A 72,089-nucleotide genomic window follows, 5' to 3' on the forward strand; every position below is an offset into this window, starting at 1 on the left:
GTTGAGGCGATAACATAGTCAGTCCCCGTGATCCCTGCCACAGTGCTGACAGATCTTGCCACGTGCTGCCCCTGGAGCCTGAGGGGGAGCCTGGATCGCCGGTCTGAGCCTTTTATTTTGTTGGACAGGTGCAGTAGGTGCTGGTCTGCAGGGTGGAATTGAGGGTCTGTGACTCCCTGATGACTGGGAAAGGGTGTTGAAACTCCTCTCCATGATCTGCGCCTTTGCCAAAACAAGTGAATATGTCTTGAGCTCTAGTACCAACAAATGCCGTTTGATCTCTGGGCGGAGCCCCCACTGGAACCTCCTGGCCTTTCTGCCCTCATCCATTAATGTCTTAGGGGAGTATCGGCCCAGCTCTAGGAACTTACGAGCATACTCCGACACTGTCATATTTCCCTGGACCAGCTGAACAAACTCCGTCTCCTTTAAATTCGGATGTGCTCGGGGAGGTACTCAGCATGAAAGGTTGCTAGGAACTGCTCCCAAGTGACAAGTGTGGGCAGGGTGGTCTACTTGAGCTCCCACCAACGATCTGCTTCCCCCACCAGCATGTAGGAAGCAATAGTAACCCTCTGCTCAGGAACCACTCCTAAGGTCTTGAAAGCTTTCTCTGTCTCCGTAAACCAGTACTAGGCATCTTCGAAAGAGGACTCCCCTGCAAAAGTGGAAGGATTTAGTCTCCTATACCTCTCTACGTAGCCCGGGTCAATCAGGGAAGGAGCTAGGTCCTGTGGAAGAGGGACTGGGCTGACCTGAGGATAGACTGGGGGGCCCTGTGGTGGTACCTGCTGATATAGTGGGGGCACCGGATCATACTGTGGCGGTGCTGGGCAATACTGTGGCTGAGGCACCGGATTATACTGCGGCGGTGGTGCCGGGTGGTACTGTGGAGGAGTAGGCTCTTGCCGGGGTAGCTCGGGATCCACCCACTGTAGGAGTGGCTCAAACTGTGGTAGTGGGGGAGGGTCGGGTAATTCCCTTCTCTCCTCTCGACCTTGTTGAGCAGCCATGATCTTTTTGCGCATCTCAAATATTCTGTCAACATCCTCCCGAAGCGAATCATCCCGGGCTGCTTGGTTAAGTGGGGGTCTCCCTCTCCTCGTCTCTATGCACCTGCATTTCACAAGGAATGGTTGAGTAATAATTTTCAGTTTGGTATTCCTCTAAGTATTATTATGTAAGGGACGGGTACGAGGAACGCGGCTCTGATACCAACTGTAACGGTCTCGAAAATTAAAAGGAAATGTATATATATTTATTATAAGTGGGGAAGCGAAATAAAATAGATTATGATTAACATCCCTTACACAATAACTAAAACGAATTAAAGTATGAAAGAATAAACTAACTTAAAAAAAATACTACGAATGAATGCTGTAAGGAAAACTAATAAATTCTTTAGCTTCTACTCACCGTCTTCTTGTAGAACGGGCTCGGGAACCAAGTCCTTCTGATCTGAAATGTTAAGTAAGGAATGAGCTACACTAGCCCAGTAAAGACATCACACTACCTCACTGTCACATAAGTAAAGGTTGGTAAAAAACGAAAACGACTAATGGAGCATAATTTATAACAAACTCATTTATCAATAATAAAATTCTTTACTGTCCACCTACCTCGGTGAGATTCATGAAAAAAATTTATGAAAACAATTACATCATAAATATCATAAGATCACGCACACTCTGCAACATAACACATATCATGCTTTTGTGTTTCAATCATCAGACAACAATTACCCCCTTTTTTATCAGCCTACACTAATCCATGGGGATCCATAGGGGGTCCCTGCTACACGTGAACCATTCACATTAATAACTTAATTCCAGGGCCGTCCCCATACCCCGTCCGGCATGGGCGCCAAAATCATAAACCTCAATACCCCGTCTAGTTTGAAGGTAAAACGGGTTGTCCCCATACCCCGTTCGGTATGGGCGCCAAAACACATAAAGTCTCCATATCCCGTCCGATATGAGAGACTACGTTCCTGGTAGGGTTCTCTATGGACCCGATCATTCCACCATCTCCCAGGATATCTAGTGAGGCTGTCGATATTATCCATTATCAATTCACATACCTTTTTACCATTTTTCTTAATCTCAATTATCCAATCAAACACAAACATGTAAACCAGCAATGGACACCAAACAAGGCAACACAACATCGGATTCACAATAATTCAAAGCATAATAAATGAAATCGTGATTCATGCATATGAAACTATAGAATAAACACATCAGGCACCATACTGCATTCAAAACTGTAAAATAAATCAAACAATACCTGATCAAAAATATATCAGATTCGGGCTCCATTAGCAACCTCAATCAATTATACATATCTATTAATTCATAAAATACCAGCGAGGGTTCTGGCAGCTAGGGTTTGGGATTGGGTGTGGATGCGATTATTTATAACCCTCCCTTTTTAATCTGAGTCGTCCATCATGATTTAATATGGGCTGTCCGATCACGATTAAATTGGAAATAAATCTGGGCCGTCCATTGCGATGTGATATGGGCCGTCCGTGCTTAATCAAATCTGGACCGTCCGCACACGTGAGATCTGGGTCGTCCACGCGCGCCTTTGATCTGGGCCGTCCGTGCGCGTGGGAACAGATCTGGGCCATCCGATCGTGCGCACGCGGATCGCCAACGTGTCTCTGTCCCTCATGGCTTCCCGCGTCAGTGTCCCTGCCACGCGGCGTGTCCTGGTTGGCGAGGGCTGCTGACCGGGCTGCTGACATGGCACTATTTTTCTAAATTACGTTTTGACCCCCGATTTTCGATTTTCTTTTCAAAAATATTCTCATAATCTAAATTTTTACCCATTTTTCCCAAAATCAATTTCAATTAAATCCAAAAAATAATTTTACCCCATTTTATTATTACTATTATTTTTATTTCTTTTAAATTAAATTAAATTAAATTAAAATCTTATAAATTAAAAATTAAAATAGAATAAAATTAAACAAAAATTCTAATAAAAATTGAAATAAAATAAAAATAAATAACAAAATAATAAAAGAAAATTTTGGGTGTTACATCAAAGCCTTTGGGAAAGATGGTTGGTTATTAAAAAGACCAGACTGACTTGATAAAGTTTTCTCTCTTTGATACTTTTATCAATTAGTTTAAAAAGGTTGTAAGATAAACTTATGTAATTTTTGTGGTAAATACGACAAATACTCAATTAAGTTTCAATATTTAATGACTTGGAAATAGAGCTTAATGAATTAAGAGATAATCAATGTACATCAAATTCTTAATAATCTCAAAATAATGAATGAAATCTTATATACAAATTATTTGTATAGATCAGAATTAAACATTTCATGTTCCACCTGTAATAATAGACTTACATTTAGATTTTAGGATTTTTTGTTTTTTATTTTTTATTTTTGGTCATTGGTCTATTGCATTTATTAGATTGAAGGTGAGATTATTTATCTTCAATATATATTTTTTTACAACACAATGTGTCTTCTCTCTCTCCCTCTCTCTATATATATATATATGTTTATGTGTCTCTTTCTATCGTTTTTTCTCTTAAAATCTATATTAGTACCACATTTCTCTCCTGAATTAGCAAATTTGAACCACAATCTTAATAGACAAAAATAACAAAAATATTTGAATGAAAATAATTCTTATCACTTTCTCAAGCTGAGAATAGAGCATTTTATTTATAAACTTGTTCAATCAATGAATAAAGAACATGTGTACAATATACAGCAATTACAATTCATACTACAAGATAAATTCTGTTACAATAAATTTCTGCAAAAATATTCCTAAATCATTGAAGTACTCATGGCTGACAATTCTTATCTCTGGCAACAACATTTTGTGTAGCATAAGGTATATTCTCAACACCCCTTCTCAAACTTGAGAGTGGTATTGGTCTCTCAATCACTCCAGGTTTGTTTCTCATTTCAAAGGACTTTAATCCTAATAGAGCTTTAGAACCATCTGCAATTTGATCTTCAGAGAGGACATATCTTACCTCAAGACTTTTATCTAGAACTTTGTCTATGATGAAATGAACATCAACTTCTATGTTCTTTGTTCTAGCAGAGCAGGGTCGTACCGGGTGGCTTTGAATCTTCCCACTGTAAGGGTGGCTCAAATTGTGGCAGTAGGGGAGGATCAGACAGCTCCCTCATTTTCTTCCGGACTTGCTGGGTAGAGATGAGTCTCTTCAGCATCTTAAAGAGTCATTCAACATCATCTCGAAGTGAGTCATCCCGGGCTGCTCGATTTAGTGGAGGTCTTCCTCTCCTTATTTTTTGTATCTGTGTTTCACAAGAAAATGTTGAGTGATAATTTTGTATTTAGTGTTTTTAAGTCTTTGTGTAAGAAATAGTTTTGAGGAACGCGGCTCTGATACCAACTAAAATAGCCCAGAACTAGGAAGAAAATAAATTTATAAATTTAATGTGGAAGCATATCATAACGTTAGGGTTTACATTCCTTACACATAAATTTGAATGGGCAATAGGCTCACAGAAAGATCCTTTTTCATAGCGGTTCATAAAAAAAACGAAATAAACATATGAAAATAGTAACTAAATATTATAGGGAGATTAACTTCCACTAGCTCTTGATGGGATCCGAAGGACACCTACTCACAGCCCTCCTACTGATCAGGATCTAGGTCTTGATCTTTTTGATCTGAAATGGTTAATAAGGGTGAGTTACACTAGCCCAATAAGAATATCACACTAGTCATCGATACGAAAATTGAATGTGGGTTAAAAAAATATAAAATAACTAATGGAGCTCTTAATTTAAGTAAATTCATTTATCACAGGAAAAACCATTTATTATATACTTATCGGTATGAGATTTTTAAAATCAACCTATAAAGACAATAACTTAAATAACATTATGATTTCTTATGCAAGTGAGTAAGAACAACAACTTTTCCTCTTTTTTTTTATCTATTTACTGGTACCTCTAGGGATCCATAGGGATGTCCCTCTACTTGTGAACCCAATATCTACACTTGTCAATTATCCGACCGTCCCCATACCTTATCGGTATGAGCACAAAATAAGTCATCCCTCGATACTCTGTCCGGTATGAAGGTAAAACAGGTCGTCCCCATACCCTGTCTAGTATGAGCGTAAAAAATACCATCATTCGATACCCCATCTAGTATGAGGTGACGTTCACGTTAAGGTTCCCTATGTACCCGGTCCGTCCACCATCTCCCAGGATACCCAGTAAGACAACCCTTTATTAATTCATATCATCAAGTAATCTCCCATTTGTATATTAATTTCACGTTTTACAATCAATCGTAAATCACACAAAAATAGGCGATATATGTATCAAGAAAATACAACTAAATCATTTAACTATTTAAATATATTATCATGTATTTAAAGCTGTATAAGTAGGTAATCAGTTAAATATAACAAATAAATAATAACCAATTTTGGCTCCATTAATAACATATAATTATTCTTAAAGTCTTCTAAATTTCACATAATATAATATTATTGATTTTTAAGCTACAATTCCATAACAAGAAATAGGGTGAGAGATTCTTACCCGAATCGGTGTCCGAAACACCGTACTTTCTACCGCGTCTCCTAGCAGTCCCCAAAATTTTTAAATTTTTTTGTGGAGATTAAACATACTCTACGTACCTAAAAATATCCCAAAACCCAAAATCGATATTAAAAATCTTTTTCAGCAAATTTTGAGATTCTGACACGACGACGTCGCCGCCGTGCTCTGGAAAAGACACTGCCGCTCATGGTGGTGGTTTACCTCGGCCTAACTAGTTTCTGCCGGTTTAGGCTAGTTTATGTCAGCTTTACACATTCCTTGTGAAAAAACACATTAGGGAGGCTTGATTGGCCGAAAAAATAAAAAAATCGAAACTTACTAGTGGTGGGGTTTCTTGGTGTAGCAGCTCCACCGGCTCTCATTCGCTACTGGGATTCCTCCTCTGGTCAGCCTATTGAAAACAGAATGGTGAACACAATTGTGAAAAAATTGCGCGAAACGGGAACCGGAAAAGGGCTCATCGGAGGAGGTTATAAATTTTTGGGTCGTGACAACCCTACCGTGCTTTGCCCGCAGTTTTTAGCTCACTCGCCATTTATTTTGCTCCGATATGGCCACAAGGGTGCTCAAAATCGAATTCTGAGCGAGTAGGAGAATTTTTACTTTTTTTAGTGGTCGGAGGTGGCTCCGGTATGGTGGCGATTGGCGGTTAGCTTCTTTCTCCGACGTCTGGTTCTTCTTCTCCGATGGGAGAGGGAGGGGGGAAGGCTAGCGGATAGGGTTCGGGATTTGTGTGATGTAAAATATTTATATCCATCCTGAATTAATTTGGGTCGTCCATCGCGATCGATCTCGTCCATCCGATCAAGCCTAAGGAGGAAACGAATTTGTACTGTTCATTGCATTTGATCTCGACCATTCGATCGTGCCTAAGGGGAAACAAATTTGGACCATTCATCGCATTTGATCTCGATCGTTCGATCACACCTACGGAGGAAACGGATCCAGACCGTCCACGCGTGCGGGATTGATCATGGATCGTCTGATCGCGGAGCACGCGGATCGCCAACAAAGCCTCCTGCATGGCGCCAACGTCAGAGCGCCTGGCCACGCAGCACGCTCTGGTTCGTCGACACTACTGAGTGGGTAGTCCTACATGTCCGATCTTCCTCTGATTGCACTTTGACTCCTGTTTTCAATTTTTTTCAAAAATACTCATCGAACTTAAATTTTCACCCCTTCTTCCCAAAATTATTTTCAATTTCGTCCCTAACTCATTTTTTCTCAAAAATTTAATCAAATTAAAATAAAATAATTTTTTTTAATTGTATATATATATATTCATAATCCGTAAACATCATTCCGGGTCAATTTTCAGGCTTGGGTGTTACAATAGGCATTGAAAAACCTTTTCGACCAATTTTAGGATTCCACATCGCCGTGCTCTAGCGCTGGCTCTACCGTCCCCGGTGGCAGTTTGCCTTGGTCTGGTCCATTTTGGTCGATTTTAGTCAATTTTAGCTGGTTTTACACTTAAACCTGCAAAACAATGAGTTAGGAGGCCTCGGTTGGCCGAAAAAAGGCAAAAAGTTGAAACCTATCGATGGGGAGTCTCCGGGTGTGGCAGCTCTACCGGTCTTCCTTCGACTAACCTGCACCAAAAAAGGACAGTGGATATGGTGGTAAAAAAATCACGTAAAATAAAAAAAGGGAAGGGGGTCATCGGAGAGGGTTTTGAGTTTTGGCTGCAACAGCTTGGTCAAGCTTTGTCCGCAGTTTCTTGCTCATTCATCGATCCTTTGGCTCCGATTTGGGCATGGGGAGACTCGAAATCGAATTTCGAGTGGGAATGAGGAAAAATTACCTGTTTTGGCGTTGACAGCGATCAGTTTCTTTTCTGACCGCCTTTCTTCTTCTTCTCCAGGGAGGACTGGTGCAGCTAGGGCTAGGGTTCCCTGGAACACGATATTTAAATATCCTCCTCGTGTCGATCTAGGTCATCTATGTGGGAACACGTGATGCTCTTCCGTTCGTTGGATCCCTCTTATTCAAGGAATGAATATGGACTGTACAATCGGATTGAATTTGACTGTTCGATCGTGTCGAAAGAGGAAGTGTATCTGAGCCATCCGTGCGCGCGGGATGCAATTTGGACTGTTGGATCGCCCAGGCATGCAGATCACCCGTGTGGCCTCCTGCATCAGCGTCACCACCATGCAGCATTTTCTGCTTCACCATGGCTGCTAGCGTGGCCATCCCATGTGGCTCTATTTTTTCTTTTTGCGATTTCAACCCTTGTTTTCAAATTTTCTTTCAAAAATACCCTCTTTATTCATAATTTCACTCATTTTTTCCAGAATTATTTTTAATTTCATCCCTAATTTATTTTTTCAATAATTTAAATAAAATTAAATTATAAATTTTTTAAAATAATTTATATATATTTATAAGATGGAAAAAATTTATCCCGGGCTCGGGTGTTACAAAATGAATAAGGAAGAGTCACATTTTGAGCTCTTAAAACCCCAACTTATCAATGTGTTCCTCAACTTCTCAAGCCAGGCTCTTGGAGCCTGTTTCAAATTGTACAATGCATTGTTTAGTTTGCATATAGTTTTAAATTTTTCTCCTTCCTCAAACCCTTCAGGTTGCTGTGCATAGACTGATTTTCAAAGATCATCATTTAGAAATGCATTATTGATGTCCAGTTGCCTAACTTTCCAACCTTCAGTGACAATTATGATTAAAATTATCGTAACAGTTGAAGCCTTCACAACAAGGTTGGATGTCTCTCCATAACCAAACCCAGCATTTTGATGGAAATCCTTTAATACTAATCTTGCTTTACACTTTTGAAAGCTGCCATTCATATTTCTTTTGATCATGAATACCCATTTATTCATTAATGGTTGTAGAGGTAGTAGAGACCATGTATTATTTTTCTTCAATGCTTCAAACTCTTCATTCATATCATTTTTCCATTCTAATGATTTTAGTGCTTCATCAGTGGAGATTGGTTCTGTCAATGCTGGGTTGGAATTGATAAGAAAATATTAAAATTTTAGAGGATATGTTTTGGGCTTAAAGATCCCAGCCTTTGATCTAGCTATTATATCATGTTTGTTGCTGTCACCTTATATCTCATATTCAACAACTCGCTCTTCATTTTTCACCAACATTGGATGTTCAAACTAATTTGATTCAATTGAATCACTCTACTATTGTTCTTATTTCTCATTATCAAAGTATGGATAATCACTAAAATCTAAATGTTGAACATCGGGTTCCCTTCCACTTGTTCTTGTGATTGTAAATATTGAGACATATTTTCTAGAGAAAACCATGCTGCATAAGAAGTATCTTAATTACTTGTATCAGTTACACTTTGTTCAGGTATAGAGAAGTTGTTTGTGCTTGGTGAAGTACTTAAGAACCAGTTTGGCATAACTATCATTGTTTGGTTTTTTGGTAATCTGGTATTCAGAAAATTATCACAAAAGAAAAATTCTTATTCGTTGAATGCTACATGTCCCAAAAAATATATTTTTTCAATTGAGCTTAGATATTTGAATCCCTTGTGTGAGTTATTATATCCTAAGAAAATACATTTTGCATTGCAAAATTGAAATTTTTGGTTTTGATAGGATCTAAAACAAGGGTAACATGCACAACCGGAAGTTCTAAGAGATAAATAATTGGGTTTCTTATGAAACAATTTTTTTCTAGAGGACAAACATTATTCAAAATATAAGTAAGAAATCTGTTAATTAAAAATATTACTGTATGGAAAGCTTTAGGCTAGTATTTCCGCGCAACATTTGATAAAACAATAAGAGTTAGGCTTGTTTCTACGATGTGCCTGTGTTTTCTCTCCATTCTCCATTTTGAGGTAAGGTATACAAACATGAATATTATATTTCAATTCTTTGACTTTATAAATAGTTTGGAAGACCTAAGTATTTTTCTCCCATGTTTGATTGAACACACTTAATTCTTTTGTCTAATTGATTTTTAACCAATGTTTTGAAGTTAATAAAGGTCTCACAACATCATATTTTTGTTTTAACAGAAATAGCTATGTAAATCTACTAAAATCATCCAAAAATAAGATATAATATTTATGTCTTGATATTGAGCAAATTGGAGATGGTCCCTATAAATCGGTGTGAATAAGTTCTAGAGATTGACTAATTCGTGAAAGCAAAGAAGGAAAAGGCAGTAAATGGGACTTGCCAAGTTGGCAAGCAACACAAAAGCTTTATTTTTCATTAATAGCAGTACTTTGATTACAAAACATAAGAACTTTAGATAAAATTTTGAAAGATGGATCTCCTAAGCATCTATGCCAAATTTTAATATTCTTTTCATTCTTTGATTCATTTAATAAATTAGAGACAAAAACTTGGTAGGAGCAGGATTTTACTTTGAGTTGCAAGTTTTCATTAATTTGATACAAGCCATTCTTATGCTTCCCTCGCAACAGAATTTTGCCCGAGCTTTGGTCTTTCACAGTATAACTAAGAGAGTTAAAAATCACATCAATATTGTTATGAGCAGTAAGTTTAGATACACTCATTAAATTATTTTCTACTTGAGGAACATGTAGAATATCTTTGAGCAATAAATCTTTACCACTATTAGTATGCATTTTAGTTAGTCCTACATGGCAAATATTTAACATCTCACCATTTGCAACAGTAAGAACCTCTTTATCATTGTACTCCTAATTGTTTTGTAAATTTTCAGCATCATTTGTTACATGGCTATTTGCACTGCTATCTACATACCATGTTTGATCAGGTATATTTTCAGTTGAGATAAGAAAGATTGATTGCTAGCTCTATTGCCAATATCAGAGAGATTTCCCATACAGGTTCTATCAAACCTTTAGTAACAAATAGATGTTGTATGCTCAAGTTTTCCACAAACTTAGCAAGGGATTCTGTTGCTGCCTCCAAATTTGTTACCTCTGGCTCTGAAGGTTCTACCTCCTTTGTTGTTTCCTGTTTTTCCTCCAATATAAGATTGATTTTGATTTTTATTGCCAAAGCCTAAGTTCCTTGCATAGTTGGCCACAGGTTGGCCAAGATTAATTGTAGCAATGTCAAGATTAAGCTGTTCTAATCTTCTCTCATAGTAGAGTAGTTTGAACTGAAATTCTACCCAACTAATGCTTTCATACTTGGTAATTTGGTAGACTAATGAATTATAGTCTTGTGAGTCTAGTCTAGCAAGCACTTGAGTAATTAAATCTTCAAGAGAAACATGATGGCTTGCAAGAGTGAGATTATCAGCTAGATTTTTCATGATCTTTAAGTAGTCTTCTATTTTCATATTTCCCTCTTGCATTTTTGCAAATTCTCTTTTGTAAAATATTATGTTTGACCTTGTTTTGATTCCAAACCAATCATTGATGTCTTTTCACAGTTGCTTTGATGATGTGTATCCCATGAGTTTTAAAGTTACAGTTGGTTTTATGGTGTTATAGATCCATCCGAAGAGAGTCTGATATTAAGCAAACCATTTTTCATACTCCATGTAATAACCAAGCCTAAGGGAGAGAAGGGAGCCCAGGCCCAGGCCAGGAAAAAAAAACAGAGACAAAGAAACCTTAGTAGAAGAAGAAGAATAAGGAGGAAAAGAATGAGGAAGAAGAATGTCTAACACATTCTTTAGTTAAAATTTGTAATTTTATATTTTTTAAAAGAAAAGTGTGTGAAAGACAAACTCTACAATATTTATATTAGAATATCTAGAGTTAACTAATCTTTTTTTAAAGGTAGCCTAAGATCAAACTTTTTATTTGTATTATATTTTAAATATTTTTGATAGGTATTTTCCCTAAAACAATGACATTTTAACTGATTAATCAGTTTTTTTCAGTTAATATTCTTTATATAGGTTATATATAATAAAATAAAGAATGCAGTCACTACAAGCCAACTATCATGCAACTTCTATAATGTGTTTGCCTCAAAGAAATGAATGATCTTGAAGAAAAAAATGTCATCCGACCATTTATTTCCAACGCATATCAATTATGTTAATGCTTTTAACTGTAATTCTATGATTTTCGATGCTAATTGGCTATGGCATATGCTGCTCGGGCACTTGAATTTTGGGAGCATCAAATTTCTTATAAATAAAGAGTGGGTTTTAGGCTTACCAACTATTCAAGTTCCTAGCCAACTTTGTGAGCATTGTGTCTTAGGGAAGAAGCATAGAGATCCATTCCCTACAAAGCATGTATGGAGAGCCAAAAAACCTACTTAAGTTTGTGCATTCAGACCTATGCTACGTGGACACTCTTTCTAATGGTGGTAACAAGTACTTCATAACTTTCATTGATGATTTTAGTAGAAAGGTATGGGTATATTTTTTAAAGCATAAATTGAATGCATGTGGAATAGTTAAGAATTTTGTGGCATATATTGAAAAATAAAGTGATTACTCTCTCAAAACTTTAAGAACTGATAGAGACATATAATATATTGTTTGTGATAATTTCTTAAGAAAATATGGAATTAAACATCAGTTAACACCTAAGTATACTCTTCAATAAAATGGAGTGGTAGAAAAAAAAATAGAACTATTATAGCATGGTGAGAAGTATGATGCATTGTAAGAAGTTACCTAAGAGTTTTTGGACAGAAGCAGTTGCTTGTGCAATTTATATTTTAAAGAGATGTCTTGTTAAAAGTGTTAGTGATAACATACCACAAGAAGTTTAACGACCTTAGACAAAAGTTGTTCCAAAAATTAATAAATAGACTTTAGATATTTATTTTATAAGACAACAATATTGATTGAATTTTAAATTATTCTATAAAGCCACGAGAGTAATTTAGATTAGTACTACTAAGCATGTTTTCCTTTCATTAATTAAATTAGACAATGACGTCCCATCTAATTTTGTAGGTATTTAATAAGTTTTTTTTAAATATATGCATTTAGTGATACTTACATATTTTAAAAAAAAATACATAAAAATTTATAATTTGATTTAAATTTATTAAAAAAATGTACTAAACATTTAGTAAAAAGGTTGATATACTTAAAAAGAATTTATATATACTTATCAAGTTTTAAATATTTTATTTATTTTATATATTAACTAGTGTAAAAATTATTGTACTTAATAAGTTTTGAAAAGTGAAAAAATAGACATGGCTGATTTATTTTTTATCCAAAAATTTACTTAAATATGCTTCTTATATCTGATTAAAATTAATAATAAACTTATAAATATTTATAATAAATTTTTTTCATTAAATTTTTTTTTTTTTTTTTCTGTGACTTATTTGGAAAAGATTTATTTATAAATTTTTTAATTAGGTAACCCCGGCATTCGACAACTCCTTTGTTCCTAATAACCGACGTGCCTTTGAACACCAACTCGTCCATCCCTCTTCCCGGGGCAACATGCCACGATTCTATTCGTCCGCGTGTCATGGTCGGTTTTAAGGGACCCACGTCATCTCCTCTATGACAGGGGTTCGTTTGTCCGTACAGACCTGGATCCAAGAACCAACCCTCATCCAGTCCCTGCCCTCCACGTGGTTAACGACACGTGTCGCCAAATTTTGGCGCCAAACTCTCAATGGTCGGAGTCAACTAAGCAACGGCGAAGTCCTAGTCAGCCGCCACGTGTACACGCAGGATTTCTACTTCCATTTCACAATATCTCCTTCTCTATATTTGAGAACTTCAAAATTGGAAGTACCTCCAAAGACCAGTAGATCACAAGAAACAGAGTATTGGTCCTATAGTCTACACAATGATTCAAAAATTCAATCGAAAGCTTCAAAACGACCGCCGAATCCTGTCGTTTCCAGCAGTCCATCCTTGCGAGGCCATTTGTCCAGCAACCCTTCTCGCTTCTCTTACTTCTCTAGCTCACAACATATGTAATTACCAGTCAAAATCCTTCGCTACGCAACGAAGAAACGTGCGCGAAACAATTCGCCAAATTGCAATTTTGCTTGTATTCTTTGACGCAATTCATGATCGTGGCTTGACCCTTTCTGATTCCGTGCTTTTATGCTTCTCCGAGCTTCATCTTACTTTCCAAAAGATTCAGTTCTTGCTGGAAGATTGCTCAAGGGAAGGTTCAAGGCTCTGGATTCTTGTAAAATCTCAGCATGTTGTCACTCAATTTCGTGTATTAATTCGGGGTATAGCCACAGCGCTTGATATTCTGCCACTGAATTCGATTGATGTTTGTAGTGAAGTGAAGGAGTTGGTTGAATTGGTAGCAAAACAGGCAAGGAAGGCGAAACTTGAAGTTGACTCAGATGATGAACACGCCATGAATCGAGTACTTACCACATTGGATCTTCTCGACAAGGGAGTTGAACCAGAATTCCAAATACTGAAATGGGTTCTTGATTATCTGGACATCAAAAGCTGGAATGATTGTAACAAGGAAATCAAGTTCTTGGAAGATGAGATTGAAGTTCAGTGCTCCACCTGCGATGAAAGAGAGGTTCCATTTTTAAGCAGCTTGCTAGGGTTCATGAGCTACTGCAGGGGAGTTGTTTTTCAAGTATTAGACGATGAAAACCGGGATCAAATCGACGTGAGATGCATCATGGAGACACTTAGCTGCCTAAATCCAGACGATTTTCGATGCCCAATTTCACTTGAGCTAATGACTGATCCAGTGACGGTAGCCACGGGACAGACTTATGATCGATCTTCGATTCAAAAATGGCTGAAAGCAGGAAATACAACATGTCCCAAAACAGGGGAGAAACTGAAAAACACAGAGTTCGTCCCCAACACAGCTCTCAAAAAGCTAATCCAACAGTTCTGTGCAGATCATGGAATTTCTCTGGGTAAATCAGGAAGACATAGCCGTGACATAACCAGGACGATTATCCCAGGTAGTCCAGCCGCTGCAGCGGCCATGAGATTCCTCTCAAGATTTCTCGCAAGAAGATTGTTCTTCGGAGAAGGTGAAGAGAAAAACAAGGCGGCGTACGAGATTCGTTTGCTCACAAAATCAAACATCTTCAACAGGGCTTGTTTAATAGAAGCAGGCACAATCCCACCTCTCTTGAAGCTTTTAGCTTCATATGATAGGTCTGCACAAGAGAACGCCATAGGTGCTCTGTTGAAGCTCTCAAAGCATACTAGTGGGAAGAAAGTGATGGTTGAAAGCGGGGGATTGAACCCAATTCTTGCAGTACTTAACAAAGGATTGAGCATGGAAGCAAAGCAAATGGCGGCAGCTACTATCTTCTACCTCTCTTCTGTAAAGGGTTACCGGAAACTAATCGGAGATACGCCGGAGTCAATTCCATCTCTCTTAGAGCTCATCAAGGATGGTACTAACTGTGGTAAAAAGAATGCAGTAGTCGCCATTTTTGGTCTGCTCTTATACCCAGAAAATAAAAAGAAAGCGCTTGCTTCTGGCGCAGTTCAAATTCTACTTAACATTTTAACAACTTCAGACAAGGTGGAATTGATAGCAGATTCGCTAGCAGTTCTAGCAACACTAGCTGAAGATGCTGAAGGTACATTCGCCATTTTAGAAGCTCGTGCTTTGCGTCTAATAATTGGGAGTCTTCAGTGTTTAACATGTAGAGCAGGGAAGGAATACTGTGTCTCCATTTTGCTTTCTCTGTGCAACAATGGCGGCGATGAGGTGATTGGTGTATTAGCGAAAGACCCTTCTCTCATGGCTGCCTTGTATTCGCTCTTAACAGACGGCACGTCGCATGGCAGCAAAAAAGCATGTACCCTTATGAAGATTCTGCATGAATTTCAAGAAACAAGAACAGTTCGTGCCTGGTGAATATTCATTCCTCACTTCTGCTTCTGGTTCTCTTTCTGTGTAAATATACATATATATGGTGTGTGATATAGCCCGTGATTTTGTTTCTTTTCTTTGTTTTTTAACCATTTAAATGTCAGTGGATTAGCTCAGTTTTTGCAAGAGCTAATCACTGTGTTAGGCTTTGATTTCATAGTTAAAGGAAAGTAGAGCATGTAATGATAATTTATAGTGGGCAGTTTTGGTTCTTGTCAACTTCATATAGATAAATGATTAAATAAGTGAAGTAATATATATATATATATATGTAACCCATTCTTAAATGTTGTTTTACTCTTCTCAAAATTATTGATGTGATTATTTAATTAATAAATATATAAATTCTTATTTTTCTAAATATTTATTAAAAAAATCCTTTTTTTTTTTAAAGAAAAAAATTTTTAAACATTTTTTAGAAAATAATAACTGTAATCTTTTTAGACAAAAAAATGTACAACATATTATTTAACATCACATATTTAAGGAAAAATAATAACTGTATGGTTAAAGGATAATTTATAGTAATAAATGTATTTGATTGTTGATAAGGTAGGGACGTAATTATTTTGATATATGAATTTTAGATAAAATATAAATTATTACAAATGTTAAATTATATTTTTAATTATTATTAACATTAAAACATATAAAAATTGTTGGAGTTCTTTTAGGCAAAATTTTTTTTTAATTTTTATTAATTAAAAATTTATAATTTAATATGCCATTACGTATAACTTATCTTAACTTCAAAAAATTATAGCACTACTTAGATCACTAATTATATGCTATTTAATCTTTTAAAATAAGTTATCACAATTAAACATGGGCCAAGTTTAATTGACTAGTTCAAAAACAAATTCTATTTGATTATAAATTAAAAAATAAAATAAATATAATTTATATATTAATTTTTAATACAAAAATTATAGATACTAAATTTATCTTATTAAAATATTTCTTTTCAATATCTCTTATTTAATTTTTATATTTTGATTTTTTTAAAATTATTAATGTACTTCACATCAATCTTTAATGATTGAAGTATTTCTCACTAAAATTAGCTATTAATTCTGTTATAACACTTATTTTCAATTTTTTTTCTAAAAAATTCTTCTTGAACAAAATTTGTTTGTCCATTGTTAAACTTACAATTGTTTTTTATATGCCAAATATATATAGTGTAAAAACAAGATTATCTAAAAAATTGAAAGATTTATTTTTAAAATTAAAAATAAATTTATGTATTTATATGTTTTTTTTAAAAAAAATAAAAAGAACAGAAGGGTGGAAAGTTACATAAAAAAAAAAAAAAAAGGTGATAATAAGAAACGATGTCGTTTGGCTATAGCAAACTTCAACAGTGGCCAGAACGTTTTAGGCGGTTCGCAAATTATCGAAGCCGGCATAAATTCCGTTTTCACACTTCCATCCTTTTCAATCAGTTGTAGTTACTATCTTGACCTAAATTTTTCCTTCATTTTGAGTTCTCTCACATTCCCTGAGCTTGATTTTCTGTTCGAATTCTTATTGTTCACTACAAAGCAATCTTGCAAACAAATTGCCGGTACTTTTTTGAAGTCGTTTGGGTAGTTGCAGCATCAGGGGGAACTTTGATTATGACGAGCGAACCCAAGGCAGCAACCGAAGTCGTGAAGATGGATTTGTTCGAAGACGACGATGAGTTTGAAGAGTTCGATATCAATGAAGGTGATAACTATTGTGATTATTTGTTTCTACAGTTCATTTTTAGGGTTCAAGTTTTATTATAAAAGTTGTTAGGTTGTCGTTGTCGTGATATCGATTGGATACGTGTACTCTTTAATCCGTCGCTGTTGCGTATTAGCTCGATCGTCTTAATCTATGGCGCCTAAATAGTTGGATCATTTATGCCTTAGATTAAACACCTTTAATCATTCACACTTAAGTTTTCATTGACATATTCAAGTATCTGTTTAACATTTACTGTATTAATTAGCTCTGAAGTAGATGAATCAAGTACATGGGACCGGTGCAATATGATTGTTGTGTCTTGGATAATGAGGTCGATTTCTCCATCTATTGCTCAGAGCGTAATCTGGATCGATTGCGCGAGAGACTTATGGAAAGAACTCCATGATAGATATTCTCAAGGTGATGCAGTTAGAATAACTAATCTCCAAGAGGAGATTTCAATGATGAAACAAGAAACCTATTCAGTCACAGAATATTACACACATTTGGAGATACTGTAGGATGAGTTTTCGAACCTGAGGCCTCTGCCTCGTTGTCACAGACCTTCTTGTGACAGTAAAACGCAATGTTTGTGTGGTGTTGGAACAACGGTTAAAAAATTAAAAAATACTATGAGGATGATAAAGCCATTAAGTTTTTGAGGGGACTAAATGAGTCTTTCAGCATTATAAAGTTACAGATCCTAATTCAGGATCCTTTACCTCCACTGAGTAGGGTATTTGCACTTGCTATATATATAGCATGAAAGAAACTTTGACACAGGACTTTCATAACAGAATTTTGATTCAAATGTTTTGCATGTAAACAAGACTTTAGTTCCTCAACAAAAATATCAGTTTTCTAGACAGAACATTAGCAATAATATAGGAGGAAATAAGAAGTATAATTCTGGAATTGGTGGATTCAATAATGGTAAGAGGCCACCATGCACTTATTGTGGCTTTACTGGACACACAGTAGAGAAGTGTTATAAGAAGCATGAGTATCCACTGGGAAATAAATCTAAGCCTCGGAACATTCCAAGAGTGAGTCAAGTTAGCACTCAAATTGATGAATTGGAATCTGGTGTACCTAATTCTCATGTAAGAATTAATGCACAGTGCGGTGGTCTAGATGCATTGCCATACTCATTTACTAAAGATCAATATCACAAGATACTATCCCTTATTCAACCGTCAACAGCTCCAAATATTTCAACCATTACTCCTCAAGTCAACACCCTCTCTGCTAAGTTCCGACATTCCACTGAACCAGGTAACACTACTTTCTCCTTTATTCCATCTACACTAGTTGACTGGATTATTGATTATGTAGCTAGCGATCATATAATGAGTTCAATTGAGCTGTTCACTTTATACATACCTGTTGAAAATATGTTCATTAGATTACCAAATTCACAAATACTTAAAATCACACACATTGGTACAGTAAATATTACACCAAACCTCATCCTTCACAATGCCTGCTTTGTTCCCTAGTTTGCAATCAATTTGATTTCCATTAGTCAGCTGTTAAAACACTCACATTTTTCATTGACATTCAACCATCATTATTGTATCATTCAGGATGTTCACAGCTAGAATAAGATTGGTTTAGATAGGGCAAGACATGGGTTGTATCATCTTGAAGTGCCAAAATTCAAGAATATACACAATGTGAATTCTGTTGTAAAACCAATCTTTTGTGCTCATTATGTTGATAAATCAAACCTTCGTGACTATTCTTCTCTTGCAATCAAAAATAATATGTGGCACTTCCGTCTTGGCCATCCTTCTCCACCAAGGCTGCAAGTGCTCCATTAGTTGAATGATTCAATAACTCCTTGTTCTTCATTTGTTTGTGATGTATGTCATTTTGCTAAATAAAGAAAACCTTCATTTCTCACAAGTGTTTCTATAAGTTCTTGTTGTTTCGAGTTAATACATATTGATATTTGGGGTCCTTTTTATGTTGCCTCATTCTATGGTCATCATTATTTCTTGACCGTTCTTGATGATAAGAGTCATTATACATGAGTATACCCTATGAAGACAAAAGGAGAAGCAAGGCAATTGACAATTAATTTTTGTGCCCATGTTGAGACACAATTTCAAACCAAAATCAAATGTTTGAGATCTGACAATGGCAAGGAATTCAATTTACACGAATTTTTTGCTAGTAAGGGTGTTGTACATTAGCTTTCTTGTCCATATAACACCACAACAAAATAGTGTCGTTGAAAGAAAGCACCAGCATATCTTGAATATGGCGAGATCGTTGCGATTTCAAGCCAATTTACTTATTAAATTCTGGGCAGATTGTATTTTGCATGCGGCATACCTCATCAATCGTATTCCGTCTCCAATCATCAACAATCAAACACCTTATGAACTTTTATTCCATACTATCCCTACACATCATAATCTTAAGGTATTTGGTTGCTTGTGCTATGCTTCCACCTTAGACTCCAACCATTCGAAGTTTGCTTCGCGCACTAGCAAATGTATTTTTCTTGGTTACCCTTCTCATATCAAAGGGTATTGAATCTATGATCTTTATTCTCATAAAGTCTTTGTATCTAGAAATGTCAATTTTGTTGAACATGTTTTTCCATTCCATTCCATACCTTCAAGTGACTCTGATAACTTTGTTTTACCCTATTCTAATAGTTTTACAATAGAGTTGCATATTGATACAAGTAAACATTTTGCACAACAAGATGATACAGACCATGGAAGTCTATCTGAGTCAATCGCTTCTGGTCCTGTTTCTTCTCCCACTCTTACTTCGCCCTTAATTGCTTCTCCTATATACAATGACTCCACATTTATCACTTGTACATCAGAGGAGCTGACTCATCCAGAGTCACAACCTGATCTGCCAATTAGAAAGTCAACTAGGCAAGTAAAGCAATCGACTTATTTTAAAGACTATCATGTGTATGGTCTGAACTCCAGAATCAATATATCCTCACCACATTATATTTCTGATGTCCTAGCATATGATCATATTCCGCACAAACAGTAAGCCTTTATCATTTCTTTAAGCCAAGATCAGGAACCAAAAACATATAACCAAACTGTTGTTTCTCCTTGTTGGAGAGAAGTAATGCAGGCTGAGATTAATGCACTTGTAGAAAATCAAACATGGGATTTGGTTACATTACTTCCTAACAAACAGCCTATTGGATGTAAATTGGTTTTTAAAATCAAGAGGAAGACTGATGGATCTATTAAACAGTATAAAGCTCGGTTAGTGGCCAAGGGATATACTCAATAGTCTGGTATAGATTATTTGGACATTTTTTCTCCTATTGCTAAGGTCACTACTATTCGCACTTTGCTAGTTGTTGCTGCAATTAAAGGATGCCTGTTACACCAGTTGGATATTAATAATGCTTTTCTCCATGATGAATTGTCTGAGGAGGTTTACATGACTCTTCCACCTGGTTTTAATTCTACTCAACAGAATCAGGTTTGTAGGCTTAGGAAGAGTCTCTATGGGTTGAAGCAGACAAGTAGACAATGGAATTTCAAGTTAACTGATGCTTTGAAGCAACAAGGCTTCATTAAAGCTCATTCAGATTCTTCTTTGTTTATCAGATCTGCTGGCTCTTCCTTCATTGTTCTTATTATCTTTGTTGATGATGTGATATTAGCTAGTAACAACATGGAAGAAATACAATCTGTCAAAGGTTTTCTACATAATCAGTTTAAAATAAAAGACTTGGGGGAGCTCAAATTCTTCTTAGATCTTGAAGCTGCAAGATCTAAGGAAGGAATTAATATTTGTTAACGTAAATATACTTTGGATTTACTTCAGGATAATGGTTTTTTGAACGGTAAACCCACTCCAACTCCTATGGTTCCTTCTGTAAAGTTGGTAAAAGATGATGGCTCACCTAGAGTTGATTCAACTGCATATCGGCAACTTGTGGGTAAGCTTTTGTATCTTGCCACTACACAGCCAGACATATGCTTTGCTGTTCAACAGCTTTCTCAATTTCTTGAAGCTCCTACTCAGGCACATTTACAGGCTGCTCATCGGATCTTGAGATACTTAAAAGATACGTCTGGACAAGGTTTGTTTTATCCTGCTAATTCTTTGAAATTGAAAGGTTTTAGTGATTCTGATTGTGGCATTTGTCCTGATTCACGGAAATCTGTCACCAGCTTTTGTGTCTTTCTTGAAAATACTCTTATTTCTTGGAAAATAAAAAGACAATCAACTATATCTCGGTCTTCCTCTGAAGCGGAATACAAGGCTCTTGCTGCCATCAGTTGTGAGCTACAATGGCTCCGTTTTTTGCTTGTTGATCTGCTTGTGAATCTTTATCCAGCTGTAGTTTTTTGCGATAATCTATCAGTAATAAAAATTGTTGAAAATCCAGTTTTTCATGAGCGGACGAAGTATATAGAAATTGATTGTCATCTCATTCGACAGAAAGTTGCGGAATGTATCATTTGGTTGCTCTTTGTTTCTTCCTCCCATCAGCTGGCTGACTGTTTCACCAAGCCACTTTCCATTTCAAAGTTTACAGCACTTGTATCCAAGCTTAATATACAGAATTTGTATACTCCAGCTTGAAAGATGGGGGGGGGGGGGGGGGGGTGGGGGGGGGGGTATTAGAAGGTAAGTAGTTTTGTAAATAAATTGACTATTATTATTTCTGTAAAGTTGGGGGTTATTTTGTAAATATACATTAGTTCCATATATAAATACCCTCAGTTAATGAGAAGAAAAATATCTTCCGTTTTTGCAGATTCTTCCACTCTCTGCTTCCTCATTTTCTTCCACTCAATAGCTCGACTCACACACTAGATCTGTCTCAGTGTTTACTGATCTAGTTGTTTTCTTCATCAACTATGTACTTTGATAAATTTTAGACTATAATAGATCTTATAAGAATTAAGAGAGCCTAATGTAGATCAAAGTGGCCTCCCTCATCTTTATATCACTTCCTCTTCTGTGGCAATCTCCCACCTAGTAAGTTCCTAGTTGTAGAGAGGAATTCTTTTTATATAGTTCTAGTGGGAGAAATCCCAGACATTCATAATCACTGAGAATGGGGTTAATTAAACAGAGGTTCTTCTTTTTACTTTTTCAACCAAGAAATCAGTTGGTTTTTAAATTGTTGTCTGAGTTCTTTGGATTAGAGACTGGAAGTCTTTGAGTAGGGTCAGATCGCACCATCTTCATCAGATTGAGCATGAACAAGAGATGAAAGTTCCTGGAGCTTTTTTACTCTTAGCAACTCCCATGTTTGAAGTAAGATGTTGGTTGTCTAATTAAATCATGATTACAAATGTCTGGAAAAACTTTGTTGCTATTTTGTAAGGCAATCCACAAGGATGTAATGAAAGTGAAGACCCAATGACAATGATAAAATGCAGCATGAATCTTGCTAAAGGAAGGTCAAATGTGCTGGCAGACCCTTGTTGGTCAGGAGATGAGGCAGATGTTCAACCAAAAGAGACACTGTCAGTGCCTAGGGAGAGAGAGCTGATGCAGATTGTTTGAGCATACCTTGGGGGTCCTGGTGGCCCCTTGCTCTCTGGTTGACTAGAAAGGTGGTGAGAAAGGGTATGTTTATCTTAGGTAGTGATCTAAAGGTTAAATAGAAGTATGAGTAAATAAATGAGACAATCTGAGGGGACAAGGACTGCTACCAAGTTATTGTTTCTAGACTAGGCCACCAAAATATTGGCTCTTATTGGGTGTATATATGTGATGTGAGAATTGGAATAAATTTAAAAGGAAGTTTGGGTCTTTAATAGACAACTTAAGATTTCAGTTCGACCATATTCATTGAGCTTGAAGATGAGGCTTATATAAGCTCTACACCAAACTTTTTATGCTTCTGTGATGTTGGAATTCTATTCTCATATCTTGCTATTAGAACATGGAAATCTGCCACAATTTCAGAGCCCCCACATCTATGCATGCATGCTGTCACCAAGTTTGCTACACAAGCTAGCACCCGGAAGAGATAGCTTTTGACATGTTATTCTCCTAAGACTCAAATCATTTTCCTTATTCCTGTAGCTAGAGCCTCGCTGAATATTGTTCTTTTACACATTTGATTGTGCCTGCAGTGATTAATTAATCGCAGCTTAAGTGCCAACATGAAGTTGATAAGCTTGGTTGTTAATGAATTTTCCCACTAATAGACTCTTCAACCATGCTTAGCTGGTATCTGTTGTGATCACAAGTAACTTTCTCACATCTTGCTTTTATTGGAGATGCGTAAGTTCTTCAGTTTTCATGCAGTCTGAACTTCTGTTTTTTTTATTTCTGTTGTTAATTGTAATAATAATGACAGAGTGGAAGGAGAAGGAAGGAGTGAAGGAAGTAGCCCAGCAGCAGTGGGAGGATGATTGGGATGATGATGATGTCAGTGATGACTTCTCTCTGCAGCTGAGGAGGGAACTTGAGAATATTACTCAAAAAAATTGACGAGTTTTTATGGGTTATGTGGATTTCATATGGGCATTTCCTGTATGTATGTTCTGCTTGCAAGTGAATGTATAATGTTTGAACTTCAGAAGCTGATTAAAGATGTTGCATGCAGAAATCCAGACTGCTCTGACCTTGTAGACATTATTCTTGGTCTGTCATATACCAAGAAATAGAAGGGGAAAGAGAGATTATTTTGGTTTCTTATTCTGTTTTTAGTTATATGAGTCGTTAAATTTCCAATGCAACGGAAAACCTCATAAATCTGTCTTTTTAGGCGTTTCTTTCAACTTTATTTCTACATCTGTCATTCTTACTTGACAATATTATCAGAACTTGTTACAGGAAAAAGAATGTCTCGTCAAAACTTTTCAATTAAACAACAAACTTGTAGTAATGATCCCAAAACAAAATTATATTTATAGTAATGATTTCATCTCTAATAACAGTCTTTGATCAGCAAACAAAACGTAAATTAATAACTATCAAAGAAAATGTGATTATTTCTCGTAATAATAATTTTTGCCGCTGCTTCTCCATGCATTGAAATTTCAAGCTCTTAAATGCTAATTTGTAAGTTATTTTCTCAAAATTCCCAAATCGTTATTCAACCAGAAGAAATTTCCTTTGGGAGTGAAATATGGAGAGTGTATGAACTACAAGAGTAACAAAAGAAACTCTACTTGTGTACCCATGTGATTATTTTACAAAGTTTAATGGTATTTTAAACTAAATATACAATGATATCTTCTTTTAACACTAAGAGAAAACTATACTATATGCATAGTTGTTGGTCATAATTTGATCTAGAAAAGTTAAGAACAAAAGAAAAGAAACAAAGGAAAAAAGAAAATTGATCTGCAACAACAAATGTAAAGTTGTCAAACCAATCTTGGACCCGAGTTTACAGTATATATGTGTAAGGAAATAAAATTTTTACTTACATGGAAAAAAAAAAAGATTCTATTAAGATGAAAGTTAAAATTTTGTTTAATACACGAAAATATATATTTTCATTTAAATAAGTATATAAGAGTTACATATTTGTAAATTATAAAAGTACAAATGAAACTGCGTTTTAAAATTTATTATTCTCTCTAAAATTCGGTCTTTTCATTATAAATTAATTTTTTTCTGAGTTCATGAATCAAATCGAATAAATTTTAAAAAATAAAAACTAAAAATTGAACCTAAATTTCATAAGTTTTCCACAAACGTTAAAGTCACAAATTTTGGATGAAAATTGCAAGATAAGTTTCTGAATATTTATGACTGGTGCAAATTTCAAGATTTTGTTCTAATGATTTTAGACTGCTGAATCTCTCTTTTTCAGGTACCCAAATGTAAATTTAATGTTACTTTATATTCACAATGATTTGGAAGCCATGTTTAACGCGATTATTGAAAAGGGTTTTTTGGTTTTTACAAAAACAACGATCAAACTATATATATATATTGATTACCAATGGCACATCCTTAAAAGGGTCTTTTTCTTCTTGATGTTTACACATTTATATTCTTATCAACCAAAAACCAGAAGAGCGAAGAAATATGAATACGTAATCATAACCACAACGTTTGATTATTATTAATAGTTTTTGTATATATATATATATATATATATATGGTGATCTTACAAAAGAGGTTGGATGGGACCAGTGCAACCAACTAGACTGGCCAGAGTCTAATAAAAATACATATCTGGAACCCCAAAAAGAAAAAAGAAAAACCAGAATGACAAAACAAAAGCTTTACATGATGTGAGATTTTTAGCACAGCTCCTCATCCTATACCCACCACCATTCTTTCTTTTCTCTCTCAGCTTGGTATTTCAAATTACTTCCTCTCATTGCTAAATAAATACAGATTTAAAATGTCTCCTAATTTTAACTTTAAATCAATAGTACCCAAATATCTCATCTGCTTAAAGCAAATAATTGCTTAAGGCCCTCGGTACCTCCGGAAGCAGAGACAGCCCTGAGCTTGATCCATCGGAATCATGCCTCCACCTTTCGATGTGTCAATGGCCTCCAACATTGAAACTACTTCATCCATTTCCGGCCTCTTGTCAGGGTTTGCATCCCAGCATCGCTTCATTACATTTGCAAGAGAACTTGGGCAACATCTTGGTATTTCCGGTCTCAGATTCTGCATTTTAAAATGAAAAAGGTTTTTTTACCAAGAAAAGATTTAACTCTTCAATGTACACTTCTTTATACAGAAAACAAAGATTGAGATGTGAACAGATGCTATACTTGGCGAACCACAGCTGAAGTCACTTCCGAGAAGCTAAGATCAGGATATGGCATGTCACAGCAGTATATCTCCCATAGGCAGATGCCAAAACTGTACACATCGCATTTCCTATTGTATGGGTTTCCATTCAGAACCTGTAACCAGCAATTTGATGAGTCAATGATTATTTACTGTATAAATGTAATATATATATGTAATACCCCAAACAAATGGACATTCACAAAACCTCCCTTCTCTTTCTATGCCAATTAGCTAAAATCACAACTTTAGCGGTGAAGAAAATGGGTTTCAAGATAGCCATAATTTGTGTCCACATAACAGCCATCAATTTCTGTGTATATTTTCGGATACGGTGCAGTAACTAAATTCAATTAATCAATCACAACTTTCAAAATATCCTTTTTCTGCCCCTCTTTCTTGAAAAAAAAAATTGTAGATATTTAAGTGCTGCTAAAAAAATAGATCTTCAGAATAAAACCAAGGAGACAGAAAAACTTTACCTCGGGAGCCATATAACCTAGTGTCCCAGTCTCCCCAGTCATGTCATTAGGATTTGAGGCCTCAACACGTGCCACCCCAAAATCTGCAATTTTTACAGTGCGCGTCTTATCCAACAGCATGTTCTCTGTCTTTACATCCCTGTGAACAATCTTCTGCGAGTGTAGGTAACTCAACCTACAGTTCAAATTTGCAGTTTTAGCCAGCTTGAAAGTTTTATGAGGCATACACGTGCTTGAAATGCCAGATAACACCACCATGATGGGTGCAAAGAAAAGAGGATACCCTCTAGCGAGATCGAGCGCAAGCTGGACAACCACTTTGAAAGCTAGCTTCCTTCTCCTGTTCTTTATGAGGTAAGTTTTTAGAGCACCTCCAGGAAGATATTCCACAACAACACAACAGATATTACTGGGCATTGCAATTTGACCATTTTCAGTTTGAAGCTGTAGCCCTGATGAGCCCATTGTGGCCCCAATGAACTATAACAAGATGAGCTAGAATCAGTAAAGTCAGCCACTAGAGATGAATACGAAAGCCAACATCAAGTTAGTCTTCAGATTTGTCTACCCTTGAAAAGTAAGTACCAAACTCAACAGATGCATATCCACTCAATGTCACTTAGATTTTTAGAATATTGGACTATTTGTGTAGAGTGCATTTGTAATTTTACACTTAATTCACTAAAAGTTAATAAAAATTTTATCAGAAGATGGTGAAAATTGATTTCCAAGAGAATTTCAAATGGAATTAAATGATGCACTCTAAAGTTCATTTATTCTAAACCTCAACAGTACTGAATTCGTAATAACTTATGGAGTACAAAAATTTATAAGATGCACAAGGGGGATACAAAAACATAGATCCTTTTTTTTTCCCTCATTTGTCTTTCATTCCATTTCCTTTGTCAAGATGATTTCAGATTTCTGTGAAGTATATATCTTATACATTCTTCAATAACTATCTATTGGAACATCCACGCTAACTATACTAAAATGGCAAAGGCTATGCCATGCCAAACAAGATGACCTATTCTTTCATCTTTCACTGTTCATCATACTCCCTGAGAAGCCGAGTTATAAGTACCAAGACTACAAGCACCAAATGGGACAACATTGCTATGTGAATATCCTATTAAATATTTGTAACTACTGTTTTTGCAAAACAAGATACATTTCTTTCATTTTCCAATAGCTAGAACTCAAACATTGTAAATGTCGTTGTCCTACTTGAAAATAAACCAAGTACAACATTTATATGGCATTGAGAGATTCTGATTACTGATTAAAATATTAAATGCTATACAAATCACATTCAATAACACTCGGCTCGTCCCCAAGCCAGGAATTGTAGATTCTAACATGTGCAAGAAAGGGAAAGATGACCACCTTACAGGAGCCACTTATCCGCCAGCTAAGAAAATCTAGGACAACTGTGTGATAATGTACCAAAATCAGAAAATAGAAGACTGTATGATAATGTCTTGACTTTTCAATTCAATGACAAAAAAATCAGGAGAGAATTTCCTCTTATTCAAGACAGCTAAGAAAATCTAGGATGCAGATCGTAAAACATACTCCAAGGTAGATAACTTCTCAGAACTCTTCGTCATAGAAAGCATTCTTCACAACTTTCAATAGTACTACTTGACAGTGACCCAGTAATTCAATGCTTTGATAAGGAATTGGCAACAGCTTGATGTGTATGAAGAGCAACTGTAGTACTGCCCAGAAGACAGTCTTAACTATTAGAGAATCATCGGGAAGAAGAGGTTGTACAAATTTTTTCTTGGCCTTAACAAGGAAGTAGATAATATCCAAGGAACAATCCTGAGAATGAAACCAAGTGTCAATCTCTGTGGAGCATTTGCAGAAGTGTGTACAGAAGAGTTGAAAGAAAATCATGCTCGAGAATCCAAACACATATTCAGATTCCCGAAAGTTCAGCACTTTCTGCTCAAAACACTTAGTCACTTCAACGAGAGATGAAACAGAAAAAGAGAAAGCTATGGTGCAGTCACTGTAGAAAGTCTGACCGCTCAAAGAAGATTTGCTAGAAGCTTCATGAAAAGCCACCGGATTGGAAACAAAATTGGAATCAAGGAGGAAAAGAAACAAAAGGAAGTCTAGAAAGAGAGTTGAGAAGAAATTCAGTCGTGGAAGTTGAAGTACCGGGTGAACAAACAGAATTAGAAATTTGTTTTTAGTAAAGACCAAATGGAGTACTTGAGAAATTTATTAAGTAATCATCAAATAAATAATCCAAGAAGAACGTGATCTGCTTCCTACTCAGTTAAATTTACTAAATATCTCATATAATCTCTAAAATTCAACGAATACATAGATTATTGACTCTGGAGCTTCAGATAATATAACTGGTAATTTGAAATTATCCAAAACATATAGCCCATGGCATACTACATCAGAAGCGCAGAACTATCTCCATCAAAGGTGGTTTGAATAGGCTATTGTTTATCCAAATACAAAAATTTAAATGGTGAGCTCTATGTTCCTCAATTAAGTTACAACTTATTGTCAGTTAGTAAACTAACCCAATAACTAAGACTTGTTGCTAAATTTTATTCAGATGTGTTTAAAACTTCAGGAACTATGTTCGGGAAAGATGATTGACAATGCTAAAGTACACTTAGAACCCTATATCCTGTCAAGTAATCACATTCAAGAATACTTATCCTCTGATTTTTCCTATTCCACTTCTCATAATAATAGTGCAATCATGTTGTGGCACTATAAATTAGGGCATCCAAACTTTGAGTTACTTGCAAAGACTTGTTCCTTCAGAATTCAATAAAAGTTTTAAAAATTTTCCATCAGATATATGTCAACTTGCAAAACATATTCGGAAAACTTACCAGATTCAGCCTTATAAAGAGTCCAGCTCATTCTCTTTGATCCATAGTCATGTATAGGGACCATCAAAAATTAAAAATATTACTAGAGCTAGATGGTTTGATCTGTTTGTAGATGATCATACCAGAGTTACTTGGATTTACCTTATGAGATAAAAGTATGAAGTTGGGAAAATATTTTAAAAATTCAACAACATGATTCAAACCCAATTTCACACGAAAATTCAAATTCTTAGAGCTGATAGTATCAATAAATGCTTCAAACTAACCCTTGGAGGCTACATAGAAAACCAAAGCATTATATCTCAGAGTTCATGTGTTGATACACCTTAATAAAATGGGGTGATTGAAAGAAGGAACTATCGTACCCTTAAAGTAGCCAGATCAATTATTTTTTCAACCAATGTGCCAAACCACCACCAAAGAGAAGTCATACTCATTACTACTTACCTCATCAATAGAATGTCTTCTCGAATACTAAAATTTATGACATTAATCCTGAAATTACTCATAACTTATCCATATAACAGAACCATTTCATAAATCCCACTAAAAATTTTTGGGTGCACTGCATTTGTTCGCATTCACTCATTACACCATGGCAAATTGGGCCTAAGATCAGTAAAGTGCATATTTTTAGGGTATACCTCAAAAAATACAAATTTTATTCACCTACAATCCAAAGATTTTATACCTCTATGAATGTGATCTTCTTTGACCAACAACCATTTTATCCCACGTATGAAATTCAGGGGGAGAGAAACCAAAAAAAAGCTTAAATTTGGGATTGGACAAAGAAAGATTACCAAATTAACCAAACTATTAAATTATTACCCATCCAGAAAAACTCTATTTCATTACATGAACCAATTCCAGGATATGGATAACAACTTCCAGAATCTGAGTCTACCCAGAAGGATTCCCAAGAGAACTCGTCTATTCAAAACCCAGAACAAGAGAAGAATGGAGGGATTATTGTTTACTCCAGAAGAAAGAAACTGGAAGAGGATATAGACCACCAACTTCACCCCAGACAAAGGTTCTAACACACAACTTGACCACACTAGAAGTGATATAACTAGAGATGATTGTCCAATCTCACTAAAAAAAGGGTAAGATAATATAAAAACCATCCTTTATATAATTTTGTATCATATACAAGGTTATCGCCTCATTTCTTGCACATGTGCAAAGTCAAGATAATGCACATGTGCAAAGTCAAGATAATGCACATGTTCGCAAGAAAATTTAGGAAGTCATGAGTTTTCAAGTTAGAAGATAGCTGTGTTGGAAGAAATGAAGGCCCTAAAGAAAAATGGAATATAGGAACTCACAATATTTACCAGAAGGAAAGCAGATAATAGGTTGCAAGTGCGTCTTCATTGTAAAGTACAAAACCGATGGGGGAGTTGGTAGATCAAAAGTTCAGCTAGTTGTTAAAAGGTTCACACAATCATATAGTATTGACTATTAGGAAATATTTGCCCTTGTTGCAAAATTAAAATTTGGAGACTGTAAACATTTGCAGCAACAAGGGCAAATATTTTCTGATAGTCAATACTATATGATTGTGTGAACATTTTAACAACTAGCTGAACTTTTGACATATCGACTCCCCCATCGGCTTTGTACTTTACAATAAAGACCCACTTGCAACCTATTATCTGCTTTCCTTCTGGTAATATTGTAAACATTTGCAGCAAATATTGATACAACTTGACATGAAAAATGCTTTCTTAAATGGGGAAACTACAAAAATGAAGTCTACATGGATATAAATCAATGACTCGTCAAGTGGAAAAAGCATGGTTAAACTGCATCACCTTACTGCGATTAGTGCATTTTATTTTTTGCTTTGTCTGGGTGAAATTGCCTTGGCAACAAATGCCTATCTATTTTTACAAAAGTAGATATGATCGGGGTGGATATATGAATTAAGTCAATGTATCTATATACGAAGAGGATGTTTTTATTTTAGATCTAACTAATTACATGAATTACCTTAAACGGTTCAGATCAAATTGGGTGGCTGCTAGGGTTAGTGGTTGGTATCGCTCAAGACCCTAGTGTTGTTCATTCTTTTACTGTAAACTGATGACTATAACCTTTATGTGGACTACATTGTTCAAAAGGTTGGATAAGTTACGAATTGTAGTTTGGGATAAAACTGTAATGTATACATAATACATGTGTAAATCTGAAGATCTAATAGATTACCATCAGGAATACAGAGGAGGAAAGTAACTCAATGACATTGGACTAAGTAGTTTTTAAATTTTTAATTGGATGTTATCCATGAAAATATGGATAATTTTCGTTGGGAAGGTTTTATCAGGACTCAACCATATTAGGGATATTGAAGATGAACTAGACAATTAACTGATTCCACACCAGTATTTTGCTTATGCCAACTTGTTTTGATATTAGACTTTACTTTTGAATAGTCGTTAAAAGGGGTTTAACATTCCAATTTGATGGCTTCAAAGGTGACCTCACAAATAGTTGTCGCATTTCAGCAGAATCTTCGTACCTATTACCTTCATTTTTCTTTTTACAACAAGGGCTATTACCTAGTGCTTCACCAGCTAAGGGAAAAAGTCTATTACTTGTCTCAAATCACCAAAACCCATTGAAGGAAGTGAAATAGACACATAAATAAAACATCAAAGAGTCTCATCTGCTTGAATTTAGCAGAAGAGTTTCATTTCTTGGCTTGTTATGGTAAATGAAAACATAACAAAGTCCTGAAGACTATGCAAGTTTTAGGTTATCACATTCTTCACTGCACAAGCAAACACACTAGACATGAAAATGATTCCAGCACCTGTAAGCCATTCATGAACTCCTGAGCCCAGCCATCCAAATTCACCTGAGACATAGAAAACTGAAAGAAGCGATTTTTGTGAAAGGATTTACCTTGGTAACATTAGGATGATCAAGTTTATGCCAAACTGCAACTTCCTGGGTAAAAGCCGCCCTTAAGGATGCAATCTCAGCTTCAGTCCTATGGCCTTCTTCACCCCAGTCAAGCAGCTTTACTGCGGTCGACAGTTGACAAAAATAAAAAATACTGTCAGTAAAATCACAACATAAGGAATAGATCTTAACTTGGTGAAAGACTCCAATATTGATTATTCTAATCACTATATATTAACATAAAAATATCTAAAAGAATCACAGTTTCCTGATGTAGGACTCACTAATAAATATTTTCCCAATTTTTTATTGATATGACATTAACCAACAGCTGGTTTCACATGAAAGTTCTCTTTTTTCCCTTTCTTTAAGAGAAATAAATAAACCATCATCATCCAAGTTTTTTTGAGTTGAACTGAAAATTCAACCCAAAAACCCGTGTACGGGTCACGGATTCCATAAGAGTACATCTAATGATAGCTAATCAAGAACATCTTCAAGAAAGGTAAAATGCAGTGCAATATAAATACTTTAATTTAGGTAAAAGAATCTAAATCTATATATGCTTCAGTAATAAACAAATAAAAAAGAGGAATCCAAATTGCAAAGGAGAAAAAAAAGGTAGGGCAGGCATTGCATCCCTTGGCTCATTAAACAATGAAACAAAATGCTCTTGAACAATTACCAAGTAAACTCTCTCATTCTTTCTCTGTCGGCAGTAATATGGAACCAAACAACCTCAAGTTTTGCTGATAAGAACTGAGTCTTAACTTAATGATCCACAAAAATTTTAGCTTTTTTCAAAATTAAAGAAGGCATCCACTAAAATTTTTAAAAAATGGAAGCAAACCGTAAAATATGCAAACAAAAACGAGAAATGGGTATCCATGAACAAAAAGGAGGGGACTTTTATTTCAATTGAAAGATAAATAAAAGAACTGGTTATTTTTAAACTATTAAAAAAAAAAGAAAAGAAAAAAGAAGAACTAGCTCAGGTGGGTGACTGACCTGCAACATCTTGGCCATCGTAAACACCACGGTGGACGGTACCGAAGGTGCCGCGAGCAATGATACTCTTGATAATGAGCTTAGAGGGGTCGATCTCCCACTCCAGTCTCTGCCTCTGCTTACTTGATAGAGCTTTATTGGTGGTGACGGCGGTAGTGATGATTCCAGCCGAGGTGACGGTGGCGGCGGCTGCGGTGCCACCACCACCATCCTCTCTCTTCTTACTCTGCTCCGTTGTCCATGCTTTACTCATATGCCTCTCCAGTTGTTCGTCTAAGCTCTTGAGATCAATCTGATCTGCTCGCACAAACCCATCACTGCTTTCCTTCATTTTTCTCTCTAGCTGAGCTCCCCTATTCTTCTTCCTCCTCTCTCTTCTTCTCTTCACTCTTTATCTATCCATACACAGAAGCAAATTCAAGGCAGAGATAGAGAGTCAAGTCAGCCCCTGCAGGAAATTTGGGTTTGTGGATTTTGATTTTCTTGTTCAACAAAACTGAAGGAGGAGCCTATTAACTCACTCATCCCACCAATGATGCATGTGGGCACATGGAATTGCCTGAATACAATGTGTGTTTCTGACCCACATTGGTCTCCTTTCTTTTCCATTTTTGTTTTATATGCTTCTCATTTTTATATCGCATTGATATTCGAGTCCCTAAACTTTATAAATATTATATTTTCCTCCCTTGGGACTTAATACTTTTTTCAATCTTATCCTTCATGAGTCAATCCCATGTGGCCTTCTGCAAATTGTTGTTATTTCTTATGAGAATTATTGTAGTTATTTAGCACATTTTAAGGAAGGAAATATAAAAACAAAAAACAAAGTCTCGTTGACTGGTAATCTCTACAAGTCGGCATGATATTTATATTATTTTTGTGTCTATTTGGGGAAGTATGTTGATTGATATTTTAGAAGATTACTTTCCTTAACTATATTTTATTTAGTGGGTTATAATTAAATTTAACTAGTAAACTCAATATTTAATATATTAATATTTTTGAAAATGGTGAAGTAAGCACTAAGGACACATCTTCCTACAATTTATTATTAGTTTAAGTGTTTAAAATTATATATAGATAATGTATAATTCAATTTAGTAAAAAATATATATAATATTTGAATCAATATTTAATTCTCATATAAATAATATAGAGAAAAATTTTTGAAGTTACTAGTCAAAAAAATTAACGTGGATTTATATGCTGACTCGTCATGATTTATTAGTGAAATGAGTTGGTGAATTTTTTTCAAAGAAATAATTAAATAATATTATCAATTAAGTAATAAAAATAAAAAAAAAAAGATTTAAAAATTAAGAATTTAATCGAAACAAGTAAATTCATTATATAAATCTAAAACATTTATGATTAAGATATTTATAACATGATTATTAACTCAAAAGCAAAAGAAAATTATAAAAAACAAAAAAAAAACGACAACAAAACTTTTCTATACATATTAATATTTTGCATTCTACTATCAAAATATATAACTTCAATTGTAAAAGTCCGGAACTTAAAAGAAAATAAAGTCATGAATTAAGTGTGAAAGCGAAACAATAGAGTTTAGGGTTTACATTCCTTACACAATAATTTAGAATGTTTGGGTTACGGGAATGTCCCTTCTAAAAGAACAAACGAAAATCAAAGAAATAAATAAAAAGTAAACAACTAAACATTTTAGGATGACTTTCATTAGTTTTTGAATGAGTTCAGGTTGTGAACTATCCACAACTCTCTTGTTAATCGAGATCTGGGTTTTGATCCTCTTGATTTGAAATAGTTAATGAAAGAGTGAGCTACACTAATACGGTAAGAATATCACACTACTCACCGATACAGAAACTGAAAGTTGGTAAAAATCATAAAAAAACCAATAGAACTATTGATTTATCATAAGAAAAATCATTTACTGCATGTATTTACTATTACGAGATTTTTAAAATGGATCTATAGAGATAATAACTTAAATAACCCTCAAATCTCATATTCAAATGAGCAAAAATAATAACTTTCTTTTTTATTTGTCTACTGGTGTTCCTGAGAACCCATAGAGATGTCCCATTACGCGTGAACCAATATTCAACATTATATGCTAATTGGCCGTCCCCATATCCTGTCCGGTATGAGCACTAAAAATATCATCTTTAAATACCTCGTCCGGTATGAGGGTGAATCGGGTCGTCCTCATACCCCCTCCAGTATGAGCGCCAAAAATATAAATTCTCGATACTCTGTCCGGTATGAGGCAACGTTCACAGTAGGGTTCCTTATGTACCCGGTTCGTCCACCATCTTTCAGGATATCCAGTAAGGCTATCATTCATTAATTCACATGACTAATCAATTTTCCGTTTGCATATTAATTACCAATTTCACAATCAATCGTAAATCACGCAAGACAAGCAATATATATATCAAGAAAGCACAATTGAATCAATTAATCATTCCAGAATATCATCATATATTTAAAGCTGTAAATTCAACCATCAGTTAAACAGGACAACAAATACATGACTAACCAATTTTTGACTCCATTGGTAACCTGTAATTATTCTCAAATTTTTTTAAATTACACAAAATACCATATTACCGATTATTAACCTTCAATTTCATAACAGAGAATAAGGTGAGAGATTCTTACTTGAATCGGTATTTGTAATACTGAACTTTCAGCGGCACCTACTGGCAATCCCTAGGTTTCTTGAATTTTTATGCAAAGATTAAAACACACTTCACATACCTAAAAAAACCCCAGAAAATTCAAAATCAGTGTTAAAAATCTTTTCAGAGCAATTTCGAAATTCCGACATGGTGGCACCACTGCCCGCGGCGGCAGTTTGCCTCGACTTGGCTATTTTCAACCATTTTTAGCTGGTTTCGGCCGATTTTGTACCCATCATTACGAGAAAATACATTAGGGAGAACTCGGTTGGTCGAAAAAAGTTAAAATAAAAAAACCTATTGGTGGTAAAATTTTTCGATGCGGCGACTCTGCCGGCTCACCTTCGCGACTGGGCATTTTTTTTTCAGTCAACTTGTAAAAAATAGAACAGTGAACATAATGGTAGAAAAACTGCACGAAACCAGAAACATGAAGTGGCTCATCGGAGGTGGTTTCGAATTTTGCCCGTGGCAGCGCTGTCGGACTTTGTCTACGATTTTTGGCTCATCCACTCTTTGTTTTGCTCCGATTTAACCATGGGGTTGTTCGGAATTAAATTTCGAGTGGATATGAGAATTTTTACTTTTTTTAGCAGTTAGAGGTGACTCCGGTGCAGCAGTGGGCGGCGGTCGGCCCGTTCATTGCGATTTGATCTCGACCGTACAATCACTTTTAAAGAGAAAACGAATCTGGATCATTCATCGCGTTTAATCATGACCATCCGATCGCGCTTGATGAGGGAACATATCCAGACCGTCCACGTGCGCGGGAATGCTTCTGAGTTGTCTGATCGCGGGTACACGGATTGCCAGCGTGGCCTCCCGCGTGGCACCGAGTCAGCGTGCCTTACCACGCGGAGCACTTTGGTTTGTCGGGACTACTGAGTGGGTGATCTTACGTGACACGATTTTTTTAATTGTATTTTAACCTCTAGTTTCTAATTTTTCTTTCAAAAACATCATCCGAACCTAAATATTTACATCTTTTTTTCAAAATTATTTTCAATTTCATCTTCAACCTATTTTTTTTTTCTAATTTCACATTAAATAAAAAATTATTAATTTTAAAATTATATTTTAATATATTTTTAAAATTTTAAAATTAATTATGTACCAAACTCCGGACCTGAGTATTACATCAATACTTTATAAGCTCTAACTTGTCGTAATACATTTTATAATATCGACAAGTTCAAATTTTGACATTCTTATCATGATAATAAATTTAAAAATTATCATAAATAGTCCATATATATGACACTTAATCATGTCTAGTCATCACAAGATATAGTTGTATCTATTTTTTTTTTTTTTTTTTTAATTTTGAGTACCAAAGTCTACCAATCTCAAAACTACATGTAATTAATTTTACTAGGATTTCAAACTACAGCGGGTTTACAAATTATTTACGTATAAGTGACTCATAATTCGTATATAGTTATATTATTGTAAATTATATCTTTTATTAAATTAAATATATATATATATATATATATCAATAAAAAAAAGTATATATATTTAAAGAAAATTAATATTGAAACAATAAAATCTTAAATTTTGGGTATTATGAAGTTACAATTAATTAAATCTTTTTTTAAAAAAAAAAATTACCAATTGTATATCAATGAACAAGTAGAATTGCAGATTACCAGCATTTGTGTTGTTTTGTTTGGAGTTAATTTGTATTGAAACAATTTAACAAGGGATTTTGTGATATTTGAGAAAATCATTGGGATGCCAGTGAAATTTCATAAAATTAGAGGGGGTATTTTATAATATTGAGAAATAACTAACAGATAATTTACAGTCAGTTGTCCTTTCTGACTTTGAATTATGTTACCATCTTCATATCTCTTCCATTCTTCTTCATTTGGATTAACAACATCTCTTTTTTTAGACGGTCACAACTTTTTATTTTACTTCAAAATTTTAAAAAATATTTTATCTACAGGAATTTTAAATGCTTAATTAAACTATTAACCCTTTTTATAATTTAGTTTTTTTTTTTTTATAAAACTTAAATTCGTGATCTCGAAAAAAAAATAAAAAATGTGAAAAACTAGTAACAATCTAACCAAGATGTAATTGGTGCAAATCAAGATTTTTATGATTTGGGTAACTTTTTTTTTTTTATTTAATTCGAGCAAAATATAATATTTATTATGTGACGAAATATGGATTATACGTAAGTAGTCAAGTAACTACTATATGTTTTTGCATTCGTGATATATATATATATATATATATATACGTTGTAGACATGTGTTTTTATATATGGGGTATAAATATATATGCATACATATATATAGTGGTCGCTAGGTAGATCCCACATCTGGAAATCAAACCATCATTTGCGGATCGGTACTCTACGGTATAAGAGGGGGGAGGCATTAAAACTCTCAGTCACAAGAATTTTTTTCTTTAAAAAAAAAAAATAGAAAATTAAAGAAGAAACAGTACGGCCTTTTAGTTTCTTTCTATAATTATACATCTCCACCGACTCGACTCATTTGCAGATCTGAATGGAACTTCTATTTTCATGATAATTATATTGGAAATTTAAGATTATTATTATGAATGACATTTTTTAGGTGCAAAAGCTTTTTCCAATTATTATTTTCATTTTTAGGTGGTTAGCGAGTTTTTCAATTCCTATTCCCCATCCGTTTGATATATTACACTTTCCTTTCAATTATATATAAATATATATATATATGTGTATCTATTTAAAATTAGTATACATTTTATGTATCTTTGAAATCACAGGCAAATTATTAGAGTTTTAAAATTAAAATAATTTGTGGGTATGATGAATTGTCTTTATGTAGACTGAAAGCATAAGTTGGTGGGTTAATTATGGTATTTAAAAACATGATTACATAATATAAACTCAGCCAATTAAATTAATTTTTCTGATTATGAAAGTAATTAATGTTGCCCACGAAGCAAAATATGTGTAAAGATACGATAAACTAACAATTTTTTAATTGAGAACTTTTTTTTTTTTTTAAAAAAAAAAATACATATATATATTACTTAAGTTCATTCATTATTCAAATTATGTAATTGATTAAAATTATATTAAACAGTAATGAGAATAAAATAAGATTTCATTTCTAAGTAATAATACAATTAATTTTGTGAATGAAATGTAAATCAATGTGATGAAGGTGGAAGATTTTTTTGTAGATTTATAGATATGTAAATGTGGTGAATAAATAAGTGTATAAGATAGGCAGGGTCCACATTTGTAGGAAGCATTAAATAATGTGACCAAAATGCATGTGAAGTATGGTCATTGGATAAGTCAATCTACCAACAAAGTCTCATTTACACCATTATCCCAAGCCACTTTCCATCTTAGGCTATATTTGAAAATTATAAAATGTAAATTGGCTATGTTTAACATAAATTAAAAATTTGTATCAAATTTATTTATAATGTCCAATCTTTATAGGAGATTATCAAAATTTTTAACTAAATTTAAATTTGATGGATCTTAAAATGTGTTCTTCTGATTTTACGTAAAATTTTATATGAGATTACTTTGATCATTCTACATACTATTTTTATTATCTTTTATTTAGATTACATGTAGAATTATAAATTTAATTCACAAAAAAATTGATTTTGTTTTCAACAAAGCCTTAATTGGTGCTTGACTTCGGTCCTTTTTTTTTTTTTCTTTACTTAATATGGGCTTATAAGTTTTTTAACAAGAATTTTTTAAAAAACAATTTATTAACTCTTCTTGTGGTTTTTGAGAAAGTTTTTTGCTCATAGTTTATTTTGAAGAGTTTATAATCTTTCTTTAAAAATATTGGTCTTTACTAAGTAAACAACTAGAATAACCTTTATTATTTTTTAAAAAATTATATCCTTGTATAATATGATTATTCTTCTTTTTAAGAGTATTTTCTTTGTCATATAGAGAGAACTAAGAATTTATAAATTATACATTTTCTAAATGCGTAAAAAATTTTAATACAACTTATGAATTCATGTTACTCAAATACTTAAGCACCTTATTGAAAAAAATATCATATTAGTTTATATGCAATTAGAATGTTTAGAAATATTTTGAGGATTAGAATCTCAAAAAAACTCTTAAATACCTGAAATCCCCAAAAATATTATTTGAAGGTTAGATCATGCAAAAGTTAATTTGTTTGTCTAAAATATTTAAAAATACTCTAATACTCAAAAAAATCTATTAATAGTTATGTGTATTCAAACTACCAAAAATAGAAAATTCAACTACCTAAAATGCTCAGAAAAATTCATGGTAATCGAGGCCTAGCAACTTCTTGCTAAAACTTCTAAATTTTTAGAAACACTTTTAAATATTTAAAATACCTATAGATTTTCTCGAGTATCTATAATGTCAGGAAACAACTTGGTTACCAATAGTGCCTAAGAATTCTATAAAATATACAAAATATTAAATATTTTCAGTATCCTTATCATTTATACTACTTTAAGTATTCAAAAATTTATAAATATTAAGTAATAAAGGATGTTTTGAGTATAATAGTAATACCTAGGTCCGAAAATTGGTCCAGAATTTTCGTTTTAATTATAAAAAATTATATAAATAATTAAATTGATTTATTTCAAATTTTATTTTATTAAAATTTTGAGAAAAAATAGATTAGAGACGGAATTGAAAATAATTTTAGAAAAAATAGGTAAAATTTTGAATTCAGTGGGTATTTTTAAAAGAAAATTTGAAAACATGGTGTTAAAACGCAAAAAGAGAAAGTTTGGCCACGTATGACAGTTCAGTCGGCAGTCCCAGCGAACCAAAACACGCTATGTGGCAACCCTGCTGACATCGGCATCACGTAGGAAACCACGCGATCGATCGGCGTAGGGTTTGTTGACAAAGATTTGTAACTTTTCTTTTTTAATTTTGAATCAATTTTTGAAGAATTATTATCTCTAATTATCTTGATATGATCATTTAAGACAGATTGAATTTGGTTAGAGGAATTTGTGTATTTCTTCAAAACATTGTGTATTTGATTTCTGTAATAGTAGATTTGATTTAAAATTTATCTCATGATTTTTTTCTTTATACTGGAGGTCTTTCTACGTAAATTTTGTGTCTTTTTATTTTTATGATTATTTCTTTATTTGCATGAAAATTGATTTACTAATTAATTGGCTTAGAAATATTAAATCGAGATTCTGTGAATTAATTTTGAGATTATCTTAATTTACACAAGTAGATTAGAATATTGACATCGGCAATTCCTTATTAAACTAAAGCAAAATTAATGTTTTAATCGAACGAGAGTGGGTGAGTCATGAATTGCATTTTTGTATAATGATTTATCTATAAATTTATGATTGATTTTATGTTTAGTAATGATGAATGGATTTTTTTATCATGGAATAAAGCGATGTAAAAACAAAATTAAAAGATGAAAATGGATGAAAATCGCCAGAATTGCTTGTTTCATGCATGTCAGGCACCGAAGTGTCGATGTTGTTAGCACACATGGCCAAGTCGCGTGGGTATGCACAGGGGACATCTTTCTGGGCATGAGGAAGTGTCGGGAAATGTCCCTAGTAGATCGCTTTCAAGCACATTGTCGCGCAGGAAAATGGAGGAACTTTGTCAGACATTTAGAAATGTCGAGAGGGTTTGTATGCACACACAAACGTTGCTTGCAATGCGTGCTAGTGCTCAGGAGCGCACAGAGCTGTGTACACGAGTGCAAGTGTCGCTGCACTCTTAACTCTCGTCCCATAGGCCAGCTGCTTTGCACAGTAGGCCAGGCCAACTGTGTGGGCTTGCCATGAAAGAGAAGCTGAGAGGCCTTCGTAGGAAGCCCACTGGGCTACGGGAATGGGCCAGGAAAATTTTCTTTGAGTAGAAATGTTGAAGGGCAAATTGGTAATTTAACAGAATGAGATTAAAAAGGATAAAATAGTAATTTAAAAGAATTGAATTAAATTAGAAATTTAATCATAAAATGTTTTAAATTGATTGTTAGAAAAATTAAATAAAATAAGAAAATAAATTTAAATAAATAATAAACAAATAAATAAAGATAGAATCAAATAAATCAAACTTAGGAAATAATTTAATAAGAAATAAATTAACAACTTAAAGTAAATTCATTTTAAGAACCTAGAATAATGAATACTAAAGTTTAAAATATATTTAAAACAATATGTTAAAACTTTATGTAACGACCTCGGAAATTAAAAGGAAATGTATATATTTATTCTAAGTGCGGAAGCGAAATAAATTATATTATGATTAACATCCCTTACACAATAATCAAAACGTATTAAAGATATGAAAGAATAAACTAACTAAAGAAAATACTATGAATGAATACTATAAGGAAAACTAATAAATTCTTAGGCTTCTACTCGCCGTCTTCCTGCGGAACGGGCTCGGGAACCAAGTCTTTCTGATCTGAAATGGTTAAGTAAGGAATGAACTACACTAGCCCAGTAAAGATATCACATTATCTCACTGTCACAGTAATAAAGGTTGGTATAAAACAAAAACGACAAATGGAGCATAATTCATAACAAATTCATTTATCAATAATAAAACCCTTTACTGTCCACTTACCTCGGTGAGATTCATGAAAACAACTTATGAAAACAATAACATTATAAATATCATAAGATCATGCACACTCTGTAACATAACACATATCATACTTTTGTATTTCAATTATCAGGCAACAAATTTCCTCTTTTATCAGCCTACTAGTATCCATGGGGATCCATAGGGCTCCCCACTACACGTGAACCATTCACCTTAATTCTAGGGTCATCCTCATACCCCGTCCGGTATGAGCACCAAAAACCATAAACCTCAATACCCCGTCCGATATAAGAGATCACGTTCCCGGTAGGGTTCCCTATGGACCCGGTCCGTCCACCATCTCCCAGGATATCTAGTGAGACTGTCGACTTATCCATTTGTAAATTCACATATCCTTTTTATTTTTCTTAGTCTTAATTACCCAATCAACATGAATACGTAAACCAGTAACGCACACCAAATAAGACAACACAACATCGGGTTCACAATAATTCAAACCATAATAGATTAAACAGTGATTCATGCATACGAAACCACAGAATAAACAATCAAATACTATACTGCATTTAGACTGTAAAATACATCAAACAGGAACAAACTGACAAATACATCATGTTCGGACCCTATTAGCAATCTTAATTAATTATACATATCTATTAATTCATAAAATACCATTTTATTATTTATTAAGCTTTAATGCCGTGATAGGAAATAAGGTGAGGGATCCTTACTTGTTTCGAAATTTGAAATCTGGTTCTCACTAGGCCTACGGGCAGTTCCTAGATTCCCTGAATTTTTTTTTCTGAAAACTGAAATACACTTTCGGTACCTGCACATGTCCCCAAAAACCCCAAATCAGACCCAGGGCCTATTCGGCCAATTTTTGGAATTCCGGCACAGTGGCTCCGCCGTGATCCAGCGACGGCACCGCCGCTTGCGGCAGTGATCCACCTCGGGTTGGCTATTTTCGGTCGAACTTGCATTGGTTCTTGTGATAAAACACCCCTAGGGCCCTCGGTGGGCCAAAAAAATCCAAAAAACCGAGACTTACCGGCAGTGGAGCTCTCGGTTGCGGCGGCTCCTCCGGTGCGAGTCGCGGTTTGGTGTTTTGCTCTGGTCAACCTGTAGAGGAAAGGACGGTGGTCACAGTGGTATAAAAATTACATCGAACGGGAATCAGAAAGGGCCTCATCGGAGGCAAAAATTGAGGAAATCCGCAGCGCCGCCGCTGGGCTTCAGCGGTATTTTCCGGCCAATTGGCTCGTAGTTTGGCTCTGATTTGGCTACAGGTGGGTTCAGCATTGAAAACCGAGCCAAGAAGAGAAATTTTACCTTGTTTGGTGGCCAGAAAGTGCCCCGGTGTGGCGGCGGGTGGCGGCGGTCGGTTCCTTCAGTGGCTGGGCTGTCTTCTCCGACAAGGGCTCTGGCGGCTAGGGTTTGAGATTGCGTGTGGATGAGATTATTTATAACCCTCCCATTTTAATCTGAGCCGTCCATCATGATTTAATATGGACCGTCTGATCGCGATTAAATTAGAAATGAATCTGGACCGTCTATCGCGATGCGATCTGGGTCGTCTGTGCGTGATTCAATCTGGGTCATCCGCACACGTGCAATCTGGGCCATTTGTGCGTGCGTTTGATCTGGGTCGTCCGTGCGCGCGGGAACGGATCTCAGCCGTCCGATCTCGCGCACGCGGATCGCCAACGTGGCCCGTTCTACGTTGCCTTCCCACGTCAGCATCTTTGCCACGCGGCGTGTCTTGGTTGGCCGGAGCTGCTGACCGGGCTGCTGACGTGGCACAATTTTTCTAAATTATGTTTTGACATCCGGTTTCTGATTTTCTTTTCAAAACACCCCCAGAATCCGAATTTTCACCCCTTTTTTCCAAAATTATTTTCAATTAAACTCCAAAAATAATTTTACCCATTATTATTATTATTATTATTTCTATTTCCCATTAAATTAAATTAAACTAAATTAAAACATTTATATTATTACTTAAATAAATAAATAAAAGAAAAAATTAAAATAAAAATAAATTATAATAATTCCAATAATAATAACAAAAAAAAAATAAAAGAAAAATTTGGGTGTTACAACTCTCTCCCCCCCCCCCCCCTAAAGAAATTTGGTCCCCAAAATTTGCTTCTTACTCCTGGTCAAACAAATGGGGATACTGGCCTCTAAAGTCTGATTCTAGCTCTCAGGTAGCCTCCCTTGGCGTGTGGTTCTGCCACACGACCTTTACAAATGATATTTCCCGGTTGCGGAGTCTTTTGCTCTTTCGGTCCATGATATCGACTGGTACTTCTTCATAAGACAAGTCCTCTTGGAGTGGAAGTGGTTCATGAGCCAAGACATGATAGGGGTCCGGGTTGTACTTACATAACACGGATACATGGAACACATTGTGGACCTTCGAGAGCTCTGGAGGCACTACCAGTCTGTAGGCGGTAGTACCAATCCTATCTAAGATTTCAAAAGGTCCAATAAATTGGGGGTTCAGTTTTTCTCTCCTACCGAACCTACTAATTCCCTTGAAAGGAGTGACCTTAAGGAACACCAGGTCGCATTTTTCAAACACTAAATCTGGGTGTTCGCATAACTCTTCTGTCTGCTCTGGACCGTCTGAATGTTCTTTCTGATTTTAACTATTTTAGACGTGGTCTCCTCTACCAACTCCGGGCCGAACAATTTTTTGTCGTCCACTTCTTCCAAATAAATCAGCGATCTACATGGGCGCCCATATAACGCCTAATACGGAGCCATGCAAATGCTTGCTTGGTAGCTGTTGTTGTAGGCAAATTCTATCAGAAGTAGATGGTCATCCTAATGGCCCCCAGAGTCAAGGACACAAGCTCAGAACATATCCTCAAGTGTACGGATTGTCCATCAGTCTGAGGATGGAATACAGTACTGATAGACAGCTTTATTCCCATGGCCTGCTGAAAGCTACTCCAAAATCGAGAAGTGAACCTGGGGTCCTTGTCGGATACTACTGTCACTAGAATTCTATGCAATCTGACTATTTCCTGGATATACATTTTTGCCAAATTATCCAAGGGATCGGTCATCCTGATGGCTAGGAAGTGGGAAGACTTGGTAAGCCGGTCAACAATTACCCAGATGGCGTCATGTCCTGAACGTGCCTTGGGTAATCTTGTTACGAAGTCTATGGTGATATGTTCCCACTTCCACTCCAGGATCGGTAAAGGCTAAAGTAACCCGTCTGGCCGTTGATGCTCTGCCTTGACTTGCTGGCATACCAAGCATTTAGATACAAAGTCAGCTACGTCCCTCTTTATCCCATTCCACCAAAACCGGGGTCGCATGCTTTGGTACATTTTGGTGCTTTCGGAATACATAGCAAACTTCAAGCTATGAGACTCTGTCATGATGTTTCTTTTTAACTCACTGTCGTCTGGAACACACACCCTGTCCTGAAACTAGAGTAACCCATCGGGAGATATTCGAAATTCTGAACTCACTCTATATTCTGCATCATTCTTGCGGGCTACTGGGGCAGGATCGACTGACTGGGCTTCCCTTATTTTTTGTATTAACTCGGACTGAACGGTCAGACGACCCAAACATGCGACTCTCTTCAGGTCCTGAAGCCGAACCTGTTGTGTGGTCCCAATTTGCTTGCGTTTTGAAACCATCAAATGGGTTAAGATACCTGCACTTTTCCTGCTAAGAGCATCTGCCACCACATTGCCCTTACCCGGATAATACAAGATATCACAATCATAGTCTTTAAGGAGTTCCATCCACCTTCTCTGACGCATGTTGAGATCCTTTTGAGTGAATATGTGTTTCAAACTCTTATGATCAGTATAGATCTGAAAGGTCTCTCCGTATAAATAATGACGCCAGGTTTTTAAGGCGTGTATGATTGCGGCAAGTTCCAAGTTATGGCTGCTGACGTGGCGCAATTTTTTTAAATTATGTTTTGACCCCCGATTTCTGATTTTCTTTTCAAAAATACCCATAGAATTCGAATTTTCACCCATTTTTTCCAAAATTATTTTCAATTAAACCTCAAAAATAATTTTGCCCATTTTTATTATTATTATTATTTCTATTTCCCATTAAATTAAATTAAACTAAATTAAAACATTTATATTATTACTTAAATTAATAAATAAAATAAAAAATAAAAATAAAAAAATAAATTTTTTTTTTTTGGGTGTTACACTTTATACCTTAATAAAGAAAACAATAAATAAGAGTGAAAACTTAATTAACAAAGAGTTTGGTTAAATCCAATTTACCTAACTTCAGTGGAGGGGTAGTAAGATTAATAATGGTATTATTTTAGAACCAACTAGGCTATGAGTGTAGGTTATTGAGTTCTATAAAAGAAATACGGTCCGGTCCTCCTTGGGAATTTGAACTGATTGGTATTCATGCTCTGAGGCCCATGGACATGGATCATGGCAACTTGAGTGATTTATGAGATGGCAACCGGAGAGGAAGTGTGATTGCATGTTTTTACAAGTAATATAATATTATTGATATATGACGTACCCATCCATAGCTCCTAGGTGTCTGGTTTGCCCTCCATAAAAATAGGTATAATCAGTTGTGCACGTAGATCTATAATCAGTAAAATTTAATTCAAGATCAATAAATTGATAATAAAATTACGTCAAAAGAACAGTCATGTATGTGTGTGCATATGTTTTTATTATGTAAACTCATTAAATATAGTATTGAGCATCAATAACAACTGAATTTAATTATTGAGATTAAAATATTGTTGTATGAATGAATTAACTACATGGAAATACTATTTTTTTTTCATCACCCGTTTGTAACTCTGCATTAAGGAATATTTTAAAACATACTCTTATAACTCTATTACTATTTATCTTATTGAGTATTTGAAATCTCAGCTCAAATCCAAACACCCTTCCCCCGTCGCCAAATGCAAATGCTGATGATATTACTGAAGAAATATCCCTAGATTCCTTCTTGGAGGAATAAAATTGGGAGTAGACCTCAAAATTTTATAGGCTTGTATTTTATGTATAGGTTATCTATAAACCTTGTAAGTAAATGTAGACAATCTAATTTGCCTCATAATATAGCTTTTATATTTTGTATGGGATACAGAGTTCCGTTGCAATGTAATTATCTATATTATGTCTACTCTTTTGAACCTTGGTGCCCATTTGGCATCATGACGTCACATAACCTAATTTAATCACTTTCAGAATATGTTATCCAATTTGGAAGTATACAAAACCATTCCTTAATTCTAATTGAAAACATTAAACAACAAAATATTTTCTTCATTAAATCATTTACATTTACATAGATGGTTTATGATCTCTAAATTCATACAAGACATACTTGTAAATAAATTAACTTGCATGAACGTTTTTTATTCCTTTTGTTTTGTTACATATAATATTGCACAAATATGTTATTGAAACTAATGTGTTTTGATTAGTCAAAAACGAATCTAACCAGTTTAGACATAATCTTTTGATAGGTGTAGTTCATCAGTGGCTCAAATTTCTTTAGACTAAATCCGAAACCATTTCATTAAGTGTCTAAACTTATTGGATTCCAAGGAATTTTGTAAATTGGACAGACCAAATCCCTCATGGCCTTTAATAATTTGTGGCGAACCAAAGGGCCCAACCCATTTTCTATTATGCTAAGAACTTCTCTTTTTACTAGAGGGCTCTAGACTAAATCACATGTACACAATTATATGGGTGTTTTAATATATATTGTAGCACCCGGAAAGGAGGAAAAAAAAAAAAAAAAAAAAAAAAGGGGGGGCCACGTCAGCAGCCACGTCAGCAGGCCCGGTCAGCAGTCCCGGCCAACCGGGGCCTGCCACGTGGCAAGACCGCGTCACTCCGAAAGGAGCCACGTTGGCGATCCGCGTGGGTGCGATCCGACGGCCCAGATCAATCGCGCGATCGGACGACCCAGATTCAATCGCACGGACGGCCCAGATTCAATCAAAAACGAACGGCCCAGATTAAAACGAAATGAACGGCTGTGATCAAAAGGCAATGGGTTATAAATAGAACCCCCACACCAGACCACAAACCCTAGCCGCCCGCCGCTCGCCGGAGAAGACGAACCAGAGGCCGACCGCCGCCACCCGCCGCCGCATCGGGGAAATTTCCGACCGCCGATCGAGGTAAATTTCATACCCCCGACTCGTTTTTCTCCGCTGATTCCTCCTATGGCCAAATTGAGGCCGAAATCCCGGCCAAACGGCCGGAATACGCGGCCGAAACCCAGCGGCGCTGCCGCGCTCCTCTCGGTTTTTGCCTCCGACGAGGTCCTTCCCGGCCTCCGTTCGATGCAATTTTTATATCACCATGATCACCATTCTTTTCTCTACAGGTTGACCGAAGCTAAATCACCAAAACACGAACCTCGCCGGAGAGCCGCCGTACCCGAGAGCGCCGCCGCCGGTAAGCTCCGCTTTTCCGTGATTTTTGGCCCCCCGGGGGCCCTAGGGTTGTTTTCTGACAAGGACCAATGCGAGTGTGGCCGAATTCGGCCGAAAACAGCCAACCCGAGGCGACTCGCCGCCGCCAGCGGCGGCGCCGTCGCCGGAGCACGGCGGAGCCGCCGTGCCGGAGTTGCGATTTGGTCCGAAAGGGGCCCTGGGCCTAATTTGGATTTTTTTGGAACACGTGCAGGTACTGTTAGTGTGTTTCAGTTCCCCGGGAAAAATTCAGGGAAAATTAGGGACGGCCTGCAGGCGCACTGTGAATCGTATTCGGATCCCGAAAACAAGTAAGGACCCCTCACCCTATTTCCTATCACGGTATTAAAGTTCAAAATGATAAAACGGTATTTCTTGAATTAACGCATGTGTGAAATTGCTTAAGGTTGCTAATGGAGCCCGAGTCTAGTGTGATTGATGATTTACTGTTATTTGGCCTGTTTTACACTGTTTTACAGCTTTAAATGCATTATGGGGTTTGATGTGTTCATTTTATAGTTTCGAATGCATATATTACTGTTTTATTAATTATGGGTTGAATGACTGAAGAACTGATACTGTATGTTGTCTGTTCGGCATGAATTACGATTTGCTTGTTTAAATGTGAATTGATGATGCTTATTGAGGAAAAGGGAAACGGAACATTGTATAGACTGATAATTGTATGATGGGGTCAGCCTGACTAGATATCCTGGGAGATGGTGGACGGACCGGGTCCGTAGGGAACCCTACTGGGATTGTGGTCTCACATGCCGGACGGGGTATGGAGATCTTATGGTTTTGGCGCCCATACCGGACGGGGTATGGGGACGGCCCGTTTCACCCTCATACCGGACGGGGTATTGAGGTTTATGGTTTTGGCGCCCATACCGGACGGGGTATGAGGACGGCCCTGGAAACTGATTATGAATGTTAAAGGTTAACGGGTAGCGGGACCCCTAGGGACCCCCATGGATACTAGTAGGCTGGTAAATGAGAAAAGGATATGTTGTATAATGATTGAATTACAAAAGGCGTGATAAGTGCTATGTTTTACAGCTTATATTATTCCATGATTGTGATAATGTTATTATTTTTCTTATATTGTTTTCATAAATTCCACCGAGGTAAGTGGATGGTAAAGGTTTTCATGTTAATAAACGAGTTTATTGTAAATTATGCTCCATTGGTCTTTTTTGTGTTTTTCTACCCACCTTTACCTCCGTGACGGTGAGATATCGTGATGTTCTTACTGGGCTAGTGTAGCTCACTCCTTATTTAACCATTTCAGATCAGGAAGACATGGTTCCCGAGCCCGTTCCGCAGGAGGACGACGAAGGGGATACCTAGAGACTCTGTAGTCATACTCATAGTTTTATTTTCGAGTTTCTCTCTTAGTTAGTTTAATCTTTTATATTTTAAGTACGTTTCTGGTTTTTCGTGTAAGGGATGTTAACTGAAATTTTGATCTCGCTTCCGCATTTGATATATTTAAATACTCATTTCATTTTAATGTTTCCGGGGCCGTTACATATATATATATATATATATATATATATCATTAAGGGAAAAAGGCTTTTGATATGTTTTTGCCGCCGAGATAAGATTTTGCCAGATGATTTTTTAGCACATTTATTTTTTAATATTTACATGCTAGAAAATTCACGTAATCAAGATATAAAATACATGACGTTGTATAGCTAATAACTTTAAGTACATACACCTTACTTTTTAACTTTTAGTTCATATAGTGCTTCTCTACATTCACAAACTTAGAGGATAGAACACAATAATAAATATATATTATGTTGTTTTAAAATATAATTTAAGTACTTTTATTTCATTTAATTGGTATAATGGACGTAATTTTTAATTTAAAAATATTACTAAAAAAGTTAAAAATAGAAAATATAATTTTACTAATTTATTACATTTTAGTACTTTTTACAAAAGACATCAAATTTACTTATGTAGATTCTTACCCATAATACCAACTCTTCAAGAACTTCATAATTATGTTAAAATTTTTCTACTAATTATATTTTCAAAAAGTGATTGCTACTGTTTTTTTTTTTAAAGAGATTTGTAGCAACTAAAAGATATTATTGGAGATAATACATAAAGAAGCTCTTATCATTATTTAAGAAAGTTTAAATAAGCTTATACATTATTTTTTAATTTAAATACACTAAATATTTTTAAATTTTATTCACATATTCACTTATTATTAACAACATAATTAATATCGTAAGACATGTGTTCACATAGACATAGCAGAAGATTTATCTACGTGAGCATTAAATTTTAAAAATATTATTTATCTACGTGATAACTGTATAAATAGTTATGCTATTATCAGTTGTAATACCTAAATCCTACTAAGTTAAACAATAATATTTGAATAAGAATTAAAGAACATTGAAGCAACACGATGCTAAAATATTTTTTATAAATTTATATTTGATTTATAATTGTTTGAAAATAGATAAAATGTAAAATATATATATAACTCGTACATTTAAAATTTAATACTCATATAGATGCGTTGCCTGCTACATAGACGTTTATACGACGATATTCATGTTATTGGTAAATAATGATATATTTTAATAAAAATTCAACCTTAAAAATATATTTAAATAAAAAATAATGTAAAGATAAATAAATAAGATATAGGTATTTTGACTATCATAACATTTTATATTTATATTTAATTAATTATTTTTAACATGGAATGAGTTTTGGATGAGAGAGAGAAAGAGAGAAGAAATGGTTGCTGTGGAAATGAAAATGCATTTTAATGGATTCAATTAAATGATAAGTTGGATTTTATTCATTAGTGGGTCTCAAAAGTACTTAAAAATATATATAAAAAATTAAAATTAATTTGGTTCCAAATGAAAGAAATCTAAATTAATTTATTGTTATTATTATGCTAATTTTTCATGCTTATTTAACGTATTTTCTATCTTTTGTTGCTCGTCTGAAAATTACCCACAAGAAATCGCGTTTAAAATTTAAAAAATAAACAAATTGTAGTGATAGAATAACTAATGAGTTGACCATATGTTGTTGAAATAACACGTATAATGTTTTACCAATTAAATTAATCTAATAGCAAATGAGCAATATCTATATATATATCTATATATATACACACACACACACATACATACACACACGCACAGTCCCATCCTTTTCAATACAAGTCATGAATTAACTAGTTGGTAACTTAATTCTTCACGCTTCTTTTATATCACGTTTTAAATATTTTGATTTCTGAAACCTGTTTAATAAAATATATATTGTTACATAATTGTAGATATAAAGATATTAAATTATAACAACCCTCCTTCCATAAAAAAAATTGTATCTAACATTAAACTAATACAATGCCTTTTTTAATAAGTAAATGAAAATAAATCAATCTAACCTAATTACTACCAATTTTTTTTTAAATTTAGTGAGTTATTGCAATCTTAATAATAAATATATAAATTAAATTTAAAATATGTTAAATCAAATATTATAAATTAATTATAATAATTTATCTATATAAAGTAATAAATTTTATGTTATCATTGAGGTCCGAATTCATAAATTTTAAATAAAATTATTAATGTATAAATATTTAATTTTTAATTATTTGAATAATAGTTGAATATTTCTAAAAAATTATAATAAAAAACATATATATATCAATTATTAGGCACAGTACGAGATGATATGTAATTATTATAAATTACAATTCTTCTATCTAATAAATATGTTAAATAATTTTTGAGTCATACAAATTTTTTAAGTTGTAATATTTGTTAAATTTAAATCAAATTATTGAGTAGTAGTAATAATAATTATGTAAAGAAGCCGCTCATGTTTTATTCAGACAACTTTTGAATTTTAAAGGAGAACTTTTTTTTTTTTTTTTTCTTTCTTTCTTTTGCAAATCAACGCGGTTTTTCTGTCTCTATTTCCCTTTTTATCTTTTCTTTAGAAACAAGTCAATGGTCAGCGGTTGACTTTGACCATCTAATTTGGAATGTGACTATTTTCATGTTTATCTGGAACAAATATTTATAAGTTATTTTAAAGAAAAATATAGTCATTAAATATGTATTCTGGAGGATTTAGTCTCCCTACAAAACTTTCCATTAATAACCAAAACTACAATTATTTAATAGTAATTTTTTTTATATTTTATTTAAAAATTATAAATTTAAATTGTAAAAATAAAATAATACAAACTGTATAAAAGAATTTATCTAAATTCAAGTTATTTTTAATAAACATTACAAAAATAAGTAATCAATAACACACGAAGAAAACTACTAATTTATAATTATTGAAATTAAGATATCACTATCACTATTTCATGACCAGGACTCGATGATTAAGACATTACTATTCTACTGTTGCATAATTGCTAAATTAAACCACCACTATTACGATTAATAAGTCTTAAATATATAATAAAATTCATTAGAAAACGTAAAATTTATCATTTTATGTATATATTATAAACTAATTATAATAGTTAGTTTCTTGTAATGATAGTAATTAGAACATATTAAAATATGATTTAAAATTTTCTTTATCAAAATATGTTCGGTTAATATAATATTTTATTTTGTTGAATTAAATATTTAATATCTTTAATTTTTTTTAATTAATAATTTCATTTGAGTACCCAATTACATTGTTAATTTTACTACTAAATTGCATGTAAAATAAACAAAATAACCAAGAAAGAAAGAAATAAAAAGATTTCACGATGACACATTTGTTTCTTCTTGATTATAACCACCTTCCAGAATATCTCATGCTATAGTTACGAGCCTACTTAAATTTAAACATCACGAAGTACATTTAAAGTAAAATGACATTCACCAAGTCATGGTAAATTACTTCTCTCAATTCATTTGGTACTTACTGCGACAAGTTTTTTAAAAATAATCAATGAAGACCCATATCCATATCACTTTTCACTTTTATATATAAGAGAATGAAAAACAATAACTTTCTTTTCTTACCTGCTTACTGGTACCCTTGGGGGTACATAAGGGTGTCTTCCCTACTCGTGAATCAAATATCTAATTTTAACAATTAACCGGTCATCCCCATATCATGACTGGTAATGGGCGTCAAATATTCTATCGCTTCGATACCCTGTTCGGTATGAGGGTAAATCATATCTCCCAAATCTTACTGGTAAGAGACTTTCCAACCCCGTTCGACTAATGTAACGTTCACGGTAGGGTTCCCTATGTACTGGACTTGTCCGCCCTTTCCCTAGGTACCCAGTAAGTTTTTCACATAAAGATTCTCGTAGCAAACAACCAACAAACTCATACCAATATCTCATATCACATTCACAGATAAATTAAATTATATTCATGCTGACGGTATATAAACAAAATAATTAGATAAGTTGATCAGACTATTGAACTATAAATTAAGAACATGTGCTATACAAAAATCAAACAAGTAGGACAGTACAAAAAAATATGCAGGAATCAAGACAATTGTAAACTAATCGATTCCGACTCCACTAATAACTTGTAATTATTTTTTAAATTTTTTAATTTTTTATAAAAATATAAAATTATATATTGTTAAGCCTTAATTTATCGTAACGGAGAATAAGGTGAGAGATCTTTACCCGGATCGATGTTTTGAGATGTCAAACTGTCCACTACGCCTCCTAACGGGTATCGGGTTCCTTGAATTTTTATGTGGAGTTCAAAACACTCGTCATATACCTAAAAATACCTAAAAAATCTAAAATCAGTGTCCAAAACTCATTTCGGCCAATTTTGGGATTTCGGCATGGCAGCGTCGCCGTGCTCCGGTGCCAGCTCTGCTGCCACGGTGGTGGTTCACTTCAGTCTGGTCGATTTTAGCCGATTTTGACCGATTTTGACCATTTTGGCTGTATTCCTACAGAAAAATACGTTAAGGGCTTTGGTTGGCCAAAAAATCATAAAAAAATCAAACCTACCGGCGGGAGGACCTCCGGATGCGGCAGCTTCACCGGACCTCCTTTGCGGCTGAGGTTATTTCTTCAGCTACCCTGCACAGAAAAGGACGGTGAACACAATGATCAAAAAATAATGTGAAACAGGAATCGAAGAGGGCTCATTGGAGGAGTTTTGGGGTTTTAGCCACAACGGTTCCGTCGGGCTTTACCCGTGATTTTTTAGCTTACCTGTTGGCCTTTTGGCTCCGATATAGGTGTGGGGAGGTTCAAAATTCAATTACGAGTGGAAGGGGAAAAATTTTTACCTTTTCAGCGTCGGCGGTGGCTCCGGTGCGACACTGACGATGACTAGTCTCCTTCTCTGGTGACTGGTTCACTTTCCTATCGCCCCTGTTCTTCTTCTCTGATGACCTCTCTGGCGGCTAGGGTAAGGGTTCCCTGCGCTCTTCATTAAATTTGGGTCGTCCATTCGAGGAGATGTGGCCCATCCTCAGTCATTGGATCGCTCTTATTTGAGAGAATTAATTTGGGCCGCACAATTTGATCAAATTCAGTCATTTGATCGCACTTAAAGAGAAAAAAAATTTGGGTCGTCCGTGCATGGGGGATGCGATCTGGGCTGTTGGATTTGCTGGCACGCGAATCGCCTGCGTGGCCTCTCGCCTGGACATCTGTCCACGTGTTTGCTACGCGGTGCATGGAGACTTGCCACGCTACTGATGTGGTAGTCCATGTGGCCAAACTTTTGAAAATTTTATTTTTACTCCAGTTTCCCAGATTTTCTTTCAAATAGGTCCTCTTTTATTTTTACTTTGGCCTTAATTTTTGAAAGTATTTTCAAATGCATCCAAAATCCAATTTTCATCAAAAATTCATAAAAAAATTAAAATTGAAATTATTTTAATTTATTTTTTTATTAACATTAAATTATCCTGGGCCAAATTTTTGGACTCAGGTGTTACAAATATCATTGTAATAGATTGATCTTGTATCTCAGAGATAATTTCACGAAAGAGATTTATGCGAGAATCAGGTAAGTGTGTAAGCGCTTACAAATGTAGTTTAATTTTTATAAGATACTAAAACTGTTACGTTTAATAATTGGTAATTAGGTACAGGATTCCGACAAAATTTTATTATTGGTTGTTGTGTTCTTATTTATGTTTACTACTGAAATTGCTGATGAATTCTGTTATGTTTTGTAACTAAATTTGTATATGTATTAGTTGCTATGTAATTGTAAGTATATTAAAGATATGTATAAGAGTCTAAGGAGATGAATATTTATAATATATGTCTTACAGGTATAAAAAATATTAAATAATAAGATTAAAAAATTTATTAGTGAGTTGAAAAAAATAAATATTAAAAGACATGTAAAACCCATTTAACAAGTATCGTCGAGGGGTGGGTGTGTGTGTAACCTTTTGGTGTGTGACTATGGTGAAACCTACCCGTGGATACGGCTTTAGTCATACATGGTGAAGCGATAAAAATTATGAACTGTATATTGTGTAGTGCAAACTGCAAATTGTGAATTGAATTATGACGTATTCACGTGGTAGAGCAGATTTTTACTGCCCTCGTTGATACCGGCAGAAATGACATCGCGCAGTGAAACTATTTTAATAGGATATAAACTGATAGTAATGAATAAGAAGTCATGTGTACTGAAATACTGAATTAATAGATACTGCGTAAATTGTGATGTTGAATACTGAAGTATATTATTTATTGAACTGTTTATACCTTAAATTATGATACTGAAATAATAAATTTTGAATATTTACTGAATAAAATGATTTATAAAGTTTGGTTAATGAATTAGGGTATAGATACCACGTGTTTTATGAATTAAAGATAAAAGTATTTTGAATCATTTCCATCAGTAGTTTTATATTTTCTACCGATTTGGACATATTATCCTATCATTTGTTAGTACTTACATGCTTACTGAGCATATTAAGCTTATCCTATTTATTATTAATTTATTCTGAATTAGGATATTTAGAATCTCGCTCCTCAACAGTAAAAGACTTGTTAGGAGATCGTTTAATTTTTATTTTAATTTGAATAGTATTTAATGTTAATTATTTCGTTTTTAGTGAGTATTTATTTTAGAATTTAGACATGCCTCATGGATATTAAGTATTATGAGCTAAATATATAAGAGATGTAATTTTTATTATTTTAAAATTTGATGTGCGAAATATTTCTGTAAATTATTTTATCATGATGTGGTATGCATACGGTCAGGATTCTGAATGAGAGTTCAGACTGTAATAATTTTATTTTTGAATTATTTCTTTAATTAAGAAAAGATTTAATAAAAAACTAATTACCTATTCATCCTCAAGAGTCCATTGGTGTAGAATATGATCATAGCTACTCATTATATACGTTGGTGAGAAAATTTAATAATTTGTCGGGCCAATTCAATTAATTAGTTCTTTGATGAGCACCTACATATTTGTTCTTATGTCTTCTATACAATTGATGAATGAGAATCATTATATCCATATTGCAAAATGTCATATATTTTTTTATAATATAATTAAAAATTATTACCATCTTATCATAACACTAACTTTTTTAATAACATGTATATTCACGGTACATAATAACTATGGTAGAAATGAAATTATTAAATGATTTAATTGAATGAGAACAATAAATATTATATAGCTGTTTTAATTTTGACCAAACTCTAAATTATTTTTAATTAATACAAAAATCAATTACGTTCAAAAGTAAGAAAAAAAAAATTAAACAATTTAATTTTATACCTTAAAGACAGTTTGTACTATATTCATTATTAAATTGTTGACCAAAAGTATGCCATTTAATTAATTTATATTGGTTGGTTAAAATTATTAATTAAAAAAGTTAAATAATTCAATGCTCTGTACATCAACACAAGTAACCACAAATTTGTACTATATTTATTATTTGAACTGTTGACACAGAATATATTATTTTTTATTCATTTATATTTTAATAATAAAGTGCAAAAAGGAATACGCTTTTTGATAATGTTAAAATAACATTTTTAGTTAATGAATCTAACATTTTTAAATAATAATTTAAATTATTATTAATAATACTCCAAATTTATTATAAATTATTTAAGTAATATTTATTTAAATTTAAATAATAATAATCTCAAATTAATTAACTTAAATACATATTTTAAAATAATTTAAATTATCAGGATAAATTTTTTAAAAAATTAATATTGATAGTTAAAAGAATTAATTTTTTAAACATAATTTTTATTATTTCAATATTTATTATTAACTCTATAACATAATTACCTAGAATATAATATCATAAGTTACATTCAAACATTTTTCAACAATAAATTATTTTGAACACTATTTTTTGTCATAAAATATATATATATGTTTTTATTGAAAGTCATTTTTAAAATATTTTTAAACATAAACTATTTTCCAATTGACGCTTAACGTCAACTATTAGCTAGATCGTCCTCAATGTATATGTTGACAATACATTCTACTTCTTACGCGCATATATATATATATATACACATATATATATATATATATAAGTGATTTGCTTATAAATTTTTCTGGGTTCCCTTTTGTTTATTTTCTCTATTTTCTATAGGAAATTATAGAACATCCAAATTTGACTGAATTAGCCTGTTTTTTGCTCCCAAAGATACCAGGGACTTGAAAGAGAAGTCTACTTAATTTACTGCGGATAGAAAGATAAAAAGTACTACGTGTGTGTATATATATATATATATATGTATATATTAAGCTATAGTTGTTCTCCATATCTTATATACATATGGAGAGAGAGAGAGAGAGAGAGAGAGAGAGAGAGAGGGGGGGGGGGAGAGAGAGAGAGAGAGAGGGGGGGGGGGGAGAGAGAGAGAGATTACATCAAGATTTGTGGACATTTATCATCTGGGTAGGGACTACACATATGTATATATATATATATATGTATATAATTTTCTTCTAGCAGAAAAGTGAAGTAATTAATCATCAGAAATCCCAGAACATCTCATGGTGATTTTGATGATTCCCTTCTCTTTAATTACCCAACACAACTTATATCTTCATATATTAGCTGAACCTAAACATATCATTTCCTCTAATCTTTGACTCACTCTTGAGGTCTCCACACCAACTCTAGTAATTTTGACCTGCAATAAAATGAGAAATTTATTATATATACAGATATATAATTTTGCAATTAGTAGAATAAGTTGCAGCGAGGATATATGCTATATTATATATACCTGAGCATGGAAAGTGTGGAAAATCTTATCTCCAACAGTGTTGAAGCTGGCACTGACAACATCAGCTCCTTCTTCCTGGAGAATTCTGATAACTTGGTATGACATAAAGTTCTTGTTTAACCCACTGATCACATTTACTTCAATACTTGAACCCATGTCTCTTAATTCAACCATTGGTAAGCTTAATCCTCCATCATTAATATTGCTTCTGTACTTTCCTCTTCCTGACTCCTCCATTATTGCTTCTTCTTTTCTCCCCTTTAATTCTTCTATCCTTTCTCTCAGTTCTTTTATGTATGTAGCAGCATGCTCCAGCTGCTCTTGTTGAGATAAATGCTCCTGAACGTATATACACATAAATAACATACACATTAATTTTAGTATTATACATATAATTCGCTTTTGATGGTTATAAACTATTTTTACAGTCCTACGTTAATTCTGTCCAAGTAGAATTGATTTTCATTCTTATTTAAGAATTAAATCAATTACTATTTAGATGAATATTTGCTGCATCACTTTCTCTAATTGAGATTATGGATTCGAATTAAAATGTATTTCTGTGTGTTTTCTATTAGATATTGTTTATTATTTTGTTATAATTATTGTATATATATTACCTAACGGGTAAATATTTAAGTTTCTATTTTTAAAAATTTAATTAACAGAGGTTATACAGAAAGGCAAGAAATTAATTAATCAAGTGCAGAAAAGAGAAAAAAAAAATGGAATTGCTTGATAAATAGGTTTACCTTATCACAAGCCTTGAAGTGTTGAGAAGGAATTAGAGAAGAAAGCTTGAAGCATAAACTTTTCATGTGAATTCTCCGGTTTCTTTCCACAGTTTTTCGATCAAGTTTGGATGAGTCACTGCTTCTCTTCTTCATTTTCAACAACTATAGTATCTATATATATATATATATATATCTGTATATCAACTTACAAAAATTTAAAAAACCTAATTCTTGTCTTTGGTTTCTTGAATCTGTAAAAAATACCAAGAAGCAACCTTTATATGGTGTTTGACTTCAGGTACAATTGCATATATGTATAAACACACAGAAAGAAATAGAGAGAAAAATGATGGTTGTAGTGAGTGGATGCTGGATATGTATATATATACACACACACACAGACAGAAAGGAAGAAAGAAGGAAGTCTGTAAAAAAAAAGAGTAAAGTCTGTTCATTGCTTGTCTCTTGTCAACGGGTGGGACCTTATAAAACTTGTATTCAAGCAGTATATGTGATTCCACAGAGGTTTTCAACACATCAAAATCCTGAGACAAAGCATGATCTATTTGCAGCCGTCCATGAATAAATTTTCTCTTAATTTGACGGTTGTAATTTTATGGGTTAAAATTTTATCATGTGTTCTATGGTAGTTTGAGTACTCTTCATCAAGCCTTTGATTTCAACATCACCGACCATACATGTTATGGAGTATTTGTCTACAAGCTCTCTGATTTCTACTTATAATTGATTGCATGACAAAATTCCACATATTACATAATTGATTTGCAGTTTTCATAATTGACTTGAATGTTAAAGTAATTTTTTAGGTTAAAACTTTGCACCATTATTTTTTTTTTTCAAATTGTTATCATATTATACCTTCTTCGCCCTTTAATTAAACTTTAAGTAAATTTTAAATTATTTTTGGAGTCATTTAAATAAGAAAGAAGTAGACATACCGACCAAGAAAAATATACAAGTTGGTCAATGAGAACAATTTAAAATGAATAATCAACCTCACCATAACAACATTTTTAACATGTAAAAATAAGATATCAATCTCATAATAACACCGTAGCGAGACAAGAGAATAACATTCTTGCTAAGATTATTCAATATCAATTCCACTCAATTAATCTGAAAACATAGGAAAAATATAAACTCGTGTCTCATATGTCAAAGAAGTGAATTTAAGATGTACATATGGTAAGGAGAACACCGAAATTATTGATTTGATAATTGTGGTGTGAGTTTAAAATATTACTGATTTATATTAGTTGCTGATTGACGTCGTTCTCTGATGTTTTGTTTAGAATAATATTGCTAATGTCTACACTAATAATATCTTAGGAATGTCTTGAGTTTTTTATTCGTTTATTATCGAGTTGGAGCTTAATATATAATGGGACTCTTATGATTTAATGCTAAATCTTGAGGATGAATTTGATCTTCAATTTCGTTATACTCTGAATCTTGATTTATAATTTTGTTACAAATCAATATGTACATACTGATGATGTGTTTTGATCTTTAATCTCGCTTTATTTGATATTTGGCCTAAGTTATCTTATGGCTATTCTTGACTTACAATCTTGTTATGATCTGTATTTAATATTTGGTCTAAGTTTATGTCCTTACTACAATTATGAGGCTAGTATGAAGGCCAACTTCATGTTGATTGGTATAAAGACTCATAATAGGAATCATTTGTTTGTGTTTGTGTCTTTATTGGTGTGTACAGATGATCAAGCTTTTTGAATTAAGGAATTGCGTTCTTATTTCTAAAGCACTAAAGTATTTTTTAAATTATTTAAAATTTATAAATTTTTTTCTTAAAAATAAATAAATACACGTTTAGACAGAGTTTATATTTTAAAAAATATAATTAACTTTTTGTAAAAAAAAAAAAACATCAATATATATTTATTATAAATATTTTACCGTCTATATTATTACATATTATTAATTTTAAAAAGTTTATTAGATAAAAAATACTTACATCAAGAATTAGGAATAATATACTTCTTTTTTCTAAATTCATTCTTAAAAATTCAATCAGCAGTATTTCTTAAAAGAGGGAGATTAAAATAATTTAGAACTTATCCAATTAATCCCAAGAATCCTCCAAATAATGTGTCTCTTGATTTTCAAAGATGGTCCCAAATTTTATATGTGGTGTTCGGGAGCTCATATGGTTTTATATTTTATGATGTGAAATACTAAATTTATCCATCACAATTAATATAAGAATATAAAATTTTTAATTTATTAAACTAAAAATTTCTTATTTTTCGTGGTCACTATTTTCTTATATATCTATATACAAAAAATTATAAATTCTTATTGTAGAAAACCCAAAAGTAAGATTTATTTTTATAATATAATATAATAATAATATGTTAAAATTTATTGCAAAATTTTTTAAATACAAAAAAATCTTTGATAGCAAATTGATTGGTTAGTTAGCGCTCGATTTTATTGGTACCATCCAACCGAATGTGCAATCTAATTATTTGCTTATTCAATTTTAATGAATTAATTTTCAAGATTGTAAATTATATATTTATTTATTAAAAAATTGTGTTATAACAAATATATATATATATTACTGATTAATGAAATGAATGTATTTTCACTAAAAAAAATTATCTAAATTTTTTTTCTTACATCTATTAATAATGTCAATTACTTACTCTAATAAAATTCTAAAATGACATAAAAAATTTAATTGCATTTGTAATGATGATATACAAAATTTTAATTGCATTAATAAGAAATAGTAAATGAACTATTGCATTCCTCAAGCATTATTTATAATTTATACACACACACACATATATATATTGCAGAGGTATCAAATACGGTTGGATGTATGTAGGCTAGGCCGTGTATTGCACAAAGACCATTGATGTTTCCATCAGAAAATGAAGTGTGTTATCTTCTATTAATGATTTCCTTGGACTTTATTCTATTAAGTCATTTTCTTTCTTAATTGATGCCTTGTTCTTTCTTTTCTCTTTTATTTTTATATTGTCCCTACAACAATAATTTAGTATCAACCAAATTGTCATTTGTAACGGCTCTGGAAATTAAAAGAAAATGTATAAATTTATTCTAAGTGCAGAAGCGAAATAAAAAAGATTATGATTAACATCCCTTACACAATAACCAAAACGAATTAAACGTATGAAAGAATAAACTAACTAAAGAAAATACTATGAATGAATATTATAAGAAAAACTAATAAATTCTTATGCTTCTACTCGCCGTCTTCCTGTAGAATGGGCTCGGGAACCAAGACCTCCTGATCTGAAATGGTCAAGTAAGGAATGAGCTACACTAACTCAGTAAAGACATCACACTATCTCACTATCACAGAAGTAAATGTTGGTAGAAAACAAAAAAAACGACCAATGCAGTATAATTTATAACAAACTCATTTATCAATAATAAAAACTTTTACTGTCCACTTACCTCAGTGAGATTTATGAAAACAACTTATAAGAAATAATAACATCATCAATATCATGAATTCATACATAATCTGTATCATAGTACATATCATACTTTTTTCTTTCAATCATTAGGCAACAAATTTCTTCTTTTATCAGCCTACTAGTATTCATGAGGATCCATAGGGGGTCTCCGCTACACGTGAACCATTCGCATTAATAACTTAATTCCAGGGCTGTCCCCATACCCCGTCCGGTATGGGCGCCGAAACCATAAACCTCAATACCCCGTCCGGTATGAGGGTGAAACGGATCGTCCCCATACCCCGTCCGACATGGGTGCCAAAATACATAAAGTCTCCATACCCTGTCCGATATGAGAGACCACGTTCCCAGTAGGGTTCCTTATGGACCCGGTCCGTCCACCATCTCCCAAGATATCTAGGTAGGCTGTCGACATTATCCATTTATCAATTCACATACTTTTTTTATTTTTCTTAATTTCAATTATCCAATCAAACATAAACACGTAAATCAGTAATGACACCAAAAAAAGTAACACAACATCGGGTTCACAATAATTCAAACCATAATAAATGAAACCGTGATTCATGCATACGAAAATATAGAATAAACACATCAGACACCATACTGTATTCAAAACTGTAAAATAAATCAAACAACACCTGACCAAAAAATACATCAGTTTCGGGCTCCATTAGCAATCTTAATTAATTATACATATCTATTAATTCATAAAATATTATTTTATCATTTATTAAGCTTTAATACCGTAATAGAAAATAGGGTGAGAGATCATTACTTGTTTCGGAATCTGAAATTGGGTTCTCACTGCACCTACGGGCAGTCCCTAGATTCCCTAAATTTTTTTTCAGAAACTGAAACACACTTCCGATACCTGCACATGTCCCCAAAAATTTCAAATCAGACCCAAGGCCCTTTCGGGCAATTTTGAACTTCTGGCACGGCGGCGATCCGCCTCGGGTTGGTCGTTTCTGGCCGTTTTGGCTGAATTCGGCCAAACTTGCATTGGTTCCTGTGATAAAACACCCCTAGGGCCCTCGGTGGGTCAAAAAATTCTAGAAAATCGAGACTTACCGGTAGCCAAGCTCTCGGGTACGGCGGGTCCTTCGGCACGAGTTGCGATTTGGTGTTTTACTCCGGTCAACCTGTAGAGAAAAAGACGGTGGTCACAGTGGTATAAAAATTACATCGAACGGGGACCGGAAAGGGCCTCATCGGAGGTAAAAATCGAGAAAACCTGCGACGGCACCGCTGAACTTCGGCGGTATTTTTCGGCCAATCGGCTGGTGGTTTGGCTCCGATTTGGCTAGAGTTAAGGACACAAGCTCAGAGCATATCCTTAAGTGTACGGATTGTCCTTTCTGATTGTCCATCAGTCTGAGGATGGAAGGCAGTACTGAGAGACAGCTTTGTTCCCATGACCTGTTGAAAACTACTCCAAAACCGAGAAGTGAACCTGGGGTCCCTGTCAGATACCACTGTCACTGGAACTCCATGCAATATGACTATTTTTCGGATATACATTCTTGCCAACTTATCCAAGCGATCGGTCATCCTGATGGCTAGAAAGTGGAAAGACTTAGTAAGCCGGTCAATAATTATCCAGATGGCGTCATGTCCTGAACGTGCCTTGGGTAATCCCGTTATGAAGTCCATGGCGATATGTTCCCACTTCCACTCCGGGATCGGTAATGGCTGAAGTAACGCACCTGTGCATTGATGCTCTGCCTTGACCTGCTGACATACCAAACATTTAGATACAAAGTCAGTTATGTCCCTCTTCATCCCATTCCACCAAAACCGGAGTCGCATACTTTGGTACATTTTGGTGCTTCTGGGATGTGTGACAAGCTTAGAGTTATGAGAGTTTGTCATGATGTATTTTTTTAACTCACTGTCATCTGGGACACATACCCTGTCCTGGAAACGGAGTAACCCATCTGTAGAGATTTAGAATTCTGAGCTCATTCCCTTTTCTGCATCATTCTTACGGGTTACCAGGGCGGGGTCGACTGACTGGGCTTCTATTATTCTGTCTATTAACTCGGGCTGGACGGTGAGACGACCCAAACATGCGACTCTCTTCAGGTCCTGAAGCCGAACCTGTTGTGTGGCCCCAATTTGCCTGCGTTCTGAAACCATTAAATGGGCTAAGATACCTGCACTTTTCTTGTTGAGGGCATCTGCCACCACGTTGCCCTTACTCAGATGATACAAGATATCATAATCTAGTCTTTAAGGAGTTCCATCCATCTTCTCTGACGTATGTTGAGATCATTTTGGGTGAATATGTGTTTCAAACTCTTATGATCGGTATAGATCTAAAAGGTCTCTCTGTATAAATAATGGCGCTAGGTTTTCAAGGCATGTATGATTGCGACAAGTTCCAAGTCATGGGTGGGGTAATTCTTCTCATGATTCTTTAACATTCTGTACCCATAGGCTATGACATTCTCATGCTGCATCAGGACACAACCCAGGCCTAGATATGAGGCATCACTATAAACTATATATCCCCCCGATCTACTCGGTAAAGCCAGTACGGGTGCAATGGTCAGCCGCTCCTTTAATTCTGAAAAATTTTTCTCACAGTTCTCATTCCAATCAAACTTGGTATTCTTCTTTGTGAGCCAGGTAGGGGAGCCGCTAGACTAGAGAATCCTTCGACGAACCTGCGGTAATAACCTGCCATTCCTAGGAAGTTATGGATCTCCTTAACTGATGTCAACTTTTCCCAGCCAAGTACCACTTCAACCTTTTCGAGATTCACTGATACTTCTTCCTTCGATATGATGTGTCCTAGGAAGGCGGTCTACTCAAGCCAAAATCTACATTTACTCAACTTTGCATATAGTTTCTTCTTTCTGAGGACCTGCAAAACTTGGGCTAGATGGTGAGCATACTCTTCTCTACTTTTTGAGTATACCAAGATGTCATCAATGAACACAATAACAAATTGATCCAAGAATTCTCTGAAGACCCTGTTCATCAGGTCCATAAAGATGGTCGGGGCATTGGTTAGCCCAAATGGCATGACCAGGAACTCATAGTGTCCGTACCTGGTTCGAAAGGCCGTTTTGGGGATGTCTTCTGTTTTTATTTTCACCTGATAGTAACCTGATCGCAGGTCTATTTTGGAGAAGAGCTGTGCACCCTGCAGCTGATCGAAGAGGTGGTCAATTCTGGGAAGATGATATTTGTTCTTGATTGTGACCTTGTTCAATCCTCTGTAATCAATACACAGTCTCAACGTTCCATCTTCCTTTCTGGCAAACGTGACTCCGGCACCCCAAGGAGACACATTGTGTCTAATAAAATCACTGTCTTACAATTCAGTGATCTGTTTCCTCAACTCTTCCATTTCAACGCGGCTCATGTGGTAAGGAGCAACCGCAATGGGCTGGGTGCCTGGTTGTAGGTCTATAGTAAACTCAACTTCCCTGTCCACTTGTAGTTCGGGCAGTTCGTCCGAAAATACATCTGGAAAGTCTCGGACTACCGGAATCTCTTGGATACAAATTTCCTTCTTCGGCTTGCCTAGTTAGAGAAAATAGTAAGATTAAAGTACTTGAAAATTAAGGAAACTTGTCATTAAGGAATAAGTATCAAATGATTTTATTAATTTGTAAATGGCTCCTCATTAGGAGGATTAAATACAATCTTCTTGTTAAAGCAATCTATGGTGGCGTGATACGCCGCTAGTCAATCCATTCCTAAAATTACATCAAAATCCTCCGTGTCTAATCCTATTAGGTCTACACTTAGTTTCCTATTTACTATCTCCACGGCACAAGCCCTGTAGACAACTTCCCCTAATAGTGTTTCACCCCCAACAGTAGACACAAACAACATTGAATCAAGTTTATCAGGTGATATATTAAGTTTGGATGCAAAAACATGTGAGACAAATGAATGTGATGCACCAGTGTCAAATAAAACATAAGCAATATGGTCACAGATAGTGTACATACCTTATACCACGTCCAGGTCGGCGTCGGCATCCTGGTGTGTGAGGTTGTAAACCCTACCCTGAAAAGGAGGTCTTCCTTGGTTTTGGTTCCTCGGGCACTCTCTCGTATAGTGCTGGGCACTACCACATATGCGACAGGTGTTGTTCAGGTGATAGCATGGTTGGTCCCCATGATCTCTGCCGTAGTGCTGACAGATCTTGCCACGTGCTGCCCCTGGAGCCTGAGGGGGGCCTGGATCGCCAGTCTCAGCCTCTTATTTTGTTGGACAGGCGCAGTAGGTGCTGGTCTGCGGGGTGGAGCTGAGGGTCTGTGACTCCCTGATGACTGGGAAAGGGTGTTGAAACTCCTCTCCACAATCTGCGCCTTTGCCAGAACGACTGAATATGTCTTGAGCTCTAGTACCAATAAGTGCCGTTTGATCTCTGGGCGGAGGCCCCACTAGAACCTCTTGGCCTTTCTGCCCTCATCCATCAATGTATCAGGGGAGTATCAGCCCAGTTCTAGGAACTTACGAGCATATTCTGACACTGTCATGTTTTCCTGGACCAGCTGAACAAACTCCGTCTCTTTTAAATGTCGGATGTGCTCGGGGAGGTACTCAACATGAAAGGCTGCTAAGAATTGCTCCCAAGTGACAGGCGTAGGTAGGGTGGTCTGTTTGAGCTCCCACCAACGATCTGCTTCCCCCACCAGCATGTAGGAAGCAAGAGTAACCCTCTGCTCAGGAAACACTCCTAAGGTCTTGAATGCCTTCTCTGTCTCCGCCAACCAATATTGGGCATTTTCGAAAGAGGACTCCTCTGCAAAAGTGGAAGGGTTTAGTCTCCTATACCTCTCTACGTAGCCCGGGTCAATTAGGGAAGGAGCTGGGTCCCGTGGAAAAGGAACTGGGCCGGGCTGAGGATAGACTGGGGGGCCCTGTGATGACACCTACTGATATAGTGGGGGCACCGGATTATACTGTGGCGGTGCCAGGCAATATTGTGGCTGAGGCATCAGATTATACTGCGGCGGTGGTGCCGGGTGGTACTGTGGAGGAGCAGGCTCTTGCCGGGGTGGCTCAAGATCCGCTCGCTGCAATGGTGGCTCAAACTATGGTAGTGGGGGAGGGTCGGGTAATTCCCTTATTTCTACTCGCCGTCTTTCTGAGCAGCAATGATCCTTTTGAGCATCTCAAATATTCTGTCAACATCTTCCCGAAGCGAATCATCCTGGGCTGCTCGGTTTAGTGGGGTTCTCCCTCTTTTCATCTTTTTGCACCTGCATTTCACAAAGAAGAGTTGAGTAATAATTCTCAATTTGGTATTTCTCTAAGTATTATTGTGTAAGGGATGGGTCCCAGGAACGCGGCTCTGATACCAACTGTAATAGCCCCGGAAATTAAAAGAAAATGTATAAATTTATTCTAAGTACAGAAGCGAAATAAAATAGATTATGATTAACATCCCTTACACAATAACCAAAACGAATTAAACGTATGAAAGAATAAACTAACTAAAGGAAATACTATGAATGAATATTATAAGGAAAACTAATAAATTCTTATGCTTATACTCGCCGTCTTCCTGCAGAACGGGCTCGGGAACCAAGTCCTCCTAATTTGAAATGGTTAAGTAAGGAATGAGCTACACTATCCCAATAAAAACATCACACTATCTCATTGTCACAGAAGTAAAGGTTGGTAGAAAACAAAAAAAACGACCAATGGAGTATAATTTATAACAAACTCATTTATCAATAATAAAAACCTTTACTGTCCACTTACCTCAGTGAGATTCATGAAAACAACTTATAAAAAACAATAACATTATAAATATCATAAATTCATACATAATATATATCATAGCACATGTCATACTTTTGTATTTCAATCATCAGACAATAAATTTCTTCTTTTATCAGCCTACTAGTATCCATGGGGATCTATAGGAGGTCCCCACTACACGTGAACCATTCGCATTAATAACTTAATTCCAGGGCCATCCCCATACCCCGTCTGGTATGAGGGTGAAACGGGCCGTCTCCATACCCCGTCCGGTATGGGCGCCAAAACACATAAAGTCTCCATACCCCGTCTGATATGAGAGACTACGTTTCCGGTAGGATTCCCTATGGACCCGGTCCGTCCACCATCTCCCAGGATATCTAGTTAGGCTGTCAACATTATCCATTTATCAATTCACATACCTTTTTTTATTTTTCTTAATTTTAATTATCCAATCAAACATAAATACGTAAATCAGTAATGGACACCAAATAAGTGAACATCGGGTTCACAATAATTCAAACCATAATAAATGAAACCGTGATTCATGCATACGAAAACATAGAATAAACACATCAGGCACCATACTGTATTCAAAACTGTGAAATAAATCAAACAACACCTGACCAAAAAATACATCAGTTTCGCGCTCCATTAGCAATCTTAATTAATTATACATATCTATTAGTTCATAAAATACCATTTTATCATTTATTAAGCTTTAATGCCGTAATAGGAAATAGGGTGAGAGATCCTTACTTGTTTCGGAATCTGAAATCAGGTTCTCACTGTGCCTACGGGCAGTACCTAGATTCCCTGAATTTTTTTCCGGAAACTAAAACACACTTCCGGTACCTGCACATGTCCCCAAAAAACCCCAAATCAGGCCCAGGGCCCTTTTGGCCAATTTTGGAATTCCGGCACGGCGCCACCGCCCACGGCGACGATCCGCCTCGGGTTGGCCGTTTTTGGCCGTTTTCGGCCGAATTTGGCCAAACTTGCATTGGTTCCTGGTTCCTGTGATAAAACACTCCTAGGGCCCTCGGTGGGCCAAAAAATTCCAAAAAACCGAGACTTACCGGCGATGAAGCTCTCGGGTACGACTGCTCATCCGGCACGAGTTGCGATTTGGTGTTTTGCTCTGGTCAACCTGTAAAGAAAAGGACGGTGGTCACAGTGGTATAAAAATTACATCGAACGGGAACCGGGAAGGACCTCATCAGAGGTAAAAATTGAGAAAATCCGTGGCGGTGCTGCTGGACTTTGGTGGTATTTTTCAGCCAATCGGCCAGTGGTTTGGCTCTGATTTGGCCACAGGGAGGTTGAGTGTCGAAAAACGAGCCAAGAAGAGAAATTTTACCTCATTTGGAGGCTGGAAAATCCTCCGTTGCGGCGGCGGGTGGTGCCGGCCAGTTCCTCTAGTGGCTGGGTCGTCTTCTCCTGCGAGGGTTTTGGCGGCTAGGGTTTGGGGTTGGGTGTGGATGCGATTATTTATAACATTTTCCTTTTAATTTGAGCCGTCCATCATGATCAAATCTGGGCCATCCGCATGCGTGAGATCTGGGCCTTCCGTGCGCGCGGGAACAGATCTGGCTCGTCTGATCGCGCGCACGCGGATCGCCCAGGTGTCTCCATCCTGCGTGGCTTCCCTCGTCAGCGTCCCTGCCATGCGGCGTGTTCTGGTTGGCCGGGACTGTTGACCGGGCTACTGACGCGACTGCTGATGTGGTGCTATTTTTCTAAATTGCGTTTTAACATCCGGTTTTCGATTTTCTTTTCAAAAACACCCCAAGAATATAAATTTTTACCATTTTTTCTCAAAATCAATTTCAATTAAATTCAAAAAATAATTTTACCCTATTTTATTATTATTATTATTTTTATTTCTATTGAATTAAATTAAATTAAATTAAAACCTTATAAATTAATTATTAAAATAAAATAAAATTAACAATATTCCAATAAAAAAATAATAATAATAAAAGATTTTTTTTTTTTTTTTTTGGGTGTTACATCATTAGTTTCTGATACATACATATATATATACACAGCACACACACACATAAAAGCTAATTCGTAAATATCATTATTACATATATATATATATATACTGTACTAGATTGGGACCAGTTCGTATATATATATATATATATATATATATATATATATATACTGTACTAGATTGGTATATATATATATATATATAGAATTCTTAAGTTGATCCATACACGGGTTTGGGTTAAAATCGAACTGTCCTGAACCTTTAGGTGTATATATCTGTAATATTATGAAAATTTTCGATGTTTCTATTCGTGCAGGATAAGACCATTAAGCATGCATATGTATATAGAAATGCATAATAAAGATAGAAATTAGAAAATGAGAAAAATAAATAAAAAAGAAATTAAATTTAGATAAAATTATTTAATATTATATATACAATATACATAAATAAATTAATTAATTAATGTTACATATATCGATATGCAATTTAGTATATATATATATATACACATATAAACATAAGAAATAAAAAGAGGGTCATCAAATAAATTCAAAGAAAAAAAATGAATAAAATGAAGAAAAAAATGAATAAGTGGCGTTGGGTACCCAAGAGAAAATAACAAGCATGAAGGGACATTTTGTTAGATTATTAGGGCCAAGATATATATGAATTAATTGATTAATTTATTGTATGTGTATATATATATATATATATATATTGTAAAATAAGAAGAGAGAGTGATGAAAAGAAAAATGGTAAATGAGCGAAAATGGAAACGAATGTGGACGTGCTTGCTTGATTATATACTATATATCTATATATATAGATTGGCGAAAATGGGAGAAAAAAAAGAAGATGGACTACTTGATTATATAATAAAAAATTATATATTTTATACTACCTATACTAAAGTGATATATATATATATATGTGTGTGTGTGTGTATGGCCAAAAATTAAGGAAAATTAAGAATGTGGTGTCATATTTTAGGATCAATGTGGCCATGTAATACATCTATATGTACATACTATATAGATACAAATATATATATATATATATCATATCATGAATCTGGATGAATGGGAAGCAAATTCGGGAAGAGAAGA

The 72,089-nt window shown here is 34.6% G+C and overlaps 2 protein-coding genes and 1 pseudogene across 2 annotated transcripts; 1 reads left to right on the forward strand and 2 right to left on the reverse strand.

The window, feature by feature from the left end:
• Positions 1 to 12,868: 12,868 nt before the first annotated feature.
• On the forward strand, positions 12,869 to 15,549 carry LOC110809361 (U-box domain-containing protein 19 pseudogene; annotated as a pseudogene).
• A 9,522-nt stretch (positions 15,550 to 25,071) lies between these two features.
• On the reverse strand, positions 25,072 to 33,646 carry LOC110809369 (serine/threonine-protein kinase 52-like). The gene is made up of 6 exons (XM_088211951.1): positions 33,053 to 33,646; positions 32,045 to 32,166; positions 26,545 to 26,741; positions 26,262 to 26,436; positions 25,761 to 25,895; positions 25,072 to 25,653 (listed from the first exon to the last, which is right to left on the reverse strand). Exons 1-6 carry the CDS (start codon positions 33,381 to 33,383, stop codon positions 25,447 to 25,449), a joined length of 1,167 nt encoding a protein of 388 aa, XP_088068077.1. The 5' UTR covers positions 33,384 to 33,646; the 3' UTR covers positions 25,072 to 25,446.
• A 24,998-nt stretch (positions 33,647 to 58,644) lies between these two features.
• Positions 58,645 to 60,108, reverse strand: LOC110809366 (transcription factor bHLH162-like). Its single transcript, XM_022035175.2, has 3 exons — positions 59,764 to 60,108; positions 59,012 to 59,350; positions 58,645 to 58,915 (listed from the first exon to the last, which is right to left on the reverse strand). The coding sequence occupies exons 1-3, from the start codon at positions 59,896 to 59,898 to the stop codon at positions 58,829 to 58,831; spliced, it is 561 nt and encodes a 186-aa protein (XP_021890867.1). The 5' UTR covers positions 59,899 to 60,108; the 3' UTR covers positions 58,645 to 58,828.
• Positions 60,109 to 72,089: the final 11,981 nt, after the last annotated feature.

This window comes from Carica papaya, chromosome 9, assembly GCF_054855325.1.
Source record: "Carica papaya isolate Zhongbai chromosome 9, ASM5485532v1, whole genome shotgun sequence".
Classification (NCBI taxonomy): domain Eukaryota; kingdom Viridiplantae; phylum Streptophyta; class Magnoliopsida; order Brassicales; family Caricaceae; genus Carica; species Carica papaya.

Coding starts and splice junctions, on each gene's coding strand:
- LOC110809369 (XM_088211951.1), bottom strand. CDS start 33,383: ATGAAGGAAAGCAGTGATGGGTTTGTGCGAGCAGATCAGATTGATCTC. Junction 26,742..32,044: donor ATCATCCTAATGTTACCAAG/GTAAATCCTTTC, acceptor ATCTTGTTATAG/TTCATTGGGGCCACAATGGG. Junction 25,896..26,261: donor TAGGTTATATGGCTCCCGAG/GTAAAGTTTTTC, acceptor TGCTGGTTACAG/GTTCTGAATGGAAACCCATA.
- LOC110809366 (XM_022035175.2), bottom strand. CDS start 59,898: ATGAAGAAGAGAAGCAGTGACTCATCCAAACTTGATCGAAAAACTGTG. Junction 59,351..59,763: donor ACTTCAAGGCTTGTGATAAG/GTAAACCTATTT, acceptor ATATACGTTCAG/GAGCATTTATCTCAACAAGA. Junction 58,916..59,011: donor TCCACACTTTCCATGCTCAG/GTATATATAATA, acceptor ATTTTATTGCAG/GTCAAAATTACTAGAGTTGG.